We start from the raw sequence: 72,089 nt of genomic DNA on the forward strand, positions 1-72,089 counted from the left end.
AGATCTGTGTTTTTTTTTTATTAAACCCCAGTCCACCTTTTTAACCAGTCCTCCACTGCTGATATACTGGCCATATCCCTGTATTTCATCTGCAATAATATATGAAATAAAACCAAAAGATCGAATTAACTTTCCAAAGGAAGCCATGTAAACATTTAAATGAAGGGGTCACGTGATGCGCTGACAGAGTGAATAAGCTTTCCCAAGGAAGCCATGTAAACATTTAAATGAGGGGGTCACGTGATGCGCTGACAGAGTGAATAAGCTTTCCCAAGGAAGCCATGTAAACATTTAAATGAAGGAGTCACGTGATGCGCTGACAGAGTGAATAAGCTTTCCCAAGGAAGCCATGTAAACATTTAAATGAGGGGGTCACGTGATGCACTGACAGAGTGAATAAGCTTTCCCTAGGAAGCCATGTAAACATTTAAATGAAGGACTCACGTGATGATTGACAGAGTGAATAAGCTTTCCCTAGGAAGCCATGTAAACATTTAAATGAAGGAGTCACGTGATGCACTGACAGAGTGAATAAGCTTTCCCTAGGAAGCCATGTAAACATTTAAATGAAGGACTCACGTGATGATTGACAGAGTGAATAAGCTTTCCCTAGGAAGCCATGTAAACATTTAAATGAAGGGGTCACGTGATGCACTGACAGAGTGAATAAGCTTTCCCAAGGAAGCCATGTAAACATTTAAATGAAGGAGTCACGTGATGCGCTGACAGAGTGAATAAGCTTTCCCAAGGAAGCCATGTAAACATTTAAATGAAGGGGTCACGTGATGCGCTGACAGAGTGAATAAGCTTTCCCAAGGAAGCCATGTAAACATTTAAATGAAGGGGGTCACGTGATGCGCTGACAGAGTGAATAAGCTTTCCCAAGGAAGCCATGTAAACATTTAAATGAAGGGGGTCACGTGATTCCCTGACAGAGTGAATAAGCTTTCCCAAGGAAGCCATGTAAACATTTAAATGAGGGGTCACGTGATGCTCTGACAGAGTGAATAAGCTTTCCCAAGGAAGCCATGTAAACATTTAAATGAAGGGGTCACGTGTTGCACTGACAGAGTGAATAAGCTTTCCCAAGGAAGCCATGTAAACATTTAAATGAGGGGGTCACGTGATGCACTGACAGAGTGAATAAGCTTTCCCTAGGAAGCCATGTAAACATTTAAATGAAGGACTCATGTGATGATTGACAGAGTGAATAAGCTTTCCCAAGGAAGCCATGTAAACATTTAAATGAGGGGGGTCACGTGATGCGCTGACAGAGTGAATAAGCTTTCCCAAGGAAGCCATGTAAACATTTAAATGAAGGGGTCACGTGATGCGCTGAGAGAGTGAATAAGCTTTCCCAAGGAAGCCATGTAAACATTTAAATGAGGGGGTCACGTGATGCGCTGACAGCGTGAATAAGCTTTCCCAAGGAAGCCATGTAAACATTTAAATGAAGGAGTCACGTGATGCTCTGACAGGGTGAATAAGCTTTCCCAAGGAAGCCATGTAAACATTTAAATGAGGGGGTCACGTGATGCACTGACAGAGTGAATAAGCTTTCCCAAGGAAGCCATGTAAACATTTAAATGAAGGAGTCACGTGATGCACTGACAGAGTGAATAAGCTTTCCCTAGGAAGCCATGTAAACATTTAAATGAAGGACTCACGTGATGATTGACAGAGTGAATAAGCTTTCCCTAGGAAGCCATGTAAACATTTAAATGAAGGGGTCACGTGATGCACTGACAGAGTGAATAAGCTTTCCCAAGGAAGCCATGTAAACATTTAAATGAAGGAGTCACGTGATGCGCTGACAGAGTGAATAAGCTTTCCCAAGGAAGCCATGTAAACATTTAAATGAAGGGGTCACGTGATGCGCTGACAGAGTGAATAAGCTTTCCCAAGGAAGCCATGTAAACATTTAAATGAAGGGGGTCACGTGATGCGCTGACAGAGTGAATAAGCTTTCCCAAGGAAGCCATGTAAACATTTAAATGAAGGGGGTCACGTGATTCACTGACAGAGTGAATAAGCTTTCCCAAGGAAGCCATGTAAACATTTAAATGAGGGGTCACGTGATGCTCTGACAGAGTGAATAAGCTTTCCCAAGGAAGCCATGTAAACATTTAAATGAAGGGGTCACGTGTTGCACTGACAGAGTGAATAAGCTTTCCCAAGGAAGCCATGTAAACATTTAAATGAGGGGGTCACGTGATGCACTGACAGAGTGAATAAGCTTTCCCTAGGAAGCCATGTAAACATTTAAATGAAGGACTCATGTGATGATTGACAGAGTGAATAAGCTTTCCCAAGGAAGCCATGTAAACATTTAAATGAGGGGGGTCACGTGATGCGCTGACAGAGTGAATAAGCTTTCCCAAGGAAGCCATGTAAACATTTAAATGAAGGGGTCACGTGATGCGCTGAGAGAGTGAATAAGCTTTCCCAAGGAAGCCATGTAAACATTTAAATGAAGGAGACACGTGATGCGCTGACAGAGTGAATAAGCTTTCCCAAGGAAGCCATGTAAACATTTAAATGAGGGGGGTCACGTGATGCGCTGACAGGGTGAATAAGCTTTCCCAAGGAAGCCATGTAAACATTTAAATGAGGGGGTCACGTGATGCGCTGACAGAGTGAATAAGCTTTCCCAAGGAAGCCATGTAAACATTTAAATGAGGGGGTCACGTGATGCGCTGACAGGGTGAATAAGCTTTCCCAAGGAAGCCATGTAAACATTTAAATGAGGGGGTCACGTGATGCTCTGACAGGGTGAATAAGCTTTCCCAAGGAAGCCATGTAAACATTTAAATGAAGGAGACACGTGATGCGCTGACAGAGTGAATAAGCTTTCCCAAGGAAGCCATGTAAACATTTAAATGAGGGGGTCACGTGATGCGCTGACAGGGTGAATAAGCTTTCCCAAGGAAGCCATGTAAACATTTAAATGAGGGGGTCACGTGATGCGCTGACAGAGTGAATAAGCTTTCCCAAGGAAGCCATGTAAACATTTAAATGAGGGGGTCACGTGATGCGCTGACAGGGTGAATAAGCTTTCCCAAGGAAGCCATGTAAACATTTAAATGAGGGGGTCACGTGATGCGCTGACAGAGTGAATAAGCTTTCCCAAGGAAGCCATGTAAACATTTAAATGAAGGGGTCACGTGATGCGCTGACAGGGTGAATAAGCTTTCCCAAGGAAGCCATGTAAACATTTAAATGAGGGGGTCACGTGATGCTCTGACAGGGTGAATAAGCTTTCCCAAGGAAGCCATGTAAACATTTAAATGAAGGAGACACGTGATGCGCTGACAGAGTGAATAAGCTTTCCCAAGGAAGCCATGTAAACATTTAAATGAGGGGGTCACGTGATGCGCTGACAGGGTGAATAAGCTTTCCCAAGGAAGCCATGTAAACATTTAAATGAGGGGGTCACGTGATGCGCTGACAGAGTGAATAAGCTTTCCCAAGGAAGCCATGTAAACATTTAAATGAGGGGGTCACGTGATGCGCTGACAGGGTGAATAAGCTTTCCCAAGGAAGCCATGTAAACATTTAAATGAGGGGGTCACGTGATGCGCTGACAGAGTGAATAAGCTTTCCCAAGGAAGCCATGTAAACATTTAAATGAAGGGGTCACGTGATGCGCTGACAGGGTGAATAAGCTTTCCCAAGGAAGCCATGTAAACATTTAAATGAGGGGGTCACGTGTTGCACTACGAGAGTGCGGACACTTTGGGCTTGTTTTCTGGGAACCCTCTTCTTTACTTCAGTTAATCTGCAGCATGAATTTCTAAACGGCCCAGTGAAGCCTTTGCTAAGGGTGACGATTGCCCTTAACCTGCTTGTGGTGAAATTTCTGGGTGACTGAGCAGCGGGAAGGTGACAAAGTCACTGCAGAAAGATAAAGACAAGGCTAAGGCAGGGGATCTGAAAATGATGGACCCCGCCATGTCCGATTCCAACCCGGAAACAACCTTCTTGCTGTGGTTGAGATGGTGATGGCTCTGAAGAAGGGCGCTGGAAACTGACCTGAAGAAAATAGGATAAAACATAAGCATTGTCAAGTTAAGTGTAAAACATTGATAAGACAGGCGAAGAGAGAATTTGAAATGAAGTTGGCCATAGAGGCAAAGATTCATAATAAAAACTTTTTTAAATATATCCAAAGCAAGAAACCTGTGAGGGAGGTGGTTGGACCATTAGATGACAGAGGGGTTAAAGGGGCTCTTAGGGAAGATAAGGCCATTGCAGAAAGACTTAATGAATTCTTTGCCTCCGTGTTTATTAATGAGGATGTTGGGGAGATACCAGTTCCGGAGATGGTTTTCAGGGGTGATGACTCAGACGAACTGAACGAAATCACTGTGAACCTGGAAGATGTAGTAGGACAGATTGACAAACTAAAGAGTAGCAAATCACCTGGACCGGATGGTATGCATCCTAGGGTACTGAAGGAACTCAAATATGAAATTTCTGATCTATTAGTTAAAATTTATAACCTATCATTAAAATCATCCATTGTACCTGAAGACTGGAGGGTGGCCAGTGTAACCCCAATATTTAGAAAAGGCTCCGGGGCGATCCAGGTAACTATAGACCAGTGAGCCTAACTTCAGTGCCGGGAAAAATAGTGGAAACTATTCTCAAGATCAAAATCGTAGAGCATATAGAAAGACATGGTTTAATGGAACACAGTCAACATGGATTTACCCAAGGGAAGTCTTGCCTAACAAATCTGCTTCAGTTTTTTGAAGGGGTTAATAAACATGTGGATAAAGGTGAACCGGTAGATGTAGTGTATTTGGATTTTCAGAAGGCGTTTGACAAAGTTCCTCATGAGAGGCTTCTAGGAAAACTAAAATGGGATAGGAGGTTTTGTCCTTTCGTGGATTACAAACTGGTTAAAAGACAGGAAACAGAGAGTAGGATTGAGAACATGCCATACTGGATCAGACCAAGGGTCCATCAAGCCCAGCATCCTGTTTCCAACAGTGGCCAATCCAGGCCATAAGAACCTGGCAAGTACCCAAAAACTAAGTCTATTCCATGTAACCATTGCTAATGTCAGTGGCTATTCTCTAAGTGAACTTAATAGCAGGTAATGGACTTCTCCTCCAAGAACTTATCCAATCCTTTTTTAAACCCAGCTACACTAACTGCACTAACCACATCCTCTGGCAACAAATTCCAGAGTTTAATTGTGCGTTGAGTAAAAAAGAACTTTCTCCGATTAGTTTTAAATGTGCCCCATGCTAACTTCATGGAGTGCCCCCTAGTCCTTCTACTATCCGAAAGAGTAAATAACTGATTCACATTAACCCAAAAAATATATCGGCTTTAGTAAAAAAAAAAAAAAAAAAATCATTTTTTAAGCTCCACGTGTTCAAAAAGTTAAAACCACTATTATTACCTTCAGACTTCCGCTCCGTGACCCAGTCTCTAATTTTAACAAGTTTAGATTATTGTAATGCTCTGTATTTAGGTTTACCAATTTCTACTACTCACCCTTTACAACTTGTTCAAAATGCCACTGCCCATGTATTGTATAATATTCCACGTAGAGATCACATCACCCCAGTCTTGCAACACTTACACTGGTTACCAGTATATTACCGCATTACATATAAAATTCTCACAATAATACATAATTTATTACATAACACTAAATCAGTATGGCTTTGCACTCTTCTGAGAATTTGCAAACCAACTAGGCAACTACGTTCAGTGGACAAATGCATTCTGGAAATACCGTCAGTAAAACTAGCACACTTGGAATTAACACGTAAACGTGCTTTTTCAGTTGCCAGATCAATCCTCTAGGACGCGCTTCCAGAGGAAATTCGCTTAATGGCAAACACTAAAGAATTTAAAAAAGCTTTAAAAACATATCTTTTTACCGTAGCATACAAAATCACTTATCAAGATTTTTACTATATTGTAGGGGTGTGCATTTGTTTGCAACAAATTGCAAATCCACAACGTATATGGCCGGATTCGTTGTATTCGTTGCATCGTGAAACGTATCGCGATTTCCCACGAATACAACGTCGAAATAGCAATTTTAAACACCCCCCCCCACCACCCTCCTGACTCCCCCCCCCCCCCCCCAAGACTTGCCTAAATTCCCTGGTGGTCCAGGGGGGGGTCAATTTTCTCAGTGGAAAAGGGTAAACAGTGGAGTGCCTCAGGGATCTCTATTTGGACCGGTGCTTTTCAATATATATATAAATGATCTGGAAAGGAATACGATGCGTGAGGTTATCAAATTTGCGGATGATACAAAATTATTCAGAGTAGTTAAATCACAAGCTGATTGTGATACATTACAGGAGGACATTGCAAGACTGAAAGATTGGGCATCCAAATGGCAGATGAAATTTAATGTGGACAAGTGCAAGGTGCTGCATATAGGGAAAAATAACCCTTGCTGTAGTTACACGATGTTAGGTTCCATATTAGGAGCTACCACCCAGGAAAAAGATCTAGGTGTCTTAGTGGATAATACTTTAAAATCGTCGGCTCAGTGTGCTGCAGCAGTCGAAAAAGCAAACAATCTTAGGAATTATTAGGAAGGGAATGGTTAATAAAACGGAAAATGTCATAATGCCTCTCTATCGCTCCATGGTGAGACCGCACCTTGAATACTGTGTACAATTCTGTTCACCGCATCTCAAAAAAGATATAGTTGCGATGGAGAAGGTACAGAGAAGGGCAACCAAAATGATAAAGGGGATGGAACAGCTTCCCTATGAGGAAAGACTAAAGAGGTTAGGACTGTTCAGCTTGGAGAAGAGACGGCTGAGGGGGGATATGATAGAGGTCTTTAAGATCATGAGAGGTCTTGAACGAGTAGATGTGACTCAGTTATTTACACTTTTGGATAATAGAAGGACTAGGGGGCACTCCATGAAATTAGCAAGTAGCACATTTAAGACTAATCGGAGAAAGTTCTTTTTCATTCAACGTGCAATAAAGCTCTGGAATTTGTTGCTGGGGATGTAGTTAGTGCAGCTGTGTTTAAAAAATGATTGGATGGGTTCTTGGAGGAGAAGTCCATTACCTGCTATTAATTAGGTTGACTTAGAAAATAGTCACTGCTATTACTAGCAACGGTAACATGGAATAGACTTAATTTTTGGTACTTTCCAGGTTCTTATGGCCTGGATTGACCTCTGTTGGAAACAGGATGCTGGGCTTGATGGACCCTTGGTCTGACCCAGTATGGCAATTTCTTATGTTCTTAATAAATTATGTGGTTAGATGGATGAAATAAATTTTAAATTCATAGATTTCTAGTGGAGTTTAACTGAGACTGAATCCCGGATTGCGAGCCTGCAAGATTGTTTGCACATGCTGGAGGCAGGTCTGGAGCAACGCAAGTCCACCAAGAATGCATTATTGGGGAACGTCAAGGGCCTGGAAACAGGTCTAGGAGAAACAGTCTGAGGCTGATGGGCATCCCTCAGTCAGTTCCAGAGGGTGAGTGGGTGTCCTTGATGGACACATGGCTGCCATGAGATCTCGGCCTGTACTCTACTTAACGGCCCGCTGATGGTGGAAAAAGCCCACTGCATGGGTCCAATAAAACAGAACGGAGGGCCACCTTTTGTGGTTATTCATAAAGGGGAGATACTTTGAGCCTATTTTATATTTATTTTATTCATTTTTAGATTTTATATGCTGCGAATCCGAGGGTCTAGTCCATAGTGGGTGGGTGTGCTTCCCCATGGGGACCACAAACGAGCTTCCAGGGGGCTGCGAATGTCGTACCTTGGGGGAAGGTGCATGCAGTCAGCGGTGGACCCGATCCCACCAGTGGCCGAGAAACAGAGAGAGAGGCTCAGCGGAGAAGGACATCCTTCCCATCTGTGCAGGCCAGCGGTATTGGAACTCACGAGAGTAGCACTTCCTTTATGCTGATTTCAAGGTGCACGAGATCAGCATGGAGGAAGTGCTAAGTCCCGCCAATTTTTAAGATCACAGTGCCTACACAGAGAAGGAGAATGGGCAGTGCTAGAAGCAGCAACGAGGGATAGGCTCTTCCCTAACAGTCACGCAGTGGTAGTGACAGCGGCAGCAGGAATGACAGAGGCTCTGAGGCTGCCAGGAAAACAAAGAGAGGAGGCCTGCCTTCAGTGTGTGTATGTCTATGAATGAGAGCTTGTGTGTGTGTGTGAGAGAATGAGTGCTTGCCTTGGAATCTGTGTGTGTGTGTGTGTGTGTGTGTGTGTGTGAGAGAGAGACTGGATACCTGCCTGGGGGTTGATGAGTGTGTGAGAGAGAATGGATACCTGCCTGGGGGTTGATGATTGTGTGAGAGAGAATGGGTCCCTGCCTGGGGGTTGATGAGTATGTGAGAGAAAATGGGTGCTTGCCTCGGGATCTGTGTGTGTGAGTGAGAATGGGTCCCTGCCTGGGGGTTGATGAGTGTGTGAGAGAGAATGGGTCCCTGTGTGGGGGTTGATGAGTGTGTGTGAGAGAATGGGTACCTGCCTGGGGGTTGATGAGTGTGTGAGAGAGAATGGGTACCTGCCTTGGGGTTGATGAGTGTGTGAGAGAGAATGGGTGCTTGCCTCGGGATCTGTGTGTGTGAGTGTGTGAGAGAGAATGGGTACCTGCCTGGGGGGGTTGATGAGTGTGTGAGAGAGAATGGGTCCCTGCCTGGGGGTTGATGAGTGTGTGAGAGAGAATGGATACCTGCCTGGGGGTTGATGATTGTGTGAGAGAGAATGGGTCCCTGCCTGGGGGTTGATGAGTATGTGAGAGAAAATGGGTGCTTGCCTCGGGATCTGTGTGTGTGAGTGTGTGAGAGAGAATGGGTACCTGCCTGGGGGGGTTGATGAGTGTGTGAGAGAGAATGGGTCCCTGCCTGGGGGGGTTGATGAGTGTGTGAGAGAGAATGGGTCCCTGCCTGGGGGTTGATGAGTGTGTGAGAGAGAATGGATACCTGCCTGGGGGTTGATGATTGTGTGAGAGAGAATGGGTCCCTGCCTGGGGGTTGATGAGTGTGTGAGAGAGAATGGGTCCCTGTGTGGGGGTTGATGAGTGTGTGTGAGAGAATGGGTACCTGCCTGGGGGTTGATGAGTGTGTGAGAGAGAATGGGTACCTGCCTTGGGGTTGATGAGTGTGTGAGAGAGAATGGGTGCTTGCCTCGGGATCTGTGTGTGTGAGTGTGTGAGAGAGAATGGGTACCTGCCTGGGGGGGTTGATGAGTGTGTGAGAGAGAATGGGTACCTGCCTGGGGGGGTTGATGAGTGTGTGAGAGAGAATGGGTCCCTGCCTGGGGGTTGATGAGTGTGTGAGAGAGAATGGGTACCTGCCTTGGGGTTGATGAGTGTGTGAGAGAGAATGGGTGCTTGCCTCGGGATCTGTGTGTGTGAGTGTGTGAGAGAGAATGGGTGCTTGCCTCGGGATCTGAGTGTGTGAGAGAGAATGGGTCCCTGCCTGGAGGTTGATGAGTGTGTGAGAGAGAATGGGTCCTTGCCTGGGGGTTGATGAGTGTGTGAGAGAGAATGGGTGCTTGCCTCGGGATCTGTGTGTGTGAGTGTGTGAGAGAGAATGGGTCCCTGCCTGGGGGTCGGTCTGTGTAGGTGAGAGCCTGAGTGTGTATGAGGGAATCTGGGGGAGTAAGAGCTTTTGTGTACATGGGGGAGGGAGAGGGACTTAGAGCCTGTGTATGTGGGTATGTATGAAAGCATGTATGTGTGTGTGAGCGAGAGAGGATAAAGTTTGGGGGCCCCCCTAGCCCTTTAATCCTCAACAATCTCAGGGTGACTGGAAATCAAGTTCCCAGGCATGGACAGCAGGGGCTTTTTAAAAAATCCTTATTAGTTTTAATTATTGGGTGTTATTTGACATATGCTGTTTTGAAATATTTTATGGGTGCTGGGGAAATTTTAAAGAAATGTATATGGCTTTAAGAGATGTGGTTCTGTTTGTCAATTCTTTTGAAATATTCTTTATTAGTATGGTTTTACTATTATAACTGATGCTTTATGTTTCTTGATTTTATGTGTTTTATGAGGAATGGTGGTTCTGTTTTTCCATTGTTAATACACAGTCTGGTTTCTTGGAGTTTCCATTTCAGGGAGGCCGCCATGTTTGAGGGAACGACGTCACGGGCTGAGCATGCGCACAGCTCTTTTTTTTTTTTTAAAATGATCGGGTACTGAAAGAAAAAGTATTTCCCGGGTTTTAAAGGCCCGCGTCTCTAGAGCGTTAGATTTCAACCTCGGAAGACCCAAGTTTGAGCCCAGGCTGTGCATTTAGTAATTTTTTTGTTGTTGTTGTTGTTGCAAAAAATGCTCTCCCTAAGTATTTCCCGGTGTTTGATTTTTGGAGCCTAGAGGAAAGTGACGGAGGTTTTCATAGCCCCACCCTGTACGCACTGCAGCACAGTGCAGAGAGCAGGCCCCCGAGAAATGCCGTCTCTTTAAGTGCAAAATACAAAGATCTCGGAGAAAAAGCAGCACCAGAATTGCGTAAAATATAAATAGTTTTCAGAAAAGTCAAAAAGTGGTTTTCTTAACAGTCCTATATTAAAAAATAAAAAGAGAGAGAGAGAGAGAAAAGCCTCATTGGCTTTTTCTTTTTGGTCTTACAAACAAGGTAGGTGAAGAGCCAGGATTTTCAGGAATTTGGGGGGTTTTTTTGTGACTTTCCTTAAGCCAGCGAACAGGACAGACCTCGATGTATATAAACACAGAACAAAAAACTACTTCAGAAGCAGAGCTTTAGAAAATTAAAAAAAGATTTAGCTGTAAAAAACAAAACAAACCCAGAATCCGCCCGGGATAGGCCGATGCAGCGTCGGCAGGTGGAAAGCAGGCGCTCGGTCCTCGCCGCCGGTCACCCGAGGTCATAGTTAAATGACCTGCCGTGCTAGGGAAAACTGTGCGCCCAGCGGCTGACCTGTCCGAAGCCCCCCATGTCTGGCCCGATGGGCCGAGCGGCCCAGGTTGGACCTGGGAGTCCCAGGTCCCTGAATCGGGAGTCCTTAGGAGGAAAACCGTACAATCTCCTCCTCCCTCCCGGCCGGGCTGTTCCCCACTGGTCCTGTTCACTGTCGGTAAGTACCGAGTCCTGGCACGGTTTTCCCCTCCATCTGCTTGATCTTGGCCTGTGGCCCGTGATGCAGCCAAGATGTGAACCGGCGCATTACCATGCAGCCTCCCCTTCTGGAGTGCATGAAATCTGACAACAAAAAAGAGACTTCCTTCATTATTTTTTTTTTAGTTTTTCCTTTATTTTATTTATTTTATTTTTAATTTTTATATACCGAGGTTCTTATAGAGACTACAAATCACTCCGGTTTACATATAACGATAAACTGCCCAACAGAGATAAGGGGCTTTACATAGAACAGTGGCACATATGGAACAATAACTGGATGACAATTTAACATAATGATAATAAATAATATAGTATAGTTTAACATTGTAATTAATAAAATTATGTAATATAATCTGTATAATTTAACTATTTAACTTGGATATAGTGACATATTAACCATGCCAGATATAAATAATAAGATAAAATGAATTTTTGAACTTAGAAATTGTGGTAGGAAACTGAACAAATCTGTGGCGTTAAGTCACAATTCTGTCCCATCTTTTTTTCTTTTTTTTTTTTCAGTCAAATTTTTTATTGGATGTATACAATAAAACTAAACAGTGACAGAAACACACACCGTACAAGCAAACATCCATAGTTTCCTATATAGTGAAATCGCCAACCCTCCCACCCTGTCAGCATTCGTCATAAAAAACCGAAACAATACAATACAAAACTGCACATATCAAAAACCAAAAGCCCGGGTAGCAAAAATACATAGAAACATAGAAGTGACCTACGGCCCATCCAGTCTACCCAGCAAACCCCCATAGTTGTGAGTTTCCTTTACTTATCAGTTACTCAGACCGCCCAGATCAGGGCTCTTGTTGGTTACCGTTTGAGTCCAAATTCCTCCCCCCCCCCCCCCCCCCGCCGTTGAAGCGGAGAGCAATATTGGAGTTGCATCAGAAGCGTAGTATCAGGCTTATTGGTTAAGGGGCAGATTTTAAAAGCCCTGCGCGCGTAAATCCGACTGAACCAAAGATATGCAGGCCATCAATGAAAGAAGAGAAAAGAAAAGGTAAATAGAAATTACCAGACAAAAGAATCACATATTGGCAAAGCATTAGACAATCTACCCCTGGGGTGTCTGCCGTTTAACATAAGACTCCCATGTTTTCTCAAAAACAGCCAAGCTGTTATGGAGTAAGGTGGTTAGGTAAGCCAGTCAGTAATGATTAGACAGTCAATGCATAAGTCGTTGAAAAGAAGGTACCTCAATATTTTATTTATTTATTTAACAGTTTTATATACCGACCTTCATATTAAATAACCATATCGGATCGGTTTACAATTAACAAGAATAAAAAACTGGGGTAACTATTCAAGTAAACGAAAGATAAACAGTAACTAGGAATGAGTCAAAAAGTTACAATCAACAGGGAAGAGAACTTGGAAGCTTGCAACAAGCTGGAAAGAAGATAAGGCAGGAAATAAATATGAAGTGATGCCATAGGGCATCACTTCATATTTATGTTTCCACCAGAAAGCCAGTTCACAGCGTGCTGTTATAAATACTCGTTGGCAGAATCGTTGCTGAAATTTAGTTACTCCCGGAATCGGTAAGGTAAGTAAAACATAACGAGCATTAAAAATATCCCCTATTCCCAGGAGATTGGATAACCAATCAGTAAGTTGGTGTCAGAAGGGTGATATCTCCTTACAGTGCCGCCATAAATGCATGGGTGGCACTGTTTTTGGGTACGTGCCAGGTTGTTATGGCCTGGATTGGCCACTGTTGGAATCAGGATGCTGGGCTTGATGGACCCTTGGTCTGACCCAGGATGGCAGGTTCTTAAGTTCATGAAGGTGCCCATGGCCCCGCAATTTCGCCAACATTGATCGCTAATAGCGAGATAAATGTGGTGTAATCTAGCAGGGGTTAGATACCAACGATACAATAATTTAAAACAATTTTCCTGGAGAGCTGCATAAATGGAACATTTGCTTGTACACTTGAGTCCCAATCTTTGGGAATCAAAATAATACCCAAATCCAATTTCCATGCTTTAATGTGCGGGTAGGTATCAACTATATGCCCATTAGGAAGACAATCTATTTTGGAAATCTGCCCTTCGTATTGTCAGCTTGATCACAATAGTTTTTAAACATCGACTTGCGCTGTTGGATGGTAGAGGCTCTTTGTTGGTTTGCAAGGAAGTGCCGAATTTGGGCATATTCAAGAAAATCCACTCCCTCCATCTCATAAATGTCTGATAGAGCTGCAGGATGCAAGATATTCTCCCGAACAATTAAATGAGAGTTTCCTCGATTCTTCAGTCGCAGGAGAAATACGTGGTCCCTGGGCATAGATGCAGGTACAGGTCTGACTGGAAGACAAGTTGCTGTATGCCTTTCCTCCGTGGCCCTTGTTGAGCAGGATAGTTCGCAAGATCGAAGACCACAGGGGGCTGATACTCCTGGTGGCACTGGACTGCCCAGGAGACTGTGGTATGTAGATCTGCGAAGACTACTGGTGGAGACATCCCTCGTCTTACGCCACTCATGGATCTGTTGCAGCAGGGTCCGGTTTTTCATGAGGATCCGACTCTGTTCTGTCTTACAGTTTGGACCTTGAAAGGGCTCGCCTATTGAAGCATGGATATTCTTCTGCAGTGAATGCCACCTTACTCCGCGCTCTGAAGTTCTCCACTTCTGTAGCATATGTGCGGGTTTGGAGAGTGTGAAAGGTCTGATGCGAGAAGCGCAGGTTTCTTCTTTGTTCAGTTAGGATCCCGCTTATTCTGGATTTTTTGCAGCTCTTGCCTATTTCAGAAGCCCAGTGAATGGTGTTTCCTTATCGTCCCATCCTGATGTGGCCCGTTTCTTGAAGGGAGTGAAGCTTCTTCGGCCTTCCTTGAGGTTACTGGTTCCCTTGTGGACTCTTAATTTGGTGCTGGATTTTTTGGCAGGCCCTACGTTTCGACCGCTGCAGTTATTAACCTTGAAGACAGTATTCCTGGTGGCTATATGTTCTGCGCGTCACATTTCCAAGTTGCAGACCTTGTCTTGCTGGGAGTCGTTCCTTCGGGTGACTCCAGGGACGTTGAAGCTGCATACTGTTCCATCCTTCTTGCCTAAGGTGGTCTTGGAGTTTCATTTGAATCAGTCCATTTCCTTGCCGTCCCTGGATAAGAGCAGGGATGCAGAGGAGTATTGTCTCCTAGGTCCTTTGGATATCAAGAGACTTGTCAGATGATATCTGGAGTTTCTGAACCTTTGTCCCCCATGGTGGGAGGAAACAGGGTGAACCAGCTTTGCGGGCTACAATAGCTCGTTGGATTAAGAAGGTGGTCACGTCCGCTTATGTGGATGTTGGAAAGACATTGCCTACTCAGGTTCGGGCTCATTCCACTAGGGCTCAGGCAGTGTCATGGGCAGAGGTTAAATTGTTGTCTCCTGTCAATATCTGCTGAGCTGCGATGTGGTGCTCCTTACACACTTTTTCCAGGTTTTATTGTCTGGATGCGCAGGCCCAGGAGGACGCAGCTTTTGCACGTGCGCTGTTGACTGGACTGAGGGCAGCCTCCCACCCTGTTTGGGAGTAGCTTTGGTACATCCCACTGGCCCTGAGTCCGTCTACACGCTAGGAAATGGAGAAATGACTTACCTGATAATTTTGTTTTCCTTAGTGTAGACAGATGGACTCAGCTTCTCACCCTTGGCTGCCAAATGATTGTGTGAGTAGTCCTCTTATGGGGCTATGGGTTCCCAGGGATTCCTGATAAATGCTCATCCTTTCCATAGATTGGGTTACTTATGCTGGTTAAGTACAGTCATAGCTGACTGTTTTTAATCGTTTTTTTTGCTAGTCTGTCCACAGTTGCTTTTGAAGAGAATATTGGCAGGCTGACGTCACTGTGGGAGTGTGTGTACTGTGACGTCGGTTTGCTCCGTCTCCATCTGCTGGCAGGGGAGCTTAAATCCACTGGTCCTAGTCCATCTGTCTACACTAAGGAAAACGAAATTATCAAGTAAGTAATTTCTCCAGCTGTCTTTTTACCAACAAGTTGCTGTTTGTTTCCCCTTTAAGACTTTACACAAGACCCAAGATGGCTGCCACACCGTGAGCACGGAAGCGACCGAGCTCCGCGTCTTTTCTTTTGAGAATTTGTAAATTTTTTTTCCTTATAGGCTTATTTCCTCTTTCTATGCCGCATACAAAACGTAAAGCAAGGATCCGTGAGGTCCTTGCTTCAACGCCTGAGAGTTCCTATTGCCAGACGCGAATCGAGGAAGCATTCCGTGGTGTGCAGTGTTTGCCGGAGAGCGGGGCCGCTGGTGAAGATGGCGGAGAGCGGCCGTCTCTCACCCTGGCCGAAGAAATATCTCTCAGCCCCGGTGAGCCGACAACCCCCTCCTTGCCCTATAGACCTCTGACTGGAGCGGAGGCGGAACAGCTGCTACAGGAGACGCCGATTCTGCCACCTGAAAAATCGAAAGACCCCCAGAGAAGAGGTATGGATTCCAGACCTACTTCGGTTAATTCAGACTCCAGGGGGGGAGAGGCAGAAATCGGGTGTGTCGAGCTGGGCGAGGAAGGCCTTCTAGACAAAGGAGGGGAGAAACAAGGAATACATGTAGTATTGAACTATCCCTTAAAAGTATCTGAAAAAATAACATTTGAAGAAATTTGGAAGGCCCTGACCACAATGAATATGGCTATAATAGATTTGACAAATGTTGTAAAGCAGAACATGGAAAAGACTAATCTTTTGGAGACTGAAGTACTAACTGTTGAAAAATCTATGATAGGAATTAAGAAAGAAATTGAAGATATCAAAGAGGTACAGGTTAATCTTATAAAATCAGAATCTTATGTTGAAAGGAAGATTGACTTTTTGGAAAACCAATTAAGGAGAAACAATTTAAGAATTGTCACGATCACGCCCCTCCGCTCAGCCCTCTGTGTGGGCTTTGCTGGGCCTCAGGACTCCTTCTCCGCTCATATCCCACTGTCTGTCCACTCGTACAGCTCCTGCACGCCGCTGTATGGACTCGGCCTAGTCTCTAGTCCTGGCACTCCCAAACAGTACACAGAAAAAGGTCTTTATCACACAAGGGTTTAATGTGATCCTGTAGCCTCACCGGCTGCAGTCCTGTAACAATGCCTGGTTGTCCTTACAAGCCCCAAGCCTAACCGCTTAGGTTCTCCTTAACAAGCCCAGAGTTAAACAGCTTTTAAAACCACAATTCCCTTCCCACCTTTCTCATACATCATTTACCAACACAGGATTTACCATCCCCCAACCTCCTGGTTATTCCACCTCCATAGAGGAACAGCTGGAGCTTTCCTCTCCCCAGCTTACCTCCATCTCCTCCTCCTCCTCTGACTCTGAGGAGCCGGGCTTTTGTGGCCAGCTCCACCACGGTGGCACGCCCTCTTCCTCAGCTTCCATGGGTTCTGCTGAGTCATAGGGATCAGTCCCTATTTCCTCCACCTGTTCCTGCTCACCCTCCAGCCAGGGGTCAGGTGCCGGTTCAGGGAACCTGGGAAGTGTAGTCTTTGTTGCTTTCCTCAGCGCCCTCCGGTGGATAGGTTTGGTACTGCCCGCTTCTGCTTTTCTATATCCAGGCTGTTTCTGCCCCCGGCCAGGTCGTACTGCATCACAGAATATTGAATTTCCCGAAAACAAGATGGATGCCATTGAAAGAGTTGATTAAGAGTTATTTTACAAATATTCTGGCGTATACAGAAATGACATAATCATCAATGTCTAAATGGTATTATTTGCCAGGAAGACTAGATAACAGGAGGAATTAATGGAAAATATCTCTCCTAGAGATAACCTAACAGAGTTTCTGGAAAAGTCTTTTGAAGCTAAAATTGAAGAGAGGGCAACAGTATTTATAACTTTTCTCCAAACATCAGAAAGGGATGAAGTTCTAAAGAGATCCTTTAAAAAGCAATCTGAACTTTTCTATGGTTTCCAAGTTCGAGTCTTCCCAGATATTACGAGGAAAATACAAGAGAAAAGAAAAGATTTTCTAACAATGAGAAATGAGATTGTGAACAGGGGAGCCAAATTCTACCTTAGATACCTTTGCCGCTGTATATTGGTGTATAGAGATAAGTATATTTTTACGTTGAAAATTCAATAAATAAAAAATGTAAAAAAAAAAAAAAGACTTTACACAGATAGAGCTAAATTAGTGGCAGGTTCTGCAGGCTGATGGACCTGGGTTTGATTCTCAGGTCAGATCTCTTGCTTCGCAGGGCCACTGCACAGGCAGCACTCACAGCTCCTAGGGAAAGGAGCCCCAGTCGTCATGAAATGGTGACACCTAGTGGTCAGAGAAAGGGTCCACATTAGCTGGAGGTGGCTTGGTTTGTAGTTCATAGCCAAGGACTCTTATCACCGTGATGCCTGGTCTCACTTGGGAGCCACAGTGGCTGGGAATGAAGGCTCGTGGCACCTTTTAGCCCAATGGTGGCCAGTTCTGATTGAGTTGGAAGTCCAAAGTAGGAGAGGGAAGCTGCCAAGCCACAAAATAAGACTTTACACATGACTTGTTAGAATCTTTTCATCAATCCAGTGCTCAGACCTGCAATTCTCTAAACATCAGAGATTCCTATGTGGTCACTGTTTCCCTGGTTACTGGACACTATTTTTACTCATTAATATACAATTGTTTTCTTTTTATATCCAGCAGATGCTGAAGTCAGACAGGAAAGGAAGAAGGAGAAGAATCGAGAAGAATGTCCTAAAGAACTGGAACAGATCCCAAGACGATCAGGAAATATCTGTGAGAATATTTCCCAGGGGACTGAGAAGAGAGAAATTGGAAAACGTAGTCTGGAATTAGAGGAGAAGCCGAGAGACCCTGCAGGAGCCTTGCCGGATGGATGCACTGAGTGTGAGAGAAGTGACAGGGAGCTCACAGACATCCCTGAGCACCAGAGACATCAGAAAGCAGAGAAACTCTTCCAAAGTAATAACAGTGATCACATGACTTCTGACCTCCATCAAAGAGACCTGAGAGCAGAGAAACCCTTCCAAAATAATGACAGTGATCAAATGACTTCTGAGCTCCACCAGAGAGAAGGGAAAGTGAAGAAACCCTTTGTGTGCGATACCTGTGGAAAATGCTGGACAAAGAAATCACAATTAATACTGCATCAGAGAATTCACACAGGGGAGAGACCTTTTCCATGTACTGAATGTGGGAAACGTTTTGCTCACAAGTCCTATCTAGTAATGCATCAGAGAATCCACACGGGGGAGAGACCCTTTCCATGTACTGAATGTGGGAAACGTTTTGCTCATAGGTCCTGTCTAGTAATGCATCGGAGAATCCACACAGGGGAGAGACCCTTTCCGTGCACTAAATGTGGGAAGTGCTTCAAAAGCAAGCGTAATCTAACTACACATCAAATAAGTCATGCAGAAGTGAAACCCTTTTCATGTACTGAATGTGGGAAAAGCTTTACGAGTAAAGGTAATCTAATATCACACCAAGGAAACCATATAGAAGTGAAAGCTTTCCAGTGCCTGGATTGTGGAAAAAGATTTAATCGCAAGGAAGGTCTAAAAATACATCAACGAATCCACACAGGGGAGAGACCTTTTTCATGTTCTGAATGTGGGAAATGTTTTACAAGTAAAGGTAATCTAATATCACATCAACGAAACCACACAGAAGTGAAGCCTTTCCAATGCCTTGATTGTGGAAAAAGATTTAATTGCAAGGAAAATCTAAAAAAACATCAACGAATCCACACAGGCGAGAGACCCTTTCCATGTTCTGAATGTGGGAAATGTTTTGCTTACAAGTCGTATCTAGTAACGCATCAGAGAATCCATACAGGGGAGAGACCTTTTCCATGTACTGAATGTGGGAAAAGGTTTAGACGCAAAACGAATCTAATAAGACACCAAGGAACCCACACAAATGTGAAACCTTTTCAATGCTCTGATTGTGGAAAAAGATTTGATCGCAAGGAGCGTCTAAAAATACATCAGAGAATCCACACAGGGGAGAAACCCTTTCCATGCATGAAATGCGGGAAAAGTTTTGCTCACAAGACAGATCTAGTAAGGCATCAGAGAACCCATACTGGAGAGAAACCCTTTTCATGTACAGAATGCGAGAAAAGCTTTTTTTACAAGCGAGACCTTGTAATGCATCTGTTAATCCACACAAGAGAGAGATTGTTTTCATGTACTGAGTGTGAGAAAAGCTTTTCTTATAAGAGAGACCTAGTGATGCACCAGAGAACCCATACAGGAGAGAGACCATTTCCATGTACTGAATGTGGGAGAAGATTTACTCGTAAGGATAGCCTAACAATGCATGCGAGAACACATACCGGAGAGAGACCCTTTCCATGCACTGAATGTGGGAGAAGTTTTGCTCGCAGGAGATACCTAGCAATACATCAAAGAACACATGCAGGAGAGAGTCCCTTTCCATGTGCTGAATGTGGGAAATGTTTTGCTCACAAGGGAAGCCTAATAAAACATGAGAGAACACATATGGGAGAGAGACTCTTTCCATGTGCTGAATGTGGGAGAAATTTTGCTCGCAGGAGATACCAAGTAATACATCAAAAAACACATGCAGGAGAGAGACCATTTCCATGTACTGAATGTGGTAATTGCTTTGCTCACAAGGGAAGCCTAATAAAACATGTGAGAACACATATGGGAGAGAATTCCTTTCCATGTACTGAATGTGGGAAAACCTTTACTCGCAAGGATAACCTAATAATGCATGCGAGAACACATTCCGGAGAAAGACCCTTTCCATGCACTGAATGTGGCAGAAGTTTTGCTCGCAGGAGATACCTAGTAATTCATCAAAGAAGACATGCAAGAGTGAGACCCTTTCCATGTGCTGAAAATGGGAAAGGTTTTGCTCACAAGGGAAACCTAATAAAACATGAGAGAACACATATGGTAGAGAGATCCTTTGCATGTACTGCATGTGGGAAAAGTTTTACTCGCAGGGATAACCTAATAATGCATGCGAGGACACATACAGGAGAGAGACCCTTTCCATGTATTAAATGTGGGAAAAGTTTTGCTCGCAGGAGATATCTAGTAATACATCAAAGAACACATGCAGGAGAGAGACCATTTCCGTGTATGGAATGTGGGAAAAGTTTTGCCCACAAGGGAAATCTAATAATGCATGTGAGAACACATACTGGAGAGAGACCCTTTCCATGTTCTGAATGTGGGAAAAGTTTTGCCAGCAAGAGAAGCCTAATAATACATGAGAGAACACATACCGGAGAGAGACCCTTTCCATGTACTGAATGTGAGAAAAGTTTTGCTCGCAGGAGATATCTAATAATACATCAGAGAATCCATACAGGAGAGAGGCCATTTCCCTGTATGGAATGTGGGAAAAGATTTGCTACTAAGGCAGGCCTAATAATACATGAGAGAACACATACCGGAGAGAAGCCCTTTCCATGTTCTGAATGTGAAAAAAGATTTCCTAGTAAGGCAGGCCTGATAATACATGAGAGAACCCATACCGGAGAGAGGCCCTTTTCATGTATTGAATGTGAGAAAAGCTTTCCTTGTAAGCGAAACCTAGTGGTGCATCAGAGAACCCACAGTGGAGAGAGACCAGCTGATGCTAAAAAAAAAAAAAAGCTATAAGGACCAGCTGCATGTATAGTTGAAACTCATTATGTGGCATGGATTGATTATAAGAAGCCTTTGATAGCATCTCACACTCTTAGGATAATAAACTGCTGAGGAGGCTGCTGGCTTTCCTGGGAATCTTGGTATATTTGTCCTCTTTTCTGGGGAAGTCAGACCTGCCCCCACACTAGCCGATTGGACCAGCACTGGGTGTGCCCCTTATTCTAGCAATACATAAGACCTGCTCAGAAGGACCAACAGCTCACTTGGCGTCCGCTCTAAGGAAGTGCTATGCGTTTGGTTCCTGATTTCCAAGCCTTGTTTTAGTCAAAGTATCCTGCTTCTAGATTCCTACAATTGTATTCATTTTTCAAGATTCCTACAATTGTATGTGTGTTCAGCATTCCTGCATATAAACCTTCCTGCGTCACAGTTCAGGCTCCAGCGTGCTGCCTTTGTCGAGTTCCAGGGTCCTGTGTATCTTCTCCAGCTCCTGAACTTTTCAACCTTATCTCCACCTTGCCTCTCGGGTACGGCAACGTCCTTCCGGGGCAGCCCTGATTGCCAAGCCCAGACCCCCGTGACAGTTTGGAACAGCCCAAACCAGAGGCAAGGTTGCCCAGAGATTTTGTTTTCTCTGTGAGCTCTCTATCCTGTTTCAAAATGTCCCATTCAGAAAAGACGGATTGTGGATTCTTTTCCTATGTCTGTATAGAGGAGCCTGTTCTGCTAGGCCTGTAGGATATGATCAGCAGCTATGCAGAGGTGAATAGAAACCCTCGCTCATGCATGATTCCTTTCTGCACTCCAGGTTTCTGAATAGGTTCTCGCCCACAACATAAGACTCCAGTCCAGGCTGCTCTCACAGCAATTCCACAGACTACCGAAGGCTGCACCCGTCACAGCGCTCAGGACTTCTTTCCAGGCTGCGCTCGTCGTAGTGCCTCCAAACACTCTACTTCAGGCTGTTCCCACAAGAGACTCACAGATTCAGCTGCAGGCCTACATCCGCACTAGAGACTTAGCTCCAGGAAACTTCTCACACATCTTTTTCCCAGGTTGCTTCTCCCATAGCAGTAGAAGAGACTCAGGCTGCTGATTCAAAGACTGCATTCACAGCATGGTCAGACTTCCGGGCTGAAGGTCAGCTCCAGCCAATCCAGTCCTGGCTATACAGGCTAAGACAGGTCCAGTGCCAACTGTCCATACTGAGCCAGTTCCTGCCACAACTCCATTCCAAGCTGAACCAGTTCCTGCCATGACCCTGCTTCACACCGGGTGAGCTCCTGCCACAAATCAGCTCCCTTCGATGACTTCATTCCAGACCACGTCAACTGGTCAAGACTGGGCCTTCATGGGTTGGATCTGGGAGCCCGCTGGAGAAGGGGGCATTCTGACAGGGTCAACAGGGTTTCAACCTGCGACCCTTGAACGTCTGAGCTAAGAACCTGCCATAAATCCTGGGAGAGTCAAATATACCCCTGCGGTCTCCCATATGGAACCAGCAGTGGGTGAACCCTATATTCCCAGCAGTATATAAGGCATGCTCAGAAGGCACACAGGACTGGCCCAGCTTCCCTCTTGGCATCCGCCTCGTGGAAGTGATATCTGTTGTTTTCCTGACTTCAGAGCCTTCTTCTAATCTAGCTATCCTGTTCCAAGTTTCTTGCATTTGTAGCCTGTTCCATGTGTGCCTCCTACTTTTCTCCAGCTCCTGACCTTTGCCAGATCCCCGTGACACCAGTCCTTTAATGAAGGTATCTCACTTTTTTATTTGTTGAATTGAAACTCTACAGCTCTTGTGATGCTCATTTAGCAGAACAAATTAATGCGGTAAAGAGTTTCTCAAATGACATCAGGATGCCATTAGGCTTGGACAAATGTGCTAAGGCCACTTTCCTTAAAGGAAATTTAAAGGATCACTTTCAAATTAAAGGAAAAAATAATATATATCATACACAAAAAAACAATTCAATACATAAAACAAAATATCAAAAAACATATTAAAAAATGTATAAAGTTTTTGTTTCCAAAAATTTCAATAAATCAAAATATGCAAAATATACAAATTCCTCCCACACTATCCACTTATTATAATCTAAAAAGCCACATTCATTCAATCACACAGATTCATACATACGATATAAAAAATACAAAAGAACCACCTCCCAATATGTTTCGCTTGACAAAAGCTTCTTCAGGGGGGAGGAACATAAACTATCTTCAAGTGTCAAAGAAGTGGATACAATTCAATAATTTAAGACTTGACTGCAGAATTTATCTTCATTGAAGGAGAGTCAACATTGATGACATTAAAAGGAGTAACGATCTCCCAGCATGCTCAACTAAATCAACTATATCATATTGTCCCGGCTGTTCTAAAGGAACAACCAAGATTTAAAGAGCTAATATTTCACTACAAAAAAACAAAAAATAGATATATTAAAGAGAACAAACCTTCTCATTTTATACAAACGTATAGTCCACCGCTATCTATATTCAGTCAAATCAACATGACCGCTTCAGTATTTTTTCAGATGCAGTAATGTATATGTGCTCTAAGACAAAAAACAGAAATAGTAAACAAAGCAATATCTTACAGACATACAAATACCACAAAGAAATTAAATGAGACAGATTGAAACCTACCAAAAGAGCATCAGAGATCCAGCGTGCAAACGTTTGCCATCAGGGAATCGCCATCTTAATCAAAAAGTCAGATGCTTTATATTACCAATTAGGGTATATATACCAGGAGGGAACCAATCAGAAACGTAAAAATTCAAAACTAGAGACACGACAACCAATCAATATTTTCGTTTAAACCAGCCGGTGCTGTGGTCTTCAAGTTAAAGGCCCAACGCTGGTTTGCTCTCAATAGCATTTTATTAATATCCCCACTGCGTCTGCTAATAAGCTGTTGCAAGACAAAAAAACGTAGCTCATCCACAGAGTGTTGGTGCAATCGCCAGTGTTCAACAAGTGGAGCACTGGTCACCAAATTGCGTGTCCAATATTTTGATTTATTGAAATTTTTTTGAAACAAATAAAAACTTTTATATATTTTTTTTATATATGCTCTTTGATATATCAAAGAGCTCGGCGCGCGTAACCCTTTAAACCCCCCCCCCCTCCCCGTGCGCCGAGCCTATTTTGCATAGGCTCAACGACGCACGCAAGCCCCGGGACGCGCGTAATTCCTAGGGCATTGAAAAAGGGGTGGGACGGCGGTCTGGGGGCGGTCCCGAGTCCTCCGGCACAGCGGGCCGGCACGCGCAAGTTACGCCTGCCTCGGGCAGGTGTAACTTAGACAACAAAGGTGGGGAGGATTTAGGTAGGGCTGGGGGTGGGTTAGATAGGGGAAGGTGGGGGGGAGCGAAAGGAAACTTCCCTCCAAGGCTCCTCGGATTTCGGAGAGGCCTCGGAGGAAACAGGGAAAGCCATCGGGCCTCCCCTAGGCTCGGCGCGTGCAAGGTGCACAAGTGTGCACCCCCTTGTGCGCACCGACCCTGGATTTTATAACATGCACGTGCTGTTATAAAATCGGGTGTATATTTGTGCGCGCCGGGTAGCGCGCACAAATGTACCCCGCGCGCGTAGGATTAAAAATCTGCCCCTTTATGTATTGAGTTTTTTAAAAGAAATTTAAGCAAAACTGAAAACATCTCCCTGTCTGCAGATTGCAATATAAAGGAACTGTAGCAGGAAGGTGGAAAAATTCACCATAAAGTACAGCGAGAAAAATCAGTAAAGAATACTAAAGGAAAGTGAAGCTGATATTGAGGAGTGCTTTTAACAGCAGGAAATAAGATGCAAGCTGTTAATGAGCTTGCAGTGCCTGTGTTATCTTACAGTTTTGCAATAGTAGACTGGCCTCATACAAATCTTGAAGAATTGGATGTTATAAAAGAAAGCTTCTCCTCGTCCATCAGGTGATTTATACTGAGGTTCTACATCCCTAGAGATGGGCCTTATTGAAATTGCACGTATAGAGCTACCGTAATAGACCTTCGGGAATAGTTAACGGCCTCAACCAATGCCAAAATGGTGCAGAATTACAAAACTGAGCCAGCGTCAGCAGACCTCTATCCTATCTCTATCCTTTTTGAGATATGGTCTCTGGAACTGAACACAGTGCTGCAGGTGAGGCTTCACCAGGGTCCTGTACAGGGGCATCATCACCTCTTTATTTCTTTCTGATTATTCCTCTCTATCCAGGCCAGTGTTCTTCTGGTTTTAGCTATCTCTTTGTCACATTGCTTCGCTGCCTTCAGATCACCAGACACTATTACTCCAAGATCCTCTGCCCCATCACAAATAGCTCTTATGGATTACCACACCCCAGGTGCAGGTCTCTGCATTTCTTGGCACTGAATCTTCCACCACTCTTCAAGTCTTTCTTAAATTACTTTTCATTCTCTTTATTTCTTCAGGTGTGTCTAGCCTGTTGCAGATCTTAGTATCATCCGCAAATAGTCAAACTTTACCTTCTATCCCTTCTGCAATGTTGGTCACAAAGATTTTGAACAGAACTGGTTCCAATACCGATCCCTGTGGCACTCCACTTAACACTGCTCTCTCTTCAGAGTAGGTTCCATTTACCATTACACACTGTCTCCTAATGGTCATAACATAAGAACATAAGATATGCCATACCAGGTCAGACCAAGGGTCCATAATTCCAGTACCCTGTCTCCAGCAAGCGACAATACTATCAAAAATGGATTACTGCAATTCCTTACTTCTAGGCCTCCCCTACTTTACTATTAGACCCCTGCAAATGTTACAGAATGCTATGGCAAGAATCCTTACAAATACCCGCAAAGCTGACCACATCACCCCTATTCTTAAGGAACTCCATTGGCTTCCCATCTCCTCCCGCATCAGATACAAAACCCTCACCATTATTCACAACTCCCTGCACAACCACAATCACTCCTGGCTTGAGGATGCTCTTCGATTCCGCTCCTCCAATCGTCCTACTAGAACCGCACTCTCAGGAACCCTCCACTCCCCTTCCCTTAAATGTGCTCACCACACTTCCACCAGAGAAAGAGCCCTATCCATTGCAGGCCCCTCCCGCTGGAACACTATGCCACTTGAGCTCCGACTAGAACCATGCATTCGGAAATTCAAAACAGGGGATAAAACATGGCTCTTTAAAATGGCCTACCCTGTCTCGGATCCTACGTCGTCCCCCTGCTCCCTCTACTCCTTCAGAGAAAGAGCCCTGTCATTCCCGTACTTATAGCCTTCTCCTTTATTCCTTTAATTGTACTGTGATTTATTTCCTATATCTCTGCACCTCCTTATATACACCTTCCCCTGTCCTTAAACCGTACCTTTCCCATTAGCAACCCCTGCTAGACTATATATAGTTGCCTTTCTGAACGTATAATTTGTAATGTCATATATAGTGTCTCCTGTATGTACTAGATAAAGATAATGTATATTCTTGTATATAATACTTTGTGGAGTGTATAATTTATATAAGGTTATCCACAGTCCCTTAGTGAGTGTATAATTTGCAATGCTACTTATTATGTTTTCTGTTGTTTTCCATCAAGTACTGTTCTTATTCTCCTCTTCCTCTTTTTTCCCCTCTTCTCTTGCCCCTTCTCTCTTCCTATCTGCTCCCTCTCCCCCCACCCTGGTTTTTTGTAATTTCCTCCTTCAGTTATATTGTAAACCGGCATGATGTACCCACGAATGTCGGTATATAAAAGCTAATAAATTTATTTATTTTATTTAAGAAATTTTTTATACCGGCGTTAGTGGGGACATCACACCGGTTCACGTATTAACGAAAGATCGGAAATTACATCATAACAGGAGAAAGTAACTTGGGGGGGGGGGGGGAACATTAGTGAACCAAGGAAAGATAGCGAACAAACTGATAAAAAAAAAACATTAGATAGCAAATAAATAAATATAAGATATGCCATACCAGTTCAGACCAAGGGTCCATCAAATCCAGTACCCTGTCTCCAGCATTGTCCAATCCCAAGACACAAGTACCCATACATTAAATAGATGCCATCGTACTAGTGCCAGCCACAAGCAGTGGCTATTTCATGTTGACTAATAGCAATTTATGGACTTCTCCAGGAACATATCCAAACCTTTTTTAAACCCAGCTACATTAATTACCTTAATGACATCCTCTGGCAGTGAATTCCAGAGCTTAATTGTGCATTGAGTGAAAAAGAATTTTCTCTGATTTGTTTTAAATGTACTTCTTGCTAACTTCATGGAGTGCCCCCTAGTCCTTGTATTATCCAAGAGTAAATGACCTTTCATATTTACACGTTCAATTCTCGGGTTATTTTTCCCTATATGCATCACCTTGCACTTGTCCACATTAAATTTCATCTGCCATTTGGATGCCCAATCTTCCAGTCTTGTAAGATCTCCTGCAATTTATCACAATCTGCTTGTGATTTAACTACTCTGAATAATCATCTGCATATTTGATCACCTTACTCGTCGGACCTCTTTCCAGATCATTTATAATTATATTAAAAAGCACCGGTCCAACCAGTGGTACTTTGGGGTACAGATTTTAGGTTTGTCTTGTCATTCAGTTTTTTGGGGGGAGAAAATTTGCAAGTATTTGTCTTTTTTAGTGAGACAAAGAGTCGTTTTTACCACCGAAGGAGACCTTTGTGTTGCAGCGCGTCCTCTCTTCAAATTCAGGGGAAAGGAAAACAGTTTTTGCTTTGATAGTTTAAGAAGTACTCGGCCCATTTACATGCCACTCATATTTTATTATACAAAATGTAACTATACCATTTTATCACCCATATAATCTTTTATGCAGACCACATTGCACACATATGTTACATTACCTAAAAACTCCCCCAATATCACACATTCATTACCCTTCATTCATCCCGGTCTCACCACTCATACACATCTTTCATCAAACAATACCCAGATTAAAATATTGGTCTTATTCTCAATATCACACAATACTTTCAATTTAGAATAAGGCTGAAACCCGGCACAGTATCGAGCAACTTTATGCAGTAAAGATATTCCATTTGATGGAGAAATATGACCGTGTGGAAGTGATTTCAACAAGCTGGTACTACTTTAATAGTGATGGTGGTGGTTCACAAATAGTTTGAGCACAATAGTATGTGTGTAGATATCACTGGATGAGAGATTTGACAGTAGATTGATATCTGTTCTTGCAGACATTGTTGTGACATAGTAGACCACGTTGTATCAAAAAATTTTGCTGATTGAGAGAGTGGCTTTGAAGTTGATACATGAAGAAACAATTGAGTATTACAGGTCCCTGAAGAAGCCCCTGTACTCCAGGGTGAAACGAGGCACTCGTCGGATGAATGTACAGCATGAAGGTAATGAATTAGTTACAACATTACTATGTAAAATGACAATTGTATATATGATATATTAATTGTTTGAGATTTTGTATCTAAAGTATTGTGTGATTGTTGTGTTCGTGCCTGTTCTCGCCCCCGCTCCACCCTCTCTACCTTGGTGGCGACTCCCTTCGGCTCTGACAGACAGATGTTTCCGCGGCTTCTCCTCGCCGCTTCTCCCCGGAGTCCCCGGGCTGGCCTGTCGCTGCGGATCCACCATGTTCCTGATGACGTAAGGACGCACGCGCGATCCAGAGTTTGTACCAGCAAGGGCGCGAACCTCGGGGGTGTCCCCCCGTAGTGACGTCATCCGCTTCCAACTTAAAAGGTCTTTGCTTGCCAACTACAAATGGAGTTAGCAGGGGTTTGATTGCGGGGATCATCTCGACCCACTTCATTCTCCGCTGCTCTGCCTCCACAAACTTACCTAGGGGTACCCGCTCCTCAGGGGCCCCGCTTTCTCTTCTTGATTTCAGATTGCTAAGATGGGATCCGGTACTCACTCCTTGAGGGCCTACGTCCCTGAATGCTCAGAAGACTCCTTACTGCCTGGAAGCGATCGCAGACGTGAACACTGTGAGTTCTGTTACAGATAGGAACCAGTACTCGCTCCACGAGGGCCTATGTTCCTATTCTCAGAAGACTCCCTTCTGTCTAAGACATTATCGCAGGTACGGAGATCATGAGTCATTATAGTAGATTGCAGATAGGAACCGGTACTCGCTCCACGAGGGCCCATGTTCCTATTCTCAGAAGACTCTCTTCTGTCTAAGACGTTCTCGCAGGTACGGAGATCATGAGTTATTATTGCAGATTGCAGATAGGAACTGGTACTCGCTCCACGAGGGCCCATGTTCCAAAAACCCTTCACAAACTCTCTTCTATCTCAGAAGCTATCACATACCTATATCTTGTGAATTACTACTACAGATTGCAGATAGGAACCGGTTCTTGCTCTACGAGGGCCTATGTTCCTAAAACCCTCCAAAGACTCTCTTCTATTCCAGAAGCCATCTCATACACAGATATTGTGAGTTTCTTATTCCAGACTGCACTTTCTGTGCTCGCCTATGGCTCCTGTTCCTGAATATACTGAAGACTCTGTTGCATAGAAGCCATTACAGATATCTACAATTGTGAGTGTATCATCTACTACTGGTTATGTATCCAGCATATCCTGTCTACTCACTACCTATAGTCTCTCTCTACAGCTCAGCAACCCAGAGATCGCAGTTCCAATATCTGAGGGACTTCAGCCCTGCCGGGCACATCAGCTCACTACTGCCACCTCTGGTGGTTCTACTTCCTGTCTAATAAAGAACTATCTGTGTTTGTTTCCATACTCCAGCCTAACCGGTGGTCCCTCTCAGGATATCCTCCTGGGGACGCTGTCATCTGCCATCAGCCCAAGGATTCACCAATTTACATTAAAGTGTTCATTCCTTACACTACTAGAGAGGTATCATACAGACTGCCACTCTGTGGGGAGCCAACCCACAACAAGATCCCTAACTCCGTCTACGGAGTACAACGGACTGCTGGCTACTCTTCTCGGGGGGAGCAGATTCCATAACAGATTTGCTACTCCTCCTCTCTGGAGGAACAGATCTACATCTCTGCTAACTCCTCCCCACTGGGGAAGCAGATCCATAGCAGATTGCTACTCCTCCCCTCAGGAGGAGCTGTTCGATAACAGATTGCTAGCTCCTCCCCTCTCGGGGAGCAGATCCATAGCAGATTGCTACTCCTCCCCTCGGGAGGAGCTGTTCGATAACAGATTGCTAGCTCCTCCCCTCTCGGGGAGCAGATCCATAGCAGATTGCTGCTCCTCCCCTCGGGAGGAGCTGTTCGATAACAGATTGCTAGCTCCTCCCCGCTCGGGGAGCAGATCCATAGCAGTGATACTGAGAATAAGACCAATATTTTAATCTGGGTATTGTTTGATGAAAAATGTGTATGAGTGGTGTGACTGGGATGAATGAAGGGTAATGAATGTATGGCTCTACCAGAGCCCGTGCCATATCGATAGCCGGGCCGACCCTTTGGAACACAATGCCAGTTGAACTACGGCAAGAGGAATGCATCAAATCGTTCAAGCGGAAGCTCAAAACCTGGCTCTTCACCAAGGCATACACCTAATTTCTCCCTCCTCTCTACTGCCCACCCTTCCTCTCCTCTGCCCCCCTCTTCTGGTCCTCCATCCCCTCACTTCGCCCTTCTCCTACCTTTTTCTCCCCCCCTCACCTCGTTCCCTTCCCTCTGCTCATCACTCCCCCCTCTCCTTCTAGCACTCCTAAATTGTTTATCTCTTAGTGTCTTCCTTTTGTACATATGTATATAATTACAAACCTAGTTGAGTATTTAATGCAAATTTCCCCTTGTTCACACCCTTATTTATTCATTTGTTAACTTGTTTTATTTGTTCAATGTAAAGCGCCATGCCTGGCGTTTGTTTGTGTTACACTGTAAACCGATGTGATATCCTGGATGAATGTCGGTGTATAAAAATTTTAAATAAATAAATAAAAATGATATTGGGAGAGTTTTTTGGTAATATAACACATATGTGTGCAATGTGGTCTGCATAAAAGATTATATGGGTGATAAAATGTTATAGTTAAATTTTGTATAATAAAATATGAGTGGCATGTAAATGTGCTGAGTACCTCTGATTTTGTGTGTAGGATTATGTAGTTTTCAGGGGAAATGCATGTATTTTTCTGATTGTTAAGAAGGCCATTTTATTGCACTGGTGTGAGAGAGATCCCCCATCTTTTTGGTTACGGGGAAACGATTTCATGGTCTGAGGCAGATGGAAATCCAACATATGCCACGATCCATTAAAAGTAAGCTCACTTAGCACCCATATCCCAGTCAGCTGTCTCCTCAACCTAGGAATGAAGTGATCAATAGCCCTTAGATTTGTGACATCTTTGTGTGGATTATGGCACATGTAAGATCCTGTTGGGTTTTTGTTTTTTTTTTACACAGTGACTATTATGAGGTGGGGATAGGGGTGTGGGTATTTATAAATCTCATAGTAAAATAGTGATTCCTTTTATTGTTTGGATGTGGGGTGGGGGAAAATGTAAAAATGTCAATCTGTTTTGTTGATTGTGAACTGTGTATTGCTTTGCAAGCTTCAGAACCGTGTATTTCAGGCATTTGATATTGTGAATTCTTAATAAACAGTTCTAAATATAAAAAGCACCAGTCTGAGTACAGATCCCTGAGGCACTCCACTGTCCACTCCCTTCCACTGAGAAAATTGCCCATTTAATCCTACTCTCTGTTTCCTGTCTTTTAACCAGTTTGTAATCCACGAAAGGACATCGCCTCCTATCCCATGACTTTTTTATTTTTTTTTAGAAGCCTCTCATGAGGGACTTTGTCAAACGCCTTCTGAAAATCCATTCCACCACTTGGCGCTCATGCCTAAGCTTCTCATTTTATTCACAAGCCTCCTATGCAGGACCGTATCAAAAGCTTTGCTGAAATCCAAGTGGATTACATCGAGTGCTCTTCTGTGATCCAATTCTTTAGTCACCCAATCAAGAATTTAATTTTCCTAGCGCCGAGGTGAGGCTAACCGGCCTGTAGTTTCCAGGCTCCCACTCTTGTGAAGCGGGTCCACCACCGCTCTTCTCCAGTGCCTCAGCACCACTCCCGTTTCCAGGGATCAGGTCCTTCAGCGGAGCCGCCAGCACATCTGGGATGAATCTCATCCGGCCCCATGGCTTTGTCCACATTCAGCTTGCTTAGCTCTTCTCATACAATCTGTTCCATAAATGGAGTTTTCTTTCTTCCATCCCTATCTCCGGTTTTGTTTACCTGCAGCGGTCCTTCTCCAGGGTCCTCTTTAGGGAACACCAAACTGAAGTATTTGCTTAATATTTCTGTCATTTCCTTGTCTGTCTCAATATAGTGCTCCTCGTCACCTTTCAGTTTCACTATACCACTTCAGGCCTCCCTTCTTTCTCTGATGTACCTGATTAATGTTTTGTCACCTCTCTTTACCTCTTTGTCCATCCTTTCTTCTGCTTGACCTTTTGCTTTCCTGATTTCTTTCTTGGTCTCTCTCAGTTCATTAGGTATTCTTCCCTGTGTTCCTCTTTTTGGGATCATTTATACTTCCTGAACGCTGTTCTTTTTGCCTTAATTTTTTCAGCCACCTCCTTTGAGAACCCGATCACTTTCTTTTCCCTCTTACGCTTCTTTACTTTCCTAACATACAGATTAGTTGCCTTTGTAGTAGTTCCTTTGTTGTTCCACCTCACTCTTTATCTCCCAATCTTCTGGTTCTTCCTCTGGGAGCATCCCCATTTTGAAAGTGTATTTTTGAAATTCACAACTTGGGTCTTTGTGTGACTTCTTTGCAAACAGTACCGTCTGATGATCTGATGCTCAGGTGGGCGCCTACCCAGACATCAGAGACTTTATCCCCATTTGTGAGCACTAGACCCTCCCTTGTGGGCTCCATTATCATTCGTTTAAACAGAGCCTCTTAAAGGACATCCACTTTCTATCTACATTTTGCAGGTTCCACAGAAGGGATACGTCAATCCACATCTGGCACATTAAAATCTCCAATGAGCAGGACATCTCCATTCTATCCATATTTTGGATGCCTTCAACCAGATCTCTGCCCAGTTCTTCTGTTTGAGTTGGAGATCTGTTGACCACACCAATGTAAATGGAAGCATCATCCTTTGTTTTTTAGGACAACTCATAATGCTTCTTCCCCATCCCACATTTCAGTTGCTTGGATATTGTTTTTGACATAAAGAGCTACTCCCCCTTTTTGTCCCATCTGTTCTTTCTTATCAAGTTATAGCCTGGAATAGCCGAATCCCAATCATGAGACTCAGTGAACCACATGTCTGTAACAGCAACTATATCCAAATGCACTTCCACCATTAAGGCCTACAGGTCTGGTATTTTATTGCCCCAGACTACCAGCATTTGTGGTCCTAGTTTTCCAGCTTTTCTCCCTTGAGTTGCTGCTTTTCCTAGTCACCTTCTCTGCTATTTTCAGTTGATTGATTCTGTTTTCTCTTCCCAATTCCTGTCTTGCTTGGGGGTGATATGGCAATTTCATTGGCCATCCGTGCCTTCTAGTTTAAATGCCTGATAAAAGCAAGTTTGCTTACCGTAAACGGTATTTTCCATAGATAGCAGGATGAATTAGCAAAACTTGAAACCAGGCAGACTGGGAGGCGGCATTTTCAATCGTTTGCAGTGAGGCAGTCGCTCTGGGAAAAAAACAAATCTCTGAGGAAACATGAAGCTCTGTGTGCACTCTGCAACGCGGATAAAAAACAGACTGAGGAGAACGATGGAGCTGGGCGGGAAAGGATGCGTAGCCGCACACAGAGCAAAGCTCTTATCATTTCTAAGAAGCTCCGCCTCGTCCGCCCCAGAGGGACGTCCCAGAGAGCATGGCTAATTCAGCCTGCTCATCTGTGGCGAAATGTAGTCTCTGAATTTCTCGCTTGGCGTCCTCTTTCTGGCCAAGTACAAATGTAGGCCGTCCTTATAGTATAACCTTCTATCGCTCCGTACACGGCCCCAGCCATTAATGTAGCCCAAGCCACTTGCTTTACACCATGTTATGAGCCAGACCTTGACGTTATCTCTCTGGCAGAGCCTTTCCTTCCCCTTTTCATGAAAGGTAATATTTCTGAAAAGGCCACGTGTTTAATCTTTCTCCCTAGGTTTTGGAACTCTTTCTGTACTGCAAGGACACAATGTCTAGCAAGGTCGCTGGTCTCCAGATGGATGATAACATTCATACTGGATTCTCTGCTTTCTTCTGTAACAGTGTTGACTCTCTGGTTGGCATTTCTACTAGCTGAGGATCCTGGAAGGCATTTAACTGTTGTGTCCCCCATCAAAATTATTTCCCACATTGGTTCCTCTGATGACTGAGCCTCCCAGCAGACGCTTCCTTTTATGATCTTTGATAATGTGTAAGGGTTCTGGGTACACAGGGTGACTGCTTTCCTTTAAGGACATCATCTCGTTTTCTATTCCTGCAGCTTCTTCGTTATCCGAGGCAGAAAAGGTATTACGGTGGGGAGAGAGTGGGTGTCTTTTCGTCACAGGCCTTATTCTGCCAGAGCCCACTGTAATCCATTTATTCCTGGGTTTCTGAATCTTCTGCGGGAGCAGGGGGAGATATTCTGGATACTGCCAGAAAGGGGAGGTTTTCTGAAACCCGAGCAGTTCCACTTTCAGATGAGTCGGCTGCTTTTTCATTGCAGGCAATTGGACATCCCTTTTTCTGCAAAATTCAGGCCTTGGGACATAAGCACCACAATTGCTGCACTGAATCAAAGACATTCTACTAAGAGTGATTAATATACAAGTTGTTAGGTTGGTACTTAAGTCCTTGGAAGAACTACGGTATATAATAAGAAGAAAACACCCTGGTGCAGGGTGAGAAGGAACAAATAACTCTTGTAGATACCAGCCTTTTGTAAATTAACAAACACAGTTACTTAATACAGAAGAGCAATACCTATAGCTTGGAAAAATAGAGAAGCTGATCTAGAAAATGTAGCAAAGATGTTGGATGTCTGTTTGTGCAATGAAGTTTCCACCTAAGGAACTCCAGAAGGAGGTTCTCTCTCAAACTACTAAGAAGAGCATTGGTAGTAAATTTGAGAGACTGAGATCATCCCCAGCATGCCACGACTTATGAATGAGGTACACGCCCATCAAGGTGTGTGCAAAGTAAACCCATTTAGAGAAACTGCCCCAAGAGAGACTTTTTCCATGTCCTGAGTGCGAGAAAAGCTTTGGGCTGGATTTTCAAAAGGTTACATGCGTAAATCGCCTTACGCGCGCCGGGCCTACTTTAAAAAGGCCTGGCGATGCGCGTAAAGCCCTGGGACGCGTGTAAGTCCTGGGGCTTGCAAAAAAGGGCGGTCCGGGGGTGGGGAATTCTGGGGGATGGGAGGGGGTGGGGCCAGAGGCCTCTGACACAGCGGCCATTGCCACTATGTTGAAGGATTGCGTGCGGGCAGGCGCAAAAGGTATGATAAAACTTTTTTTGGGGGGGTTAGAGTAGGGCTGGGGGGGAAAGGTTAGAGGAAGGGGTGGGAGGGTCAGGCTAGGGGGAAGGGAACGGGGGAAGGCAGCGCGGCTCGGCGTATGCAAGGTGCACAATTGTGCACCCCCTTGCGTGCACTGACCCAGTTACAAAATCAGGTGTTTATGCGAGCCGGGTAGCCCTCGCACACCCGGCGCCCACACGCACCCTTTTAAAATCTACCCCTTTATTTGTAAGAGACACCTTCTGGTCATTTGGAGAACTTATTTTAGAGAGAGACCCTTTCCATGTAGAGAATGTGAGAAAACGTTTTCATGTAAGAGAGACCTAGTGGTGTATCAGAGAATTCAGATGTCTTGAAGGGGTCTGTTCTAAAATGATATCTCGCCAGCACAAACTACCTTCAAGACATCGGGTTGTTTAAAAACTTTTCTTCCCCTGTCGGTTCCGGCACGCGTGCCCAATCTGACAGTGCTTTAAATTTTGCAAATCTCTTAACTGCACTGGGCCTAAGAGACCTGCCTGTTTTACCGTTCAGTCAACCTTCATCAGGAGACCCTCCCGGTTCCTTATTCTTCTCAAGAAGGTTTCTTTTCTTACAAACATCAGGTGCCATGAAGCACTGTTTCCAGCGATGCTTTTAGGATCTACTCTGAACTTTACGCTGCCAGTTAAATTCTAAGAAGCTTTTTCACTCTCCAACCATTAAGATTTGAGAATTTTCCGGTCCCTTTGACGCAGCTTGATGCGAAACACGGGCGTGTGGGGGTCCTTTCGCATTTACACTATTGATTACTGTAAACTTAACTTCGTGCACATTATCTAGTGTGCATATGTAACATAAAAGTAATTGCTTGGTGTTAAATTGTTATTGTCCAGTACACTTTATGCCCCACATTTTCCTCTTGTGATTTATCTATATGTGTGTGTGTGTTTCACTCCGCCCTCCTCTTGTGCTACCATAAATCCTGTGCCAGAGACCCCCATGCCCCGAGTTATAATGTGGGCTCAGTTTGTAACTCCCCCTGCATTAGCAGAGCATTGGCTCAGATGTAGGATTCTCCTGCCAATAAAGTTATCGGAATCGGAATCTGCGCTCTCACCGGGCAGGGGGCGGGCGCTCAGCATCCAGACCCCTCCCTCTGCCGCTGATTGGTCAATCCTAAGAGCTGGCGTGAAGATCCCGCCCCTCTGCCACTGATTGGTCACAATCTTCCTGAGGGTGGGCAGAAGTGAGGATCCGCCCCTCTAGTTCTGATTGGTCAGAATCTTCTGGCGGTGAAGAGGAGGAGGAGTATCAGCTCCCTCTGCTTCCTGCTCTTGAGCCCGCCTAGCCCAAACCTCTCAGTCCTCGGAACTACACTTCCCACAATTCCCAGCATCCCTCACCACAGAGCTTTGTCCAGCAGATGCTCCTCTCACTTCCCGTTCCCTCTTTAGTGATGTCACTTCCTGCTGAAAGGATGCAGGGTTTACTGGGCTGGGAGTGCTGAGACCTGGCAACATTGGAAAGAAGGGGAACGGCTTGAGCCAGCAGAGGCCAAAGCTGCCCCCCGCCCCAGAGCTCGTGCAGAGAGGGAGCCAGGGCTGGAAATCCTGCTCTGGAGAAGGGGCAGGAGAATGGCTGCAGGGCTTTCTGCTCAGCAGGTAGGAGGGGGGCAGGGGATGCAGCCTGGGACTGATCCCATCCCCCACCCCAGGGACGGTGCAGGGAGGGAGCCAGGGCTGGAGATCCTGCTCTGGAGAAGGGGCAGGAGAATGGCTGCAGGGCTTTCTGCTCAGCAGGTAGGAGGGGGGCAGGGGATGCAGCCTGGGACTGATCCCATCCCCCACCCCAGGGACCGTGCAGGGAGGGAGCCGGGGCTGGAAATCCTGCTCTGGAGAAGGGGCAGGAGAATGGCTGCAGGGCTTTCTGCTCAGCAGGTAGGAGGGGGGGCAGGGGATGCAGCCTGGGACTGATCCCATCCCCCACCCCAGGGACCGTGCAGGGAGGGAGCCGGGGCTGGAAATCCTGCTCTGGAGAAGGGGCAGGAGAATGGCTGCAGGGCTTTCTGCTCAGCAGGTAGGAGGGGGGGCAGGGGATGCAGCCTGGGACTGATCCCATCCCCCACCCCAGGGACCGTGCAGGGAGGGAGCCGGGGCTGGAGATCCTGCTCTGGAGAAGGGGCAGGAGAATGGCTGCAGGGCTTTCTGCTCAGCAGGTAGGAGACTGGCAGCAGGGGGGCAGGGGATGCAGCCTGGGACTGATCCCATCCCCCACCCCAGGGAACGTGCAGGGAGGGAGCCGGGGCTGGAAATCCTGCTCTGGAGAAGGGGCAGGAGAATGGCCGCAGGGCTTTCTGCTCAGCAGGTAGGAGACTGGCAGCAGGGGGGCAGGGGATGCAGCCTGGGACTGTGCCCATCCCCCCACCTGTTTAATCCATTCCATGCAGCCCTTCAGGCTCTTCCTTTTTTTCGTCTCCTGCAGAGCAGCTGCTCCTCTGCTCTTAGTTTCTGCTTCCTGACATGTCTGACATATGGATAGTGAAAGTAACTATAAATGAGAGACTATGGCCCAGGACACAAAACTCTTTCTGCCCTGTTAGGAATATATTGTACCCTTGAATACTGTGCATAATTCTGGTTGCTGCAGCTCAAAAAAGATATAGTTGCGATGGAGAAGGTACAGAGAAGGGCGACCAAAATGATAAAGGGGATGGAATAATTCTCCTATGAGGAAAGGCTGAAGAGATTAGGGCTGTTCAGCTTGGAGAAGGGGGGATATGATAGAGGTCTTGAACGAGTAGATGTGAAGTGGTTATTCACACTTTCGGATAATACAAGGACTAGGGGCACGCCATGAAGTTAATAAGTAGTACATTTAAGACTAATTGGAGAAAATTCTTTTCCACATAGATAAGCAGCTGAATTAGCCATGCTGTCTGGGTACGTCCTCAGTGCCACTAGGTGACGGAGCTCGCTAAGATCACCAAAGTCTTTCAGTGAGGTGCTCCCTGTTGTATCTTCCCGCGTTTGCCTGAGGCTCCTCAGTCTGTTTTTTTCCGTGCGACTAATCGCATGCGGAGCTCTCCTCTTCTGAGAGAATTCTTAGTTGTGAGGTAAAAAAAAACCCATCAAAAACCACAGGAAAGGGCTATACCAGTCAGGATGCCTCGACCAGGATTTAAGTTCTGTGCCTGTGGCAAGATTATGTCGGTCACTGATGGCCCCAGATCTTGCTATATCTGCTTCGGTCTTGACCATGACCAGGCAAACTGTGGTGACTGCGGCCGTATGTCCCCAAGAGTGCAGCGCCAGTGAGCTACCTGGATTCAACAGTTAAAAGCAGGACCATCGGGCTCTTATGCCCCTTCTGAGGCCTCAACAAGATCCTCTCCAGCCCAAAGAGAAGGAAGAAGACCCCCCTCTCATCGACAGGCATCTTCTGTAGACCCCCCCAGGGTTAAAACACCCACCGCCGATGCCCCGTCAAAAATCGATGCAGAGCACAGGGGATGCATCGGTAACACCGTGACTGCATGCTGCACCTACGGCCATCTTTCCGGCTTTCATACAAAGCATCGACGCACCTCCGGAGACACAACGCATCGGCGCACCGAAGCAAAGAGAAAGCGTTGCAATCACATCCTGCCAATGCACCACCTATGCCATTGATGCACATTGGTGCAGATCCTATTACCACGACGCTACCGATGCAGCCGAAGCCTAAAAAGCATTCAATGGGTCATAAAAGACCTAGAAAACTGTCACCTCTACTAGTAGTAGATTCTGACCAAGATATCTCTCCGCCAAGGTTCTCCGGCAGCACGTCATCTTCATCAGAGGTGCTTTTGGGTCTTTCTACTGTCTCTCTACGATGTACTGATTCTCGTTTCCAAGACCCTCTTACTCGAAAAGTCGTACAACCTCCAGCAATTGTAACGCATCCCAGGGACCCAAACATTGATATACTACTGGCCGCCCTACCGCCTGTAGAAGCCCTGACGTGCACTCCTACTTCAGGATTAGCTTCACAAGCTATTTCCCAAATCACCACAATATTATCACAATTCTTACAATCAGTGGAGCAGACACATGAGCCACCACTACATATTCCACCCTTAATACCAGTGGTTCCAGAAGACCACTCTATCCTGGGTCCAGCTCCAAAGGACCAACCACAAAGGCCTCATTGCCAGTGGAAGATCTCCTAGACAGATTTTCCTCAGCAGACTTATCAACAGACTATCCCTCAGACCCAGCTGAGGTCCTGCCTGAACCCGCCTCTTCACCAGAAGATCTTATCTATTCCCAATTCTTGGAAAAGGTAGGGTTAATGCTAAATATAGAAACGAGGAAAATACCAAACCCCCGTCAAGAAATGTTAGGATCTTAAAATGTTTTATTTATTTTATTTATTTATTTATTTAACATTTTTCTATACCGAACTTCATGACAAGCGTCATATCAGGCCGGTTTACATCAAACTTAGGGGTTAACTCAGCAAAAAAAACCATATAACAAGAAGGCCGAAGCGCAGGTACAAATAACAGGGAAAGGAACTTGGAGGCTAGAATAGCCAGGAAATAAAGGACAGAAAAAACTGGAGAATGAACATGGATGAATATGCAGTTACTGGTTTGGACATTTAGTCTATTGAGCTAAATGAAAGCTCTGGTGCGATGTTAGGCTTGAGGGAAGGCTTGGACAAAAAGCCAAGTCTTGAGTTTTTTCCGGAAGGTAATCAGGCAGGGTTCCAGTCTTAGATCAGTCGGCAGGTTGTTCCAGATGACGGGGCCAGCTGTGGAAAGTGCCCGTTCTCTCGCGGAGGTTAGACAAGTGGATTTAGTTGGGGGAACTTGAAGGGTTCCTTTGTGTGCCGATCTGTTGGGTCTAGCCAATGTGTATAATTTGAGTGGTAACTGAAGGTCTAAAGGAAGTTGATTGTGTATGGATTTGTGGATAATAGTGAGTGCTTTGTGCAAAATTCTGTATTTAATAGGTAACCAGTGTAGGTTTCTAAGTATCGGGGTGATGTGAGATCTCCTGTTAGTGTTGGTTAATATCCTGGCTGCTGAGTTCTGGAGCATCTGTAGTGGTTTAATGGCAGAGATCGGGAGCCCTAGGAGAGTGTTGCAGTAGTCGGTTTTGGAGAATATCGTTGACTGAAGTACTGTTCTGAAGTCCTGGAGGTGGAGGAGGGGTTTGAGTCTTTTCATAACTTGTAGCTTAAAGAAACAATCCTTCGTAATATTGTTGATAGATTTTTTTAGGTTTAAATGGTTATCAATGGTGACTCCTAAATCTCTAACTTGATTGGTCTGAGGAATAGAGGTTGACTGATCGTGACTAGTAGAATGGTCTGAGGAGATGAGAAGGAATTCTGTTTTGGCTGCGTTGAGGACCAGGTTCAGGCTGGTGAGAAGGTGGTTGATGGACTTGAGGCAGTTTTCCCAGAAGGAGAGCGTTTTTGGAAGGGATTCTTTTATAGGGATCAGGATCTGAACGTCGTCAGCATATAAATAGTGAGTTAGGTTGAGGTTTGTGAGTAGCTGGCAGAGAGGCAGTAGGTAGATATTAAAGAGAGTGGGGGATAGAGAGGAGCCTTGGGGAACACCTAGGGTAGATTTGAAGATAGGAGATTCTTTATTGTTGATGGTGATCTTGGAGCTTCTGTTTTTGAGGAATGAGCTGAACCATTGGAGGGCGTGTCCAGATAAACCAATGTCTGAGAGACGATTGAGGAGGATGCTATGGTTCACGGTATCAAACGCTGCAGAGATGTCTAAGAGAACTAGCAGGAATGAAATCCCTTTGTCTAGGCCCATGAGGATGTGGTCTGTTAGCGAGATGAGGAGGGTTTCAGTGCTGGAGGACTTACGGAAGCCATACTGGGAGGGGTATAAAATTTTGTGTTCCTCCAGGTAGTCCGAAAGCTGTGTGTTCACCACCTTCTCGGTGAGTTTTGCTAGCAGCGGGAGGTTGGAAATGGGTCGGAAGTTGGAGAGCTCGTTAGTGTCTAGGCTGGGTTTCTTCAAGAGGGGTTTAATCGATGCTGTTTTGAGGTCATCCGGGTAAATTCCTTGGGCAAGGGAGCAGTTAATGATGTCGGCCAAAGATCTGGAGATGGTGCCTGGAATAAGGAGCAGAAGTTTTGTTGGGATGTGGTCCAATGGGTGGCTGGATGGTTTCAGCTTCTTGAGTGTTGATTCTATCTCCAACGGGGTGGTGGGCTCGAAGGACTCTAGTGTAGCACTAGGGGAGCCTGTGGTGGTGAGGTTTAGAGAAAGTGGTGTTGGTTTAGTAGGGAGAAGCGCTAGAGTGTTTGCAATTTTGTCTTGAAAGAAGAGTGCGAGTTCATTGGCTTTGGATTGAGCCTGATTGTCGGGAATGGAAGGAGCAGATGGTTTAGAAAGTTGAGATACATAGGAAAACAGGGCCCTGGCGTCATATTGAATATCGTGGATTCTGCTGGCGTAATAGTTTTTTTTTTGCTTGTAGGAGAGAAATCCTGTAAAGATGCATGATTCGTTTGTAATCGGACAACGTTGTGGAGTTGGGGGACTTCCGCCAAGAGCCTTCCTTATGTCGGAGGTCAGTCCCATTGAGCTCATTGCACTTCCACAACATTCTGTGCTAAATGCAGTAATGGAAAAGACATGGAATACCCCTCTCTCTACTCCACCGACATGGAGGAAAATAGACCTCAAATACCGCATGAGGGACTCCCCCCTTTACTCAGCAGTTCAATTCCCACATACTTCTATAGTAGTTGAATCTGTGATGCATAAAGCAAGGAAGTCAGGATTACACTCAAACACACCACCAGCTCGAGATGCAAGATCCCTGGATGACTTCGCAAAGAACGCGTTTCAATCCAGCATGCTAAATGCTAAGATCCAAAATCATCAATTTTTCATAGCACGATATCTGTTTGAAAATCTACAGGCTTTAAAGCCTCATTTACAGTAGGGGGTCTTCAGAGACCAACTTGCCTGCAGAATATCATAATATGGAAGAAGGTCTCAGACACCTCCTTCGCTCAGTTTGAGGGGTTTGAGATTTCCTCAAAAACGTCTGCGAACACTATAGTGGCGAGGAGGCTTGCATGGCTCAGATCCATGACAAATTAGCCAATCTTCCATGCTGACCTGACAATTTGTTTGGAGATAAGTTCACCGAAATGGTAACAAAGCTTAAGGAACAAAAGACACAGCAGTACTGTCACTAATCTCTTCTCACCAGCCTTCATCATCTAGGTGACAGTATTCTTCTTACAGGAAAACCACATATCCCAAAACGTACAAGGCTTATTCTTTTTACAGGCCTCCGCCCTATCAACCTACCAGACAGCAGCCTTACTGGCAGTAAGGACCGTGACAGCACCCCAGAGCCCCTCGCCAGTCCCGTCAACAAACTGATCCTCAACCCTCAAAGATCCTGCAAGGTTTTTAGAAATACTCTCACCACCGGCTCAGACATCTTTGGTAGGGGGCAGGTTGTCCAGGTTTCTCCCAGCCTGGGACAACATTACATCAGACCAATAGGTCCTGACTATAATAAAGGAGGGTTACTCCCTCAATTTCAAATCCTTTCCGACCTCCCACACTTAGTTCCTCAGAAACACCAGACTGCACATCGAGGACCTCTCCTTCGGGAAATCAAAATAATCCTCCAACAAAAGTGCATTCGGGAATTAACTTCCCCACAACTTCATCACGGGTTCTATTCACAATATTTCCTTATTCCCAAAAGTCAGGGCTACGTACAATCTTGGACCTACACTCACTCAACAAGTACCTTCACAAAGAAAAATTCAAAATGACTTCTCTCAAGTCCATTCTTCCCTTCCTTCAACCCAACGATTGGATGTGTTCACTGGACTTGAAGGATGCATATGCCCACATACCAATGCATCCTAACTCCTGCTGGTACCTATGGATTGTAAATGAGCGCTTGCCTATTACAAAAAACGCACCCATTCTCCCAACAGTGCATCACAACTCTTCCTCTCCTTCAATCCAAACGCGCCAGGACGTCCAGTATCAAAAAGAACATTTTCCTCCTGGATATCCAACTGTATACAATTCTGCTATCAAAAGCGTTCAGAACAACTATCTGCGATGCCCAAAGCGCATCAAGTCCGCGCAATGGCTGCTTCAGTTGCCCACCTCCAAGAGGTGCCTCTCATGGACATAGGTGAGGCAGCCACGTGGTCATCACTACATACCTTCACATCCCATTACTGTTTGGATAAACAAGCTGCGGATGATGCACACATGGGGCGGACTATTCTACAGAAAGGCACATACTCAAAAGGTAAAACACCTTCATAAGAACTGTCCGCCTCTACGTCACCGTATTGAGCAAAAAAAAAAAAGAGAGAGAAATGTACTCATAACAATAAGCTCAATTCGACAGTTGGGGACTCCCAGACAGCATGGCTAATTCAGCTGCTTATCTATGTGAAAAAAGCAGGTTTGCTTACTGTAAATGGTGTTTTCTGTAGATAGCAGATGAATTGGCCATGCTAACCCTCCCGCCTCCCCGGACAGTTCCGACATGGCATACTAATTTGCTTTGACATGGACTGAGGAGCCTCAGGCAAACGTGGGAAGATACAAGAGGGAGCACCTCACTGAAAGACTTTGGTGATCCTAGAGAGCTCCGCCACCTAGTGGAACGGAGGATGTACCCAGACAGCATGGCCAATTCATCTGCTATCTACGGAAAACACCGTTTACGGTAAGCAAACCTGATTTTTTCACTCAATGCACAATTAAGCTCTGGAATTTGTTGCCAGAGGATGTGGTGAGTGCAAAGGTTTGGATAAGTTCTTGGAGGAGAAGTCCATTAACGGCTATTGATCAAGTTGACTTAGGGAATAGCCACTGCTATTAATTGCATCAGTAGCATGGGATCTTCTTGGTGTTTGGGTAATTGCCAGGTTCTTGTGGCCTGGTTTGGCCTCTGTTGGAAACAGGATGCTGGGCTTGATGGACCCTTGGTCTGACCCAGTATGGCATGTTCTTATGTTCTTAGTGAGCTTTCCTGGTGTAATAAAACCTGATGTTCAGGGAAATGCTTTGTTACAGCTTAGGTTTTATAACATAGTAATGATAGTAGAAAAAGGCCAAATGGTGCATCCAGTCTGCCCAGCAAGTTTTTTTTATGGTAGTATCTGCTGCTCCATGTAGTTACCCTCATGTTTGTGATAAGGGTAGTAACTGCCACGCAATGCTAACCACCCCCAAGCCTTATGTTAAGGGTGGCAATATTTACAATCAAAACAAAGCAATTGTCAAACCTATAACAAAATTACTGCTAACAACAGTTTTACAGGGCGAGCAGCCTTATTATTCACTGATTTATCCAGGCGGCGACATTTGATATTCTGTGCCTCTGATATTAGAGAATCTTCTCACTTGCAGACCCTGAGGGCCACAGAGGAATCAGGGGAACAAGTCTGGCATTTCCTGGGGAGAGAGATCATGGCATTCCCTTTTACAATAAGGATCTGAAAAGGGATGATCTGTGAGGCGATTAAATCTGCAGATGGCACAAAATTATTCAAGTTAGTTAAACGCAGAGTGTGAGCCCTTGCAGGAGGATCTTGCCAGATTCGGGAACTCTCCGTCTCAGTGGCAGATGAAATTTTACATGGACACGTGCAAAGTGATGAGAGAGGGAAAAGTAATCCCAACTAAGGGTTGGGTTCTGTATCAAGAGTCACCACCCAGGAAAAGGATCTTGGAGTCATTGTTGACAATACGTTGAAATCCTCACCTTATGTGCAGCTGTGGTCAATAATGAAATAAAATGTTAGGAATTGTACTGAAAGGAATAAAGAGCAAAACTGCGATCCTGATGTTTCTTCTTAGATGTATGGTGCAACCACACGTTGAGTGCCGTGTGCAGTTCTGCTTCCCCCATCTCTAGAAAGATGCAGCAGAACTAGACAAGGTACAGAGAAAGGCGACAATAACGATTACGGTGATGGAAGAGCTTCCTCATGAAGGAAGGATAAACGGGTTAGGGGTCTCCTGCACGGAGAGGAGATGACTGAGAGGGGAAATGATGCATTTTATAAAATCATGAGGGGAGTGGGACAGGTAACTAAAGGACAGTTATTTGAAATGCCATAAAACGTACATATTAAAATCTTAAAATAAACGCAAGAAAATCTATCAGTCAATGCACAATTGAACTGTGGGATTTGTTGCCTGATGTCGTGATTAATGTCAGGTGTCTAGATGGATTTAAAGAAGGTTGGACCAGTTACTGGAGGGCAGATGGGTTTGAGGATCAGCTTCTGGGGGTGAGTAACAGGGAAGGGATCTCCCCATTAGGATCTTCTGGTGTTGCCAGATTTGTAGGGGAATTAGCTCTGGGTGGTAAGAACGCTGGAATATGCAATCAGACTTGCAAATAATTCTTAGAGACTAGATAGTTATCTAAATAAATTAAGATTTCATTATAAGAACTACAAATAGTACAAATATAGCCCTAATCAGCTGCTGGCACGTGATTAGGCAGGAATATAGATATTTTACATTCAGTAGGCATCGTTGGAGATGGGATAGGTAACCAGAAAGCAAAGTTTGCTCCTTATTATTCTTGCAAGCAGTGCGTCAGGACTTGCTGGCAGTTGGCCAGGCTGCTTCTCGTGGATCAGATGGACGGGGAGGCCAGGGGGTCAGTCTGCACCCATGCTTGCTTTGTGATGATGGTGGCTCCTCCATAGTCTCACAGACTGGGATTGTTATATCTTTTCTCCCTGGATACAAGTGATGTATAGCCAGGTAGATGTACGCTGGGTTATTTCTCTGAACTTTTCCTCTTGGCCTTGTTGGTTGGAGATGCTCTGCCATTGTTGCGTCTTCACAATGGTCTGAGTCTCCGGTTGCTGTTGGTTCAGTGAATAAGGAAAGGTCTTTGTGAGTCCTTGGAGGTCTGCACATCTTACAATTCCTCTTTCACTGTTCTCAGCTCTTCAGCAGTTTTCCAGCTTCCTTTTCCATGTTTGTCAGTTCTGTAGTTAGCATGAGTTGTAACAAAAGTCCATCTCCAGCCAATAGAGTTGGACCTGGAATCTTATCCCTTGTGTTACTTACAAAATAATAATTGTCCCAGAACTACACAAAGCACAACACCGGGTCTTCCAAGTGACATGGATCCGACACTGTCAGAGGCAGGAGGCTGAGCTCATTGGAAGATTGATCTGACCCAGCATGGCCTCTCTTAGTTTCTTCAGATAAATATGAGAATAAATCCAGCTGAGCTCTAATGCACACTGAGCCCCTCCTCGTGTCTCTGAGTGTTTCTGGTTTGTGTTTCAGGTGCGGGTGACGTTTGATGACATCGCTGTCTCTTTCTCCCAGGAGGAGTGGGGGTATTTAGATGAAGGGCAGAAGGAGCTTTACAGGGAGGTGATGAAGGAGAATTATGAGACCCTGCTCTCCCTGGGTAAGGATTGCGTTATCTGCATTTTTAGCAGACCCAGGGGCTGATTTACTGTGACTTTATTCCAGTTTAGGAGTCCCAGATATAAAACCCTGCAATACCAACACATATACCATTGCTTTCCATGTAGGGAACTCCAAACATGACTTTATCTGCCTCACCGATCTCAGGTGGGCACATTGCACTACCGGAATAATATGACTCTTCATACTCAGCTCACTAATCTGACTCCCAATCAATTCACCTCCTCAACCATGAACACCAAAACCCCACCCATTTTCAAAGTACACCTTTCCACACCTTTTCCTATCTGTCAGACTTCTGTGTTCTTGGTATTAAACACCAGTCCACTCTGTTTTAACCAGTCCCCCACTGCTGATATACAGGCAGCATCCGATCCATAACGTTGTCTATTCTGTCCCAGTGGTGCTGCCCCCTGTATATCATCTGCATTAATATAGGAAACAAAATCGTGTAAACATTTAAATGAGGGGGTCACGTGATGCTCTGACAGAGTGAATAAACTTTCCCAAGGAAGCCATGTAAACATTTAAATGAAGGGGTCACGTGATGTATGACGTTCACCAAGATTATAGTGGTGGTGGCAGCAACACTGAGGAAGGAAGGAATCCGCGTGCACCCTTATCTAGACGATTGGCTGATCAGGGCGAAATCCCCAGAGGAAAGCCACCAGGCAACCAACAGAGTCAAAACTCTACTGGAGAGCCTTGGGTGGGTGGTCAACACAAACAAGAGCTGCCTGCAGCCCTCCCAATCTCTAGAATACTTGGTATTCCGGTTCGACACCAAACAAGACAAAGGTCATCCTGACATCGACAAGGAGATCAAAACTGATGACCCAGTTACGAACCCTGTTGAGCGAACAGCATGGGACTATCTACAAGTCCTCAGCCTCATGGCGTCCACACTAGAAGTAGTCCACACTAGAAGTAGTGCCATGGGCAAGAGCTGACATGAGTCCCCTACAACTCTAACTACTATCATGATGGAATCCACTGTTCCATTCCCACCATGGACATAAAAAAACTAGCTGACATAACCTCCCTCACTAGAGCAAAAATAATTAACCTATCACTTAGTGAAGGCCTAATGCTGGACTCTCTTAAAGGTGCTGTAATTAAACCAATACTGAAGAAAGAAAACAGTGACCCAAACATCTTGAGTAACTATAGACCTGTTTCAAACCTACCCATGCTTGCTAAATTAATAGAAAAAACGATACAAAAACAACTAGCCGAACATCTAGACAACAACAGCATACTTTACCCCTCACAACATGGCTTCAGAAAACACTGTAGCACTGAAACATTACTTATCTCTTTAACAGATAATGTACTACGTGGGTTTGACAGCGGGAAACACTACATCATATTACTAGACCTGTCAGCAGCATTTGACACGGTAAATCATAACATACTACTAAAAAGGCTAAAAGAAATAGAATGGTTCAGATCCTACCTAAACAATAGAATTTTTCAGGTACAGATAAAAAAACATTATATCAGACAAAATCAAGCTAAAAACTGGGGTCCCCCAGGGTTCAGCACTTTCGGCGACTCTATTTAATATTTACGTGCTGCCCCTATGCCACCTCTTGGCTGGTCTAGGTATTATACATTACATATATGCTGACGATATTCAGCTAATTTTACCAGTAGACGAAACAATTGAAAAAACGTTGAACCTAGCAATGTTGTACCTAGATATAATTAAACAACTACTAAGCCAAATGGAACTAGTAATTAATATTGAAAAAACAGAATTCATACACCTTGAACGAAAAACCCCTGAATTAATCCAGAATCCCATCAAACTTAAAAACGATCAGATAGTGGAACTAACCGAAAAAGCTCGAAACCTAGGAGTAATAATTGACAATGAAATCAACCTCAAACAACACATATCATTGAAAGTTAGAGAGGGCTACGCCAAACTAATGGTCCTTAGAAAACTAAAACCCCTATTAACCCAAGTACACTTTCAAACTGTTCTACAAGCGCTTATATTCGCTAGCACAGACTATTGTAACACACTCTTCCTTGGATTACCATATACAACACTAAGACCACTCCAAATCTTACAGAACTCTGCAGCCAGAATTCTAACTGCAAAAAGCAGAAGGGATCACATCACTCAAAACACTTGCGGAATTACACTGGCTGCCAATCGAACAAAGAGTACAATTTAAAACACTATGCACAATCCACAAGCTAATCAATGAAGAAAATACTGATTGGTTAAACACTGCATTACGACTACATGTTCCCCAAAGAAATCTCAGATCAGCAAATAAAGCTCTACTGACCATACCCTCTGTAAAGACAGCGAAACTGACACAAGTAAGGGAAAGAGCATTATCATTAGCTGGCCCAATATTATGGAACTCAATGCCACCCGAAATAAGATTGAGAGATTTAAAACTTTTCAAAAAAAAGCTTAAAACATGGCTTTTCAAAAAAGCTTTTCAAAGTGAGAATGGGGAATAGATAGTACTAAGAAACATGAAAAGGACTCATACACACAGGCAAACAAAAAGTCACCAGAGAACATATATGCGTTTTTTTATTTTTATCATATTAAGTTAAAGAATTACAGTATATCGCATGTATGGATAGTCCATAAAGTTAATTACAATACACATTACATATTGCATATAGTATTTGAATCATGTAACTGAACAATTTTGGCACCTACTATTTAAATTACAATCTATTTTAAATTTATTCATGTGCCTATTTGTAAACCGTTGTGATGGTATATCACTGAACGACGGTATAGAAAAGCTTTTAAATAAATAAATAAACTACACCGTAAGTCTACAGCTCCTGTATAGAGTTCGGGACCAACTACGATGGTGGCTACAAGAAGGCTATCTGAGCCAGGGAACGAGACTATCCTCACCAACCTGGATCCTGGATCCTGCTCAGCACGGATGCCAGCATATCCAGGATGGGGAGCACACTGCCAGGGGCTAACCACCCAAGGGCAATGGAACAAAGAAGAGGCGGGATGGAACATCAATCGCCTAGAAGCCCGGGCAGTCAGACTAGCCTGCTTACGGTTCGGTCAGAGTAGTGTCGGACAATGCCACAACAGTGGCCTACATCAACCGTCGGGGAGGAACCAGAAACCAACAGGTGTCTCTGGAAATGGAACCCCTAATGTCATGGGCGGAAGCGAATCTTCAAGAGATCTCGGCCGTCCACATCGCCGAGAAAGACAACGTCGCTGCGGATTACCTCAGCAGAGAAAGTCTAGACCCAGGAGAATGGAGGCTGTCGACCACAGCATTCCAATTGATAGTAAACCGTTGGGGAACACCAACCATGGACCTCCTGGCAAACCAGCCCAACGCCCAAGTGCCCAATTTCTTCAGCTGCAGGCGGGAACCCCAGTCCCAGGGGATCGATACCCTGGTACAGACCTGGCCACAGGAGACTCTGTTATACGCTTTCCCGCCGTGGCCCCTATTGGGCGCAATCATCCACAAGATAGAACACCACAGGGGACCAGTACTTCTAGTGGCCCCGGACTGACCAAGAAGACCGTGGTACGCAGACATGCGAAGACTGCTGACAAGGAGCCCCCTCCCACTACCTCCACACAGAGATCTGCTCCAACAGGGACCGATCCTGCATGAGGATCCAGCTCAATTCTCTCTTACGGTTTGGCCATTGAGAGGACTTGCCTGAGGAAGAACAGATATTTGGGGGCAGTAATTGACACCTACTCCGAGCACGCATGTTCTCCACATCCCTGACATACATAAGGATTTGGAGAGTATTTGAAGCCTAGTGCGAGGACCGCAACATCATACCACGCTCAGTCAAAATTCCTGCGATTTTGGAATTCCTGCAGAACGGCCTACAGAAGGGATTGTCTCTTAACTCCATCAAGGTACAGGCGGCCGCATTGTCATGCTACGGAGCCAAGAGCAAGAGCGGCAGCATAGCCTCTCACCCGGATGTTTCCCTCTTTCTGAAAGGAGTCAAGCAGATCCGACCACCCCTAAAGTGGCTGGTGCCTCTTTGGAACCTCAACCTAGTCCTAGATTTCCTAGCAGGAACCTCCTTCAGACCGCTCTGTGGCCTGTCTCTCCGACTATTAACATTGAAGACAGCCTTCCTGCTGGCAGTCTGTTCGGCCCGTCGTATATCCGAGCTACAAGCACTGTCCCGCCGGGAGCCGTTCCTCAAACTCACCCCAGGAACTATCCAGTTACGCACATTTCCGTGGTTCCTCCCCAAAATGGTGTCTCACTTCCATCTCAACCAAACCATCTCGCTACCATCGCCAGATGAACCTAAGAATTCGGAAGAGGTTTGAAGTCTACGCCATCTCAACGTCAGCAGACTCCTAATCCGATACCTGGAAAGGTCAGAATCCCTACGAAAGACGGACCATCTATTCGTCCTTCACAGCAGAAAGAAGCAAGGGGAAGCGGCCTCGTGAGCAACCATATCCCGCTTGCTTAAAGAAGTCATCAAGGTGGCCTACGTAGAAGCAGGCAAGACGCCGCCTCTACAAGTCAAGGCCCATTCTACTAGAGCCCAGGCAGTGTCCTGGGCAGAAACCAAGATGCTGTCACCTGCCGAGATCTGCAGGGCGGCGACATGGTCCTACATCCACACCTTTTCCAGGTTTTACCGCCTGGATGTTCAGGCTCGGGAGGACACAGCATTCGCAAGGGCAATACTAAGTGGGTCACGGACAGCCTTCTACCCGGTTCAGGAGTAGGGCTGTTCAGCTTGGAGAAGAGACGGCTGAGGGGGGGATATGATAGAGATCTTTAAGATTATGAGAGGTCTTGAACGAGTAGATGTGAATTGGTTATTTACACTTTTGAATAATAGAAGGACTAAGGGGCACTCCATGCTGAGTCCATCTGCTACACGCTAGGAAATGGAGAAATTACTTTCCTGATAATTTCGTTTTCCTTAGTGTAGACAGATGGACTCAGCATCCCACCCATGGCTGCCGTTACTCATGGAATTCTCGGGTGATTCACAGGTAAGCCATGTTTTCTTTCAGCTAGGACACCCATCCTACCGGGTGTCAACGTTTCTCGGTTGGGGGCACTGGCGGTCTCCAGTTATAACCAATTCAACCAGTTCAAATTAATTAAGTTAGCCAAGTTATAAAGTTAATCAAGTTATTCAAATTATTCAGTCACACATATATCCACAATGCTTTTCGAGGAGAATACTGAAGAGCTGCACTTCCTGCAGGGCTATATGTACTAGGGGCTGACGTCAGATTGAAATCTGATCCGTCTCCAACTGCTATCAGGAGTACACTATACCCATTGGTCCTGAGTCCATCTGTCTACACTAAGGAAAATGAAATTGTCAGGTAAGTAATTTCTCCATTATGGACTTCTCCTCCAAGAACTTATCCAAACCTTTATTCTACCCAGCCTCACAAACTGTCCTAACCACATCCTCCAGCAATGAATTCCAGAGCTTAATTATGCATTGAGTGAGAGAGAATTTTCTCTGATTTGTTTAAAATATGCTACTTTCCAACTTCATGGCATGCCCCTTAGTCCTTTTATTATCTGAAAGAGTAAATAATCGATTCACATTTACCCACTCTATTCCTCCCAGGACTTTATAGACCTCTTTCATATCAACCCTCAACCATCTCTTCTCCAAGCTAAACAGCCCTAACCTGTTTAGCCTTTCCTCATAAGAGAGCCGTTCTATTTCCTTTATCATTTTGATTGCTGAAAAGCAGAATCTAAAAATCTAAACAAATAAAATAAATAACTTCTCCAGTGCATCAACATCTTTTTTGAGATGTGGTGACTATAATTGCACATGGTATTCAAGATGCGGCCTCACTATGGAGTGAAATAGAGGCATTATGACATTTTCCTTTCATTCACCATTCCCTTCCTAATAATTCCTAACATTCTGTTTGCTTTTTTGACTGCTGCAGCACACTGAGCCGACGATTTTAAAGTATTATCCACTATGATGCCTAGATCTTTTTCTTGGGTAGTAGCTCCTAATATGGAACCTAACATCGTGTAACTACAGCAAGGGTTATTTTTCCCTATATGCATCACCTTGCACTTGTCCACAATAAATTTCATCTGCCATTTGGATGCCCAATCTTCCAGTCTTGCAAGGTCCTCCTGTAATGTATCACAGTCTGCTTGTGATTTAACTACTCTGAATAATTTTGTATCATCTGCAAATCTGATAACCTCACTCGTCGTATTCCTTTCCAGATCATTTATATGTATACCCCTTCTTCTCGTATAATCCATGTACTTTACTCTTTTTGTTCCTTATCCAGGTTTATAATGTTATGTTATAATGTACTTTTTCTCCACCTGTTATATGTAAACCGATGTGATGTTCTTCGAACGTCAGTATAAAAATGCTTCAAATAAATAAATAAAATATATTGAAATATATAGAAAAGTACCAGTCCAGTGATCTGGAAAGGAATATGATGAGTGAGGTTAAAATTTGCGGATGATACAAAATTATTCAGAGTAGTTAAATCACAAGCAGATTGTGATACATTACAGGAGGACCTTGTAAGACTGGAAGATTGGGCATCCAAATGGCAGATGAAATTTAATGTGGACAAGTGCAAGGTGTTGCACATAGAGAAAGATAACCCTTGCTGTAGTTACACAATGTTAGGTTCCATATTAGGAGTTACCACCCAGGAAAAAGATCTAGGTGTCATAGTGGATAATACTTTAAAATCGTCGGCTCAGTGTGCTGCAGCAGTCAAAAAAGCAAACAGAATGTTAGGAATTATTAGGAAGGAAATGGTTAATAAAAGGGAAAATGTCATAATGCCTCTATATCGCTCCATGGTGAGACCGCACCTTGAATTCTGTGTACAATTCTGGTCGCCGCATTTCAAAAAAGATATAGTTGCAATGGAGAAGGTACAGAGAAAGGCAACCAAAATGATAAAGGGGTTGGAACAGCTCCCCTATGAGGAAAGGCTGAAGAGGTTAGGGCTGTTCAGCTTGGAGAAGAGACGGCTGAGGGGGGGATATGATAGAGATCTTTAAGATTATGAGAGGTCTTGAACGAGTAGATGTGAATTGGTTATTTACACTTTTGAATAATAGAAGGACTAAGGGGCACTCCATGAAGTTAGCAAGTAGCACATTTAAGACTAATCGGAGAAAGTTATTTTTCACTCAATGCACAATAAAGCTCTGGAATTTGTTGCCAGAGTGGTTAGTGCAGATGGTGTAGTTGGGTTCAAAAAACGTTTGCATAAGTTCTTGGAGGAGAAGTCCATTAACTGCTATTAATCGAGTTTACTTAGGGAATAGCCACTGCTATTAATTGCATCAGTAGAATGGGATCTTCTTAGTGTTTGGGTAATTGCCAGGTTCTTATGGCCTGGTTTTGGCCTTTGTTGGAAACAGGATGCTGGGCTTGATGGACCCTTGGACTGACTCAGCATGGCAATTTCTTATGTTCTTATCTAATTAATGTTTGGGTTCTTGCCAAGTACTTGTATCCTGGATTGACCACTGTTAGAAACAGGATGCTGGGCTTGATGCATCCTCGATCTGACCCAGTATGGCAACATCTCATATTCTTGTTTTCTTATCCTGTGTAGTCAATGTGTGACTGAGAACCCTGGTCATGGGAAGCTTTCCTTACTCATTAATTCACAATTAATGTTTTATTTTTGTATCCAGCAGATGATGATGTCAGAGAGAAAGGAAAGAAGGAGGAGAATCGAGAAGAACATCCTAAAGAACTGGAAAAGATCACAAGACGATCAGAAAATGTCTGTAAGAATGTTTCCCAGAGGACTGAAAAGAGAAAAATTAGAAAAAGTATTCAGGAATCAGAGAAGAATCAGAGGGACCCTGCCGGAGACTCACAGGTTGGAGTCACTGAGTGTGAGAGAAGTGACAGGGAGCTCACAGACATCCCTGAGCACCAGAGACATCTGAAAGCTGATAGATACTTACAAAGTAATAACAGTGATCAAATGTCTTCTGACCTCTACCAGAGACAGCTGAGAGCAGAGAGACCTTTTCAAAGTAATAACCGTGATCACATGACATCTGATCTCCACCAGAGACAGCTAAGAGCAGAGAAACCCTTCCAAAGTAATAACAGTGATCAAATGGCTTCTGAATTCCACCAAAGACACCCGAGAGCAGGGAAACCCTTCCAAAGTAATAACAGTGATCAAATGACATCTGATCTCCACCAGAGACAGCTAAGAGCAGAGAAACCCTTCCAAAGTAATAACGATCAGTGGACTTCTTACCTCTATCAGAGATACCTGAAAGCAGAAATGAACTTCCAAAATACTATCAGTGATGAAATAACTTCTGGCGTCCACCAGAGACAACTGAAATCAGAGAGTCCCTTCCAAAATAATGACAGTGATCAAATGAATTCTGAGCTTGACCAGAGAGAGGGGAAAGTGAAGAAGCCCTTTGTGTGCGACACCTGTGGAAAATGCTCGGCAAGGAAATTACATTTAATATTGCATCAGAGAATCCACACAGGGGAGAGACCCTTTCCATGTGCTGAATGTGGAAAGTGCTTCAGGAGCAAATGTAATCTAACTACACATCAAATAACTCATGCTGAGGAGAAACCCTTTTCTTGTGATGAATGTGGGAAAAGTTTTAGACGCAAAACTAATTTAATAAGACACCAAGGTACCCACTCAGACGTAAAACCTTTTCAATGCTCTGATTGTGGAAAAAGATTTAATCGCAAAGAACGTCTAAAAATACATCAGAGAATCCACACAGGGGAGAAACCCTTTCCATGCATGGAATGCGGGAAACATTTTGCTCACAAGTCCTATCTAGTAATGCATCAGAGGTTCCATACAGGAGAGAGACCCTTTCCATGTACAGAATGTGAGAAAAGCTTTTGTTGCAAGAGAGACTTAGTAATCCATCAGGTAATCCATACCGGAGAGAGGCCATTTCTGTGCATGGAATGTGGGAAAAGGTTTGTTCGCATGATAGAACTAATAAGGCATCAGAGATATCATTCGGGAGAGAGACCTTTTCCATGTACAGAATGTGAGAAAAGCTTTTGTCGCAAGAGAGATCTAGTAATGCATCAGGTAATCCATACAGGAGAGAGGCCATTTCCATGTATGGAATGTGGGAAGAGATTTGCTCGCAAGAGAAATCTAATAATGCATGAGAGATCCCACACAGGGGACAGACCATTTTCATGTACTGAGTGTGAGAAAAGATTTTCTTATAAGGGAGAACTAGAAATTCATCAAAGAATCCATACTGGAGAGAGACCATTTCCGTGTATGCAATGTGGGAAACGTTTTGCTCGGAAGGGAAGCCTAATATTGCATGAGAGAACACACATGGGAGAGAAACCATTTCCATGTACTGAATGTGAGAAAAGCTTTTCTTGTAAGAGAGACTTAGGGGTGCATCAGAGAACCCATACAGGAGAGAGACCGTTTCCATGCATCCAATGTGGGAAAAGTTTTGTTCACAAGACACACCTAGTAAGGCATCAGAGAAACCATATGGTAGAGAATGCGTTTCCATGTACTGAATGCGGAAAACGTTTCAATCAAAAAGATACACTCACAGCACACCAGAGATCACACACAGGAGAGGGACTGTTTGTATGCACTCATTGTGGGAAATGTTTTAGCACGAAAAGTAATCTAACAGCACATCAAGGAAACAATATCAAAGTAAAACAATTGCAGTGCACTGAATGTAGAAAAAGCTTCATTTGGAAGAGAGGAGTTTTAGTTCACATTAGCATGCACACAGGTGAGAAACGCTTCTTATGCTTTGAATGTGGGAAAAGCTCATGTCATAAAACAACACTAAAAATACAGCAGAGAGCCCCAACGGTGGAGAGACCATTTTCATGTAGTGAGTGTGAGAAAAGCTTTTTTTGTAAGGGAGAACTAGAAATTCATAAGAGAACCCATACTGGAGAGAGACCATTTCCATGTGCGGAATGTGGGAAAAGATTTGCTCGCAAGGCAGGCCTATTAAAGCATGAGATAACACACATGGGAGAGAGATTATTTCCATGTACTGAATATGAGAAAAGCTCTTCTTGTAAGAGAGACCTAGTGGTGCATCAGAGAACCCATACAGGAGCTGGAAGCCAGATTAAAACGAGCCCCAAATTGGAAGTGTCCTGGCCCTGATTGTGTGGTAAACTTCGGGCTCAAATATTTCACATGTCAGGCGCCCCGGCCTTCGGGGAGTCGAGCTGGGCCCCCTCACTTGTGGGGGCAGGAAGCCCGCTCCAGCGTTCCCCTCCGCTGCTGCGTCCCAGCGCGGTTTTCTGCCATTGCGGCCTGCTCGTGGCACTCTCGACACCGGAGTGATCCCTGGGCCCCTAGCTGCGCGCCTGGGCTAGATTTAAAGGGCCAACAGAGGGAAAGTTCCCTGCGGCCCAGGATGATGATGTTAGGCAAGGCATGTATAAATGCGTGTTGTCTGTATCGTGTTCCTGTGGTTCTCCTGCCTCCTGCTCCAGCCCCAATCCTAGTTCCAGTTCCTGCTTCCGTCCAGCTCTCTCTCGTCCCTGCTTCCTTGGATTGATTTTCTGGCTCTGACCCTGCTTGTTTCCTGGTTTCTGTTTGTCCGCTGCCTGCCCTGACCTCTGCCTGGCCTCTACCTTGTTTAGCCTGCTGCCTGCCTCGACCCTTGGTACAACCGACCTGTCTCCTGACTGCCATCTGAGAGACCTGCACGTAAGTTCTGCTGGCTCTGGCACCCAGAGGCTCAACCCGTGGGGAACATGGGCTGGTATAGGTGAAGGTCCTGTTGGGTTCTCTCTCTCGGAACCACCTCCTGACGATGAGGACCATCAGGGCCTCCCCATGGTGCTGGCGGCAACAACCTCGTCTCAGCTCAAGGGTCCACCTCTCTCTTACAGCATCTCTCCATCAAGATCTGGCTAACAGGAAAAATCAATTGATCAGAAAGCCACAATTAAGACCACAATGGTTAAAAACAGGAAAAACAATTCTCTTTCCAACAATTTTCTTTCCTTCCCCAAAATCTATCAAACACTTACCTACTTGCCTGTGATATGTAAGGTGTTCACTGCAATCGATGCAGATAGAATATATCACCACATTGCTTCTAATAAAATCTTGGCAATAGAAGAGAAAGGAGCCTTTGGAACAAAAGATCAGCTGCTATTGAAACATTATGACCAGCTGTATGCATAATCAGAACCTCAGTATAGCATGGATTGATTATAGGAAGGCCATTGATAGCATCCCACACTCCTGGATAATAAATGGCCTTGCAATATACAAAGTGAATCTGGTACTGACTGAGTGCATCAAGTTCCCCATGAAAATGTGGCAGACTACACTGCACCTGAATTATGAGGATGGACAATCTGTCATTTCCGATATTAAAATCCAGCAGGGAATGTTACAGGGAGAATCCCATGTCACCGCTTTTGTTTAGTCCGACATTAAACTTGCTGAGTGCTCTCATTAACTCCTTGGGTTATGGAATTTGCCTTAATCTTAGAGCACCAAACCCCCACCAAAGATATCCCATTTACTGTTTGCCGATAATGTGAAACTCTATAGTTCTTGTGATGCTCATTTAGCAGAACAACTCTGTGGTGAAGTTTCTCAGACAACATCAGAATGACATTTGGCTTGGACAAATCTGCTAAGGAAATTTCCTGAAAGGAAAGTTGAGCAAAACTAAAAACATCTCCCTGACCACACATTGCAATATAAAGGAATTGGAGCAGGAGTGTGCATATAAATATCTAGGAGTAGAGGGAGGTGGAGAAATCCAGCATGAAGTGTTGCGAGAGAAGATCAGTAAAGAGTACTATAGAAGAGTGAAGCTTATTCCGAAGAGTGCTTTAACAGCACAAAATAAGACACAAGCTGTTAACCAGCTTGCAATTCCTGCATTATACAGTTTTGGAATAGGAGACTCGTCTCATAAACATCTTGAAGAATTGGACGTAAAAACAAGAAAGCTCCTCCATGCCCATCAGGTAATTTACAAGAACCAGTGCATGCCGAGATTGTACATCCCTAGAGCTGAAGGTGGAAATAGGTCTTATTGAAATTGATTACAACTATAGAGCTACCATAATAGACCTTCAGGCATACTTAATTGCATTAATGGACCCACATGCAAAAATAGTGCACAAGTGCATAAGAGAGCAACCATCCTCAATCTCGGTCCTTAAGCTAGGACAATCATTCTGACAAATAGAGGGAATGACTGAAAACCCATCCGTGCATGAAAGTAAAGCTACAGCGTGTGCAAAACAAGAGAAAGCAGAGTTGCTTACCTGTAACAGGTGTTCTCCAAGGGCAGCAGCATGTTAGTCCTCACATATGGGTGACATCAGATGGAGCCCCAACACAGAAAAGTTATGCCAAAGTTTCTAGAACTTTGACTTGGCACGCTGAGCATGCCCAGCATGCCCTATACCACACATCCACATAGGGTCCCTCTCCAATCTTATAACATAGAATTATATATAAATGAAAAAATAAGAGAAACCCAACTTTGTGGAGTAGCGGGGGGATTCATGAAGACTAGCATCCTGCTGTTCTTGGAGATCACCTGCTACAGGTAAGCAACTCTGCTTTCTCTGAGGACAAGAAGATTGGTATTGCTCACACATGGGTGCAATCCTAGCTACAACAGCTCCCCAACATAAAAGGGGACCAGCAGAGACACATCCAGGTGCCAGTGGGCACAACAACAATGGTGATGTTGGTAACAAATGGCGGAAACAGCCATAAATGACGGGCCCTAGATTCTGAAGGACAGATTGGCCAAACCTACTGTCATGTTGGCCATCCCTATTCAAGCAATAGTAAGATGTGAATGTGTGGAGAGAATGCCATGTCACAGCCTTGCAGATCTCCTCCACGGGAACTGCTTGCAACTGCATTGCTCTGACAGAATGAGCCTTGACATGACCTCCAAGATGCAGTCCCACCTGGGCATAACAGAAGGAAATGCAATCTGCTAGCCAATTAGTGTCTGTTTGGCAATGGCAACGCCCAACCTATTCCTATCAAATAAAAAATTGGGTGGACTGTCTATGAGCTTCTGTCTTCTCCAGATAGAAGGCTAAGGCGTGCCTGCAGTCCAAACTGTGCAGTGTTCATTCGCTTTGGTGTGAATGGAGCTTGGGAAAGAATGTTGGCAAGACGATGGACTAGTTAAGATGGAAGTCCGTCACCACCTTAGGCAGGAATTTAGGGTACATATGTGAGTCCACACTGTCATGATAAAACTTAGTGTAAGGTGGATAAATCACTAAGACCTAGAACTCACTGACCCTGTGCGTTGAGGTGACCGCCATCAAAAATATGACCTTCCAGTTCAGGTACTTATTTATTTATTTTACAACATTTATGAACATAAGAAATCAGTTGGTGAACATAAGAAATCAGTTGCTGAAATCCAACTGATTATGAATTGCTTTCCAGTTTTTACAATAAAAGCTTCCAAAGCGATGCACTTCAGGTCACAAGTGTGCAGTGGCTCTAAAGGAGCTTTCATCAGCTGAGCTAACACCACGTTGAAGTCCCAAGACACAGTGGGAGGCCTTAGGGGGAGGTTTCAATTGAAGCAGGCCCCGCATGAATTGTACAACTGTAGGCTGTACAGAGATGGGTGTACCATCTACACCTTGGTGGTATGTGCCAGTAGCACTGCGAGGAACTCTTAACAGAGTTGGTTTTTAAGCCAGCTTCTGATAGGTGAGGAAGGTAATCGAGCAGTTTTTGTGTGGAACAGGAGAACGGATCTAGGGTCTTCTGCTCACACCACATGGAAACCTCCTCTACTTCAGTCTAGGACTTTCTAGTGAAAGGTTTTCTAGAAGCCACCAGGACTCAAGACATCCTGTGAGAGATCGAATGGTTGCAGAATTAACCTTTCAACATCTAGACTGTGAGCGACAGGGCCTGGAGATTGGGATGTTGCAACCTGCCTCAATTGCATGTGATAAGATCTGGGGAAATTCCCAGACTGATCGGATGGACATCTGCCCAAAGGAGTGGAAACCAAACTTGTCTCAACCAGTAAGGTGCTATGAGGATCATAGTCCCCTTGTCCTTGCGAAGCTTCAAGAGAGTCTTCGCCACTAAGGGAATTAGAGGATACGCATACAGAAGATTCTTGCTCCAATGAAGGGCAAGGGCTTCCAAGGCTGATTTGCAGTCTGACCTGTACAGGGAATAGAACCAAGATACCTTCTTGTTGCAAGGAGACATGAATAAATCTACGTCCGGGCTCCCCCTGAGGTGACATTTCCGATTTGCTACCCCCTGGTCCAAGGCCACTTGTGGGGTCTGAAGGCATGACTCAGTCTGTCGGCTACCATGTTCTCCATCCCGGCCAGGTACTTGGCCCTGAGCATCATCCCGTGGGACAGGGTCCATGACTAGATCTGGACCGCTTCCTGACACAGGAGGTACGATCCTGTACCTCCCTGCTTGTTGACATACCACATCACTACCTAGTTGTCTGTTTGGATCAGGACAACTTTGTTGGACAGCCGATCTCTGAAAGCCCATAGTGTGTACCTTATCGCCCAAAATTCCAGGAAGTTGATTTAACAACAGCTTTCTTGAGCAGACCAGAGACCCTAGGTGCTGAGCCCATCAACATGAGCTCCTCAGACTAGGGTGAACACATCTATGATTAGGACAATTTGGGCAGGAGGACTTTGAAAAGAGATCCGCTGCTTCAGATTGGAAAGTACCTGCCACCAAGACAATGAGTCCTGGAGGGATGGGGTGACTCGGATGCAGCCTTGGAGGTTCTGCGTGGTCTGGCACCACTGCAACCTCAGGGTCCATTGGGCTCTGTGCATGTGTAATCGTGCCAATGGAGTGACATGGATGGTTGCGGCTATATGGCCTAACAGCCTTAACATGTACCAGTCTGACACCTACTGACTCTGCTGAATCTCTGCCACGATGGTCATCAAAGTAATGGCCCTTTGACGAGGCAGGAAGGCCTTAGTCTGAGCCTTGTCTAGCAGGGCTCCAATGAAGTCCAATTGAGGTAATGGGCCGAGATGGGACTTCAGTAATTGATGACAAACCCTAGCAACAGATGGTCAAGCACATAGACCTTGCAGCCTCTGCCAGAGATGTGCTCTTGACCTGCCAATTATCTAGATGAGGGAAAACATGTTCTCCCAGCCTGCAGAGGTGCGCCGCCATCACAGCCAGGCATTTTGTGAAGACTCATGGAGCTGACACTAGCCCAAACAGCATCACCACAAATCGGAGAAACATCCTGTGACTGGGAAAGATCTCAGTGTGAGTGTATGCATCTGTTAGATTGAGGGAACATAGCCAGTACTCTTTATGCAAAAGGGGGATCAAGGTTCCCAGGGAAACCATCTTGAACTTTTCATTTTTTAGAAATTTGTTCAAGGCTGTTAGGTCTAGGATGGGATGAAATCCTCCTGTTCACCTTGGAATCAGGAAGTACCTGGAGTAAAATCCCTTCCTTCTTTGGCCTGGTGGGCCAAAATGGGCTCAGAGGTGGGACATCCAATAGATTCTTGATGGATGAAGGAAAGAACCCACTGGTCTGAGGTTATACTGAGCCATTGGTTCACAAAGAACCACAGCCTGTCCTCAATCGGAGAGTCCAAAGTTCCGGGTATAGGCAACTGGCTTACACTCTCTATGACCTAGTCAAAAGCCATAACGCATTTTGATGAATGATCCAGTCAGTTAGATCCCTTAACCCACAAAGGAAGCATTTGCAAATGATAAAGAATTTTCGGCAAGATAACCATTTTATTTAAGGCACATCTTCCCATCAGTGAGCGTGGAAGTCATTTCCATCTTCCCAACAGAGAGCGGACAGTCTCTAACCATGCAGAGAGATTTAAGGCCTATAAGTCAGCTGTGGATCTGGTTAAAGTTATCCCTAAATAGCGGATCATATCCATTGCCCACTAAAAAGGAAACACATCCTGCCATTTATCTTTAGATGTTTAATCCAATGGAAAGGCTTCAGATTTTCATAATTAATCACTTGACAGTACTGTCCAAACATACTCGTGAGTTACCTGCAAACAGTAACATATCATCTGCAAATAACTCAGTTTAATCATTTGTTTATCATTTCCCAATATAATCCCTTGAAAATTATCCAAGTTACACAATTTTTTTTTTAATTTAATTTTTATTGGCAACCTAAACAATAACATAGCCATTCCAGCCACAAATACAAACAAATGAAACTTTCAATAAAGCTTTTACAACCAATGTCGCGCCGTGCTTTTTCATTTCCCCCCCTTCCCCTCTTCCCCCTCCTCCCCTTTCCCTCCCCCCCCCTTTGTCTTTCTCCTTGATGTATAACTGTTCCTTTGTGTGAGAGTCAATTAATTTTCAGTCTGCATTTTGCCGAATCCTAACCCATAATTTTCTTCAAATCCTGGTATTGCATCCAGTCCGAGTCTAACACCCCTTGTAGTCCTTCTATACCCAAGGAATCTCCCTCCTCTCAGTTCTCATTGTACCAATGCAAGAAGGGCTCCCATATTAGAACATGTTTTGCCACTGCGTCCTGCTGTTGAGCCCTTATATAGTACCACGAATGCATTAGCCACAACCTCTGAATAACAGTCTCCACTGCAGGTGGTCTGTCCTGTCGCCAGTGTGCCGCCAGTTCCTGGCGGGCCGCACTAAGCACATGATGCACCAATGACCTCACCTTTTTTGACCACGACCCTGGAAAGTCCGACAGTAGAAAAATCGCCGGATTAAAGGTCACCTTAATATGTAACATTTGTGTAACCATCTGCCAAATCCATTGCCAAAACGGCACTATCTTGGTACATTCCCACCAAATATGCAAATATGTACCCGTCTGTGTACAGTTCCTCCAGCATTTCTCATCCTGTGCTGGGTACATGGTGTGCAGTTTAGCTGGTGTAAGGTACCACCTTGACAACACTTTATAGTTGGTTTCCATAGTGTTAGCAGAGATAACTCCTTGGGATGCTTGAAGGAAACAGGTGTCGCCGTCCATTTTGATTTTAAGTCCTTTTCCCACGCCTGCTGAAAGCGGTGTAGGGTCAAGTCCAGTTCAGACAACCACACGTAAATATTGGAAATTGTACCTTTCAACTCGTCTGTGTGGCAACACAAGCTTTCAAAGGCCGAGCTCTGTCTACTCACATTCTAGTTAATGAATGGATCTTGAAGACAATGTCTTATCTGCAGATAATGGAAGTACTCCCCACTGGGAAGACCAAATTTACGTTGCAAGTCCTCAAATGTAGATATGTGAGAGTCCTGAAACAGCTGTCCATACCTCAAAATCCCCCAATTACTCCACCTGTCCAAACCAGTTCCCCCCTCATAAACCCAGCATTGTTGCCTGTAAAGCCCAATAGGTAACAAGGGCGTCACCATCTCTCTCCCCGTCAACCTCATTCGACACTGACGCCAAATTTTCAGCGTTGCCTGTGTAAAGGGGTTCTCTACATCCTTATTTTTCCCTTTCGATATTAGCTCCCATACCCTCTGATGTAAGTGCATTCCTCCCCCCATGTCTTGCTCCAATTGAGCCCAAAGTTTCAAGATTCTCCCTGCTGACCATTCCGGTATTACCCTAAGTTGAGCTGCTTGGTAATACTTAAGAAAATTGGGAATTGCAAGCCCCCTTCCGCTCTAGGTCTATACAACACCCGCCTCGCTATGCGCGGAGGCCTCTTTCGCCAAATGAAATGAAATACTTTGGTCTGCAGTGAGCGTAAGAATGTAGAGGACACCTCTATCGGCAACGTCTGGAAGAGATACAACCATCTTGGTAGGACATTCATTTTTATCACTGCGATTCTCCCCAGCCATGATAACTTATATGGAAACCAGATGTCTAGATCTCTAGTCATTTGCTCCATCAGTGGGATGTAATTAAGGCTAAATAGCTGTCTCCAATTCGCCGTCATCTTAATCCCTAAGTATTTTATCCCCTTCAAAGCCCACTTAAAGGGAAATTTATCTTGCACTTCAGGGATCTGCAATTCGGCAAGAGATACATTCAAAATCCCAGTTTTCGCCAAGTTCACCTTAAACCCGGATACCGAACTGAACCTGTCCAGTTCTCTAACTAAAACAGGTAATGTACGCTGTGGGTATGCTACTGTAAACAGAAGGTCATCTGCAAATAGTGTGATTTTAGATTGGCCCCCCCCCCCCCCCAATATCCATGCCCCTTATTTCCCCGTTTTGGCGAATAATAGCCACAAAGGGCTCCATAAACAGTGCAAATAAAAGGGGGGAGAGGGGGCACCCCTGTCTGGTACCCCTCCCCAGTTTGAACGGATCTGAATAGGAGCCATTCACTTTAATGCAGGCCTTGGGTTTGGTGTACATTGTCCTAAGCCATTGTTGAAAATTGTGACCTAACCCCATCTTTCGCATAACCCCAAACAGAAACCCCCAGTGTACCCTGTCGAAAGCCTTTTCGGCATCTACTGCCATTAAAACCAAGGGGATGTTCTTTTCTCTAGCGGCCCACATCAAATCCACCACTTTTCTAATATTATCCCCTGCCTGTCTACCCGGAATGAACCCCGATTGATCAGGGTGAATAAGTGAAGGTAATACCATATTTAATCTGCGCGCCAATACTTTAGCTAAAATCTTTAAGTCTACATTAAGCAGGGATATTGGCCTATAGGATCCACAAAGCGATTTGTCCTTGCCTGGCTTGGGCAGTACCGTAATTCCCGCCATGCTCATTGACTCAGGTAAGGTAGACGTCTCTAAGAGATCGTTATAGACCCCTTGCAAGTGTGGAATGAGTAGATCCTTATATTTTTTATAAAATAGCCCAGTAAATCCATCCAACCCCGGGGCCTTATGTATTTTCAAGTTAGATATAGCATCGGAGATCTCCCCCCTAGTAATTGGCATATCCAGAATTCTGGCTTGATCGTCCCCTAAACATGGCAAGGTTATCTCCCCCAGGTAGGCATCAATTTGTTCTGTCGTGATGTTGAGCTCTTCTGTATATAGCCCTTGATAAAATTGGGCAAACCTATTCCTAATTCCCTTATTTTCCATGATAAAATTACCTGTGGGATCTTTGATTTTTAATATAGTACTTTGTGCTATTTGTTGTTTCAATTGCCTGGCCAACCACTTGCACGGCTTATTACCCTCTAAAAAGCGGATCCCCCTTCTATTATCCAGCTTATCCAAAATCTCCCCAACCAACAGTGTACACAGTTCAGTACGTTTCTGGTCCAGGGCACGCAGAACACGCCATGCCCCTCCCCTCTTGTGTTTCGTTTCCAATTGCCCAATAATTTTATTCAGCTCCTGCTTGTACTGCCTCGCCTCTCGCAATCTTATCGCTTCTTTCGCTATCACCCGTCCCCTGATCACTGCTTTAAAGCAGTTCCATACCACACGGGATGAGACTTCCCCATTATCATTTCTCTCAAAATAATCTATAATATCTATTCGTAAAGACTCACACATTTGCGCGTCCGTCAATAGTTTATTATTGAGCCGCCAATATTTAACCCCCCTGTCTTCCTGCATCAAGCGAAAGGACCCTTGGATTAGAGCATGGTCAGCCCACACAATGTGGCCTATCTTGGACTCTACACAATCCACCACCCATTGTTTACTACCAAGCCACATGTCTATGCGAGAGTAAATCCCATGTACTCTAGAGAAAAAGGTGTAATCCCTGTCCCTGGGATGTTGCTTACGCCAGATATCAAAAAGTCCCCAATGTTCCATCAAAATTTTTAGCCTTTCCCTATGCCCTTTACCTCCCCCCTGACCAGTACTATGATCTAGATTGGGACTCAGGGTAGTGTTGAAGTCCCCACCCACTAAAACTGGTCCCTGTATGAAATCACTTAGGGATTGCTCCAATTGAATGAAAAACATCCCTTGATTTTGATTTGGTGCATATACATTAATTAATGTCATCAAGGTGTTGTCAATTTTCAATACTATAGCTATATATCTGCCCTTTCGATCTTTTCTAATAGCCAAAATCTCTACTCTCAACTCTTTCCCCAGCAAAATTCCCACACCACATGTCTTCCTCTCCTCACAATTAGAAGCCAGAAAGACATGCGGGTAGTCCTTGTCTCTCAACAGCCGTTTGTCCCTTTTCAATAGATGAGTCTCTTGTACAAAGTATATCTGCGCTCTCTGCGCCTTGGCATCCTTAAATAGCAGTTGCCTCTTCTGGGGTGGTTCAGACCTTTCAAATTTAAGGATACTATGTTCAAATTAGCCATCATTACTACCCCCGGTGAAACCGCTGCTAATCATGGTATAAATACTGCAGACTCCCTTCTTCCCTAACCACCATAATGACTCTCCCTCAGACCCCAACCCCCACCCCCCCCCCAATCTCCCCCCACCTCCCCCTTCCCCCCTTCCCCTTCTAACATCCGTGAGGTACCCATCCTCACCCAAATATCAGGAGGAATGACCCCATCCCGTGTAGCGACAATGCACAAACTTAACTCTCTCATGTAACATATATTATTACAACATCAAATACCCCCCAACTCAGCCAACAGTACATTCAACACCCAAAACTTTTTACCTTTACCCCTGTGTTATTCTCATGCCCGCTGTATCCTAGTGATACCAATTCCCTCATTCTTTATACTTTTCCCAGTTCAAACCGGTCAAACCTACTCCGGGATTACCACCCCACTCTGGTTTAAAACTGTTTTCCAAGTGTATCTGAATTAAGTCCCCATCTCTCGCTGGGTCCCATTCCTTCCTTGGCAGTCTCCTGGCGCCGTAGCCTCTTTCCACCTTTTCCCATGCGTTGCCATCGAGGCATGGGTCCTCCTCTCATGGGCGGTGGTCCTGCCGGATGTGTTTTCACTTCTATACCCTGTTGTCGCAGAAATGTTTCCGCACCCTCCGGGTTCTTTGCTACGCAGGCAGTCCCACTTATGTTAAACATGATCCCGAAAGGGTACAGCCACCGATATCTCACATTCTCCGCTCTCAAAGTCTCAGATATATTTTTCATCGCCCTTCTCTTTTGTAGGGTAACTGCAGACACGTCATTAAATATTTGTATCTCGGATCCTTTCCACTCTATACTCCCCAGGCTGCATGCTTTGTTCATGATCAATTCTTTAGTGGGAAAGTTATGCAGGCAGGCCACGATGTCCCTCGGTTTATTATTAAGGGGTTTGCCCAGCGCTCGGTGTGCTCTATCAATTAGAATTGGTTGCCCATACGGTTTCTCAGCTTCCATACTTAATATGGACTTGCAGATGTTTTGCACTACCGTCCCATAATCTATAGTTTCCTCCCCCTCTGGTATGCCTCTGATCCTGATGTTGCAACGTCTTTGCCGATTTTCCAAATCTTCTATTTTATTCAATAAATCCTCCGTGGTTTGTTGAATTACTTGAATGTCCTTAGATTGCTGTCCAATGGCAGTGGCCTGCTCATCCACACTCTGCTCCACCACGTGGATTCGCTCACCAATTTCTTCCACCTCCCTTCTGAGCGCTCCCATATTTTCTTTTATCTCCAGTTTTAAGGTTTGAATAATTTCCTGTTTCATGTCTTGCAACCACGTCTGCAATTCCTGCTTGGTGGGGCTGGACTCACTGTGCTTCGCTGTTTGTGATCTGCTTGCTGCTTCCATCTCTGTTGCCATGCTCTCTTCTTCGTCCCCCCGAGGGGCTCCCTTCTCCGCTCCCGAACTCTCACTGTAGGCAAATTCTGATAAATCAATAATTTTCCTTCTGGCAGCCATTCCCCTCCCGTTTGCGATTCTGCTCCCTTTAAGCACTGGGGTGCCATTTCAGCGCTGCCGCTGGATCTGCAGCATGCTCCAGCGCCATGTTAACTGCTTTCTTCCCTCAAGAGGTTCCCTGCTCAGTCACCCCGCGCTCGCTGTAATCCAACGCTGAATTCACCCGAAATTTCGCTACTGGGAGCCAGGCAAGTCCTCCTTTTCACTCTGCTCATCTGAGGCGCTGGGGTATTACTTCTCTGTTGCAACCGCGTGCTCCGGCGCCATGTTTGCTTCTTCCTCCCCTCCAGGGAGTCCCGTTTCGCCCGCCGCATGCTCACTGCAGTCAATCGCTGGTAACCCTGAATTTTTCCTACTTATAGCCGGGCATTTCCCCCGGATGGAGGACAGGCGCACAAAGGGAGAGGAGGATGGGGGAATCGGGTAGGATAAGGATTCAGAATGAGTGGAGGGAATTAGAAATTGGGAAGGAGGAGATAGGAAGAAAAGGAGAATGTGGATGGGGTAAAAGAGGAAGAGGGAAGATCAGGATGAAGAAGGAGGGAGGATAGGGTGGGATGGAAATGGAAGGAAGCCACAGCCTCCAATCTCACTCCCATCCCCTCACTCTCCCACATTCACTTCCCCTTCCCCCATCCTCTTACTCTCCAGCTGCCTTTTCCCACCCAATCCCTTCACCCTCCCAGGGTTACTTCCCTTTCCCATAATCCCCTCACCCTCATTCACTCCTTTGCTCCCTCCCTCCACTCACTCTTTTGCTCCCTCACCCAATCCCTTCACCTCCTTCACTCCACCCCCCACAGTCTGTTCACCTCCTTCGTTCCCACCCCCATGGTCCCCTCACTCACCTCTTTTAAGTCCATCCCTATCCCGCCAATCCTCACTCCTTCCCCGAACTCACCTTCATTCCCCACCCCCAAAGAACAGAAGCCTTTTTGGTGGCAGGGGGGACAGTGCATTATCCCCCCTCCCATCTGCAGCCACTGATCCCTTGATCCTCTCACTCACCCTCTAGGTTGTGAAAGAGGAGCAGGATGGTGGCCCTGCAGTGCCTCAGGTGCTGGCACCAGAAGGGTGCGAATGTATCCTGACTACAGGTCCCGGCACTCAGAGCCTCCTCCCCCTGGTACCGAGAGCCCCCCGTGCCCCGAGTTATAATGTGGGGGCAGTTTGTAACTTCCCCTGCATTAGCAGAGCATTGGGAGTTTGATTTTACCTCCCGCACTGGCACTGAGTTTCAGGCTTAATGCAGGGCTCAGTGCATCCTGAGGGTCTCTGAACCCTGAGGGAGCTGCCCTGCGGGCAGATTTTCTAATTCTTTCCCGGGGACAGAGGGAGGGAGCTCCCGGCATCAGCGCGGCCCCTCGCTCCCTGCGGGCAGATTTTCTAATTCTTTCCCGGGGACAGAGGGAGGGAGCTCCCGGCATCAGCGCGGCCCCTCGCTCCCTGCGGGCGGATTTTCTAATTCTTTCCCGGGGACGGAGGGAGGGAGCTCCCGGCATCAGCGCGGCCCCTCGCTCCCTGCGGGCGGATTTTCTAATTCTTTCCCGGGGACGGAGGGAGGGAGCTCCCGGCATCAGCGCGGCCCCTCGCTCCCTGCGGGCGGATTTTCTAATTCTTTCCCGGGGACGGAGGGAGGGAGCTCCCGGCATCAGCGCGGCCCCTCGCTCCCTGCGGGCGGATTTTCTAATTCTTTCCCGGGGACGGAGGGAGGGAGCTCCCGGCATCAGCGCGGCCCCTCGCTCCCTGCGGGCGGATTTTCTAATTCTTTCCCGGGGACGGAGGGAGGGAGCTCCCGGCATCAGCGCGGCCCCTCGCTCCCTGCGGGCGGATTTTCTAATTCTTTCCCGGGGACGGAGGGAGGGAGCTCCCGGCATCGGCGCGGCCCCTCGCTCCCTGCGGGCAGATTTTCTAATTCTTTCCCGGGGACGGAGGGAGGGAGCACCCGGCATCGGCGCGGCCCCTCGCTCCCTGCGGGCGGATTTTCTAATTCTTTCCCAGGGACGGAGGGAGGGAGCTCCCGGCATCAGCGCAGCCCCTCGCTCCCTGCGGGCAGATTTTCTAATTCTTTCCTGGGCTTCTCATAAGAACATGCCATACTGGGTCAGACCAAGGGTCCATCAAGCCCAGCATCCTGTTTCCAACAGTGGCCAATCCAGGCCATAAGAACCTGGCAAGTACCCAAAAACTAAGTCTATTCCATGTTACCGTTGCTAGTAATAGCAGTGGCTATTTTCTAAGTCAACTTAATTAATAGCAGGTAATGGACTTCTCCTCCAAGAACTTATCCAATCCTTTTTTAAACACAACTATACTAACTGCACTAACCACATCCTCTGGCAACAAATTCCAGAGTTTAATTGTGCATTGAGTGAAAAAGAACTTTCTCCGATTAGTTTTAAATGTACCACATGCTAACTTCATGGAGTGCCCCCTAGTCTTTCTATTATTCGAAAGAGTAAAAAACCGATTCACATCTACCCGTTCTAGACCTCTCATGATTTTAAACACCTCTATTATATCCCCCCTCAGCCGTCTCTTCTCCAAGCTGAAAAGTCCTAACCTCTTTAGTCTTTCCTCATAGGGGAGTTGTTCCATTCCCCTTATCATTTTGGTAGCCTTTCTCTGTACCTTCTCCATCGCAATTATATCTTTTTTGAGATGCGGCGACCAGAATTGTACACAATATTCAAGGTGCGGTCTCACCATGGAGCGATACAGAGGCATTATGACATTTTCCGTTTTATTCACCATTCCCTTTCTAATAATTCCCAGCATTCTGTTTGCTTTTTTGACTGCCGCAGCACACTGAACCGACGATTTCAATGTGTTATTCACTGTGACGCCTAGATCTCTTTCTTGGGTAGTAGCACCTAATATGGAACCTAACATTGTGTAACTGTAGCATGGGTTATTTTTCCCTATATACATCACCTTGCACTTGTTCACATTAAATTTCATCTGCCATTTAGATGCCCAATTTTCCAGCCTCACTAGGTCTTCCTGCAATTTATCACAATCTGCTTGTGATTTAACTACTCTGAACAATTTTGTATCATCTGCAAATTTGATTACCTCACTCGTCGTATTTCTTTCCAGATCATTTATAAATATATTGAAAAGTAAGGGTTCCAGTACAGATCCCTGAGGCACTCCACTGCCCACTCCCTTCCACTGAGAAAATTGTCCATTTAATCCTATTCTCTGTTTCCTGTCTTTTAGCCAGCTTGCAATCCACGAAAGGACATCGCCAACTATCCCATGACTTTTGACTTTTCCTAGAAGCCTCTCAAGAGGAACTTTGTCAAATGCCTTCTGAAAATCCAAGTACACAACATCTGGTTCACCTTTATCCACATGTTTATTAACTCCTTCAAAAAAATGAAGCAGATTTGTGAGGCAAGACTTGCCCTAGGTAAAGCCATGCTGACTTTGTTCCATTAAACCATGTTTTTCTATATGTTCTGTGATTTTGATGTTTAGAACACTTTCCACTATTTTTCCTGGCACTGAAGTCAGGCTAACCGGTCTGTAGTTTCCCGGATTGCCCCTGGAGCCCTTTTTAAATATTGGGGTTACATTTGCTATCCTCCAGTCTTCAGGTACAATGGATGATTTTAATGATAAGTTACAAATTTTTACTAATAGGTCTGAAATTTCATTTTTTAGTTCCTTCAGGACTCTGGGGTGTATACCA

General features: G+C 45.0%; 2 protein-coding genes across 6 annotated transcripts in view; both read left to right on the top strand.

Moving 5' to 3' along the window:
* Nucleotides 1-20,777, top strand: part of LOC115083492 (zinc finger protein 271-like) — a 21,130-nt gene extending 353 nt beyond the window's left edge. The window contains exon 2 of one of the 2 annotated variants that reach the window (XM_029587347.1): nt 17,771-20,777. In XM_029587347.1, the coding sequence (XP_029443207.1) occupies nt 17,771-20,730 (2,960 nt within the window). In that variant the 3' untranslated portion in view covers nt 20,731-20,777. Of the gene's footprint in view, nt 1-17,767 lie in introns of both variants that reach the window. The other variant, XM_029587346.1, reaches the window with a different exon arrangement.
* A 15,832-nt stretch (nt 20,778-36,609) lies between these two features.
* LOC115083493 (oocyte zinc finger protein XlCOF6-like) lies at nt 36,610-59,580 on the top strand. Of its 4 annotated transcripts, none has more exons than XR_003854346.1 (2): nt 36,610-36,807; nt 54,311-54,446. XR_003854346.1 is itself a non-coding variant. In XM_029587348.1 (2 exons), exons 1-2 carry the CDS (start codon nt 46,572-46,574, stop codon nt 56,785-56,787), a joined length of 2,511 nt encoding a protein of 836 aa, XP_029443208.1. In that variant the 5' UTR covers nt 46,552-46,571; the 3' UTR covers nt 56,788-59,580. The 4 variants fall into 4 exon arrangements, 2 of the variants coding, with proteins under 2 accessions (XP_029443208.1, XP_029443209.1); XR_003854345.1 differs by lacking the exon at nt 54,311-54,446 and adding an exon at nt 46,479-46,537; XM_029587348.1 differs by lacking the exon at nt 36,610-36,807 and adding an exon at nt 46,552-46,605 and having other exon boundaries at nt 54,311-59,580.
* Nucleotides 59,581-72,089: the final 12,509 nt, after the last annotated feature.

This window comes from Rhinatrema bivittatum, chromosome 2, assembly GCF_901001135.1.
Source record: "Rhinatrema bivittatum chromosome 2, aRhiBiv1.1, whole genome shotgun sequence".
Taxonomy (NCBI): domain Eukaryota; kingdom Metazoa; phylum Chordata; class Amphibia; order Gymnophiona; family Rhinatrematidae; genus Rhinatrema; species Rhinatrema bivittatum.

Bases quoted from the DNA above. Each gene is read 5' to 3' on its own strand.
- LOC115083493 (XM_029587348.1), top strand. From the start codon at position 46,572: ATGAAGGAGAATTATGAGACCCTGCTCTCCCTGG. The intron at 46,606-54,310 runs GTAAGGATTGCG...TTTTGTATCCAG, and splicing joins TGAGACCCTGCTCTCCCTGG to CAGATGATGATGTCAGAGAG.